A 72,089-nucleotide genomic window follows, 5' to 3' on the forward strand; every position below is an offset into this window, starting at 1 on the left:
TTGTTTCCCCTGTAGTGATGGTTAAAAAAAATATGGAAGCTGAATAATGTGCATGGGCTATAGGCAGTTGAACAAACTCACGATAAAGGATAAGTTTCCAATTCCAATGATAGAAGAGCTTCTCGATGAATTTGGATATGCTATCTATTTTTCCAAGTTGGACCTTCAATTTGGCTACCACCAAATCAGGATAAAAGAGGAGGATATTTCTCAAACTGCCTTTCGGATTCATGAGGGGCATTATGAGTTTTTAGTCATGCCATTTAGGCTGATTAATGCACCCCCCACATTTCAATCTTTGATGAACTTAGTTTTCAAGCATTTGTTGCAAAAATCTATTTTGGTCTTTTTTTATGGTATCCTTATGTATTAACAGAATTGGTCATCTCATTTGCAACATTTGCAGGAGGTTTTCCAATGGTTGAGATCCCACCAGCTATTTGCAAAGAGAAACAAGCGTACCTTTGCAGCCATAATAAAAGAGTACGTAGGCCATGTGATATCAAGTGGGACAATATCTATGGACCCTACTAAAGTACTGATGGGCATTGAAACCATAAAATAAAAATTTATACTACAAAATAACACTAAATAGTAGTACATAGTAGTAAGGTCGAATCCACAGGGATTGATTATCTAATTTCGCCTATTCTTGTGACCAAAATTATTGTCGCGATAAAAGTCATGCCCACGACTCGTGATGAACTTGTTGAAAAAAAATAAGGGGAGATGAAAATGTTTAGAAAGTAAATAAAATGAAATTGTAGTAATAAACAATTATATTAATCAAAAATAAAATAAATAAGAAAATGGAATTGAATTTAGTAAGTAGTAATATAAAGTCTTATCCTTAGACTCGGTAAATTCTGGATCTGAATCAATCCTTGAAAATGGGTTTTCTCTTCCAAACCATAAGCTGGTTATAGTGACCAATAATGTCCCAACCGATAATTCTTCCTCTCGTAGTTGATTCTAGTACGATCTACAAACCAACCCTTACCGGTTATCTAACCGCAATACATGCATTCATAATTCAAGACCCTAGCAGTCTTATGTTCTGAAGAACCCAACTCAGATCATCGGCCTCAACCACGTGGGTCATTTAAATTTGATCACTATCTCCCTTGACGAAAATTTCACTAGTATGACCCTAATAAGATATGCCATTTTTTTGCAAAAATCGAAATACAACACGGTCGACTCATCTTCCCAACTATACGCCAAAATGAATCCAACCCAACATGCACTTTGTGTTGAAATTCAATTAACCTTAAGGGACGAATTTGTACAATCCCGATGCAAATGTAAATTTAACAGATATAAGATACAAGCATACAGTCATACAATTTTAAATCATGCTCATGTAATGCTATCACACTTATCAGGTCTCATAACAACGCATATATATATATATATATCAAAATAACAGATTATTCAATAACAGACTGTCAAATTACAATTTCTATGTCTAGCTCAGATCATATGAACCATACGGTAGGCCTACGTTTGATTCGAATAACGATTACGGTCCTAGGGAAAAATCATAATTTTTGGCCTACGCACCTGTGTGGTCCACACGGCCTAGCACACGCTTGTGTGCCAATTTCAATGCCACACATAGCATGGCACATGATCGTATGGCTCAAAATATTGAGTTACATGGTCTAGCACACAGCCCAACAAATGCCCGTATGACTCCTGATCCATAATTTATCTTACATGGCCTAAGCACACGTCCGTGTCTCTAGTCCATGTGTCCCTAAATCCAAAACAGTGAGTTACACAATCATGTGGCATCAATAGCCATGTTATTCGGTCTTCGAAACTTGTAGAAAACCAGATTTTCGTTACGCACTTGATACAGTTTCGTTGTAGAAGCAACTGAGGTGAATCCAAAGCCTAAAAGCAACAATCCAAAGCCTAAAAGCAACAATCCAAAGGCCAATTACGCAATTAATCACAACAAAATGCCAGAATTAGTATAAAAGACCCAAGTTGCATCAAAAAATTTGAAAAACCCCAACCCAAAGATTCAACCCCTTACCTTCACACAATACCGCAATCCATAGAACTACAAAGTTTGGAAAACTTTGTTCGCACGATCTTCGCCTAAAAGAATATCAAACGAACACTTAAACAATGAATTCAAGTAATTAAGCAAAACCCACTTTGACAAAATGAACAAACAAATACTAACGAAAATTCATATCAAACTTACGCAATTATCCCAACAATCGAAGACATCAAAGTACAGAGTTTCTCGTCGTAACAACAGCAAAAATGACACAAATTTAAAAAGAAATAATGCAATAAAAGAATAACACGATGGGAAGGGAATGATGGAAAAGAAAAATAAGAGGAAGAAAAGAGGGAGGAAACGTAACAAGAAGAGGGAAAGTTTTAATTAGCTTGTTTTAAAAAAAAATCAACCACACATAACAGAGGAGTAAAAAATTATTTCCTTATCATATATGTTGAGACTCGACCACAAAATTAGAAGATCTACAAAAACTTAACCATCAAACTAGCAAGCTTATTCTTGACATAAATTGATGCAGAAATAAACTTAAGTCAAGTGTTCACTGATAAATGTTAAACTAAAATAAATAGCAAAAAATTAAGAAGGAAGACTCAAACCCCTGATCTTAAACACATAAATAGAGCACTTAACCACATATATAGAGACTTAATTATTAACAAGTTTTATCAAACAATTGCTCAAAATTTGGGGTGTTCCAAAAAAAAAGGCAAGGACTTAATTAGTTTTTTTCAAAAAGTTTAAGGGCCTTTATAAGGGTGAGCAAAATTCTATTCGACTTGGGATTTTTTTTTTTAAATTTTGAGATAATCAAATTGATTTAATCAATTTTTCGAATAAACTCGAATAAGTAATTTAATTTTCTAAGTTAAGTTGAGTTGAATTTTACAAATTGAATAATGTATTGGAGTAAGTACGCATTTGGTCTCTGCTAATTCCAAAAATAAGCAAAGTGATCCTTCTCAATAAAAAATAAAAAATTCAAAATAATTTTCAATTTTCAAAACATTTATAAAAAACCAAATTTTCATAAAATTTATTTAAAAATTAAAATTTTCAATTTTAAAAAATTTAAAATTCTAAAGAAGATATAAGAAGCATTAAATTTTTAATTTAAAATATCCAAATTTATAAATTTGAGAACATTAACAAGTAAATTAACAATTCAAATTTATCAAACTAAAGTATCTTTTCCTCTCTTATTCTTCGTTGAAAGAGTTTTTGAATATATATGGTTTTAGATTTATGTGCTCTTGTAATTACCCGAAAACCAATGGTGTCGGAAACGGTGGTTTCGAAACCCCATTCCCCGATGATCAATTCTGTAAATGTTATTAATTAATATTTATGGGTCAATTATAATATTATATTAAATTTTGGTTTGATAAATTTATTGAATGGATAGTTAGTTAAGGTACAAGTGTTTTGACCCTAAAGTCAGTGGTGTTGGAAAATGAGATATCGGGACCTCATTTCTATAAACCAAATCCATAAATATTTTTATTAAATATTTACGGAGTTTTTATAGAGGTGAATTGAATTTTGGATATGTAATTTCACCGAATTAGTAATTAATTGAGATATAAGGATTGAATTGTAAAAATGGTAAAATTTTGTTGTTAGAGATTTTTAAGTAACCGAGGGACCAATTGAGTAATTGACCCCTTTTAAATATGAAAGACGGTATTCACTGAAATGATTAAGTAATGTTAGTGCTAGTTAAATTGTAATTAATTAAGCTAAGTAGGATTAATTATTTATTTAATTAAAATGTATAAGTTAAACATTAAAAGTCATTGTCGAAACCCTATTTTTTTTAAAAATCAATTTTTTTTATAAAAAACAAAAATGGAGTCACCACCAATCACTTTCATGATGTGTGATCGGATCACCTCGTAATTTGATTGTTTTAATAAGATGTTTGATTTACTAAAAACATGTTTTTCGGTCTACAAAATCCAGAAAATAGGTTCGGGAGTCAGTTACGCACAAGGAAGGATTAGCACCCTCATTACACTCAAAATTGGTACCTAATTGATTACTTGATGTCTTAGTATCGAGATTTAAAAATCTGAAGAGAATTTAAAATACGATCCCTTTTTGTACTAAGATATTTTAATAGAAAAGGCTTTATTCTGAATTAATCGAGAAGAAGGATCATGCCCCATAAGTTAAGATACGACACCTTTAGTTTTCAAAAATCAGAATAATCGTCGTCTTAATCGTTACTTAAGTTTTTTTTTAAATAGGATATTCGATTATTTCAGTTCTAGGAAAATGCCATACTCTGTAAGTTAGAAGCACGACTTCTTTGAATCCCAAAAATAATGAACATTATCTCGATTTTGAATATTTTATACATTACATAAAATGAAGATGACCCCCTTTTTTAAAACGATACGTATATTTTTAACAAAAACGAATGAATATGTTGTGATATAATATATGAAATGATAATAGTAATGCATCTTCAATAATAATGAGAATACCAATTTTATAATAATAATATCAATTTTATAATAATATCGATAATGGTACTAATCATAGAGTAGTTATTATTTATTAATAATATAAGTAAATAAAATGAAAATAATAAGGATAAAATAGAATAACATGTATAAATAATATAGTAGTTTGGTAAAATAAAATAAAATGGCTACTTGGGTAGGATATTAGAATGATAAAATATAAATAAATTAAATAATTTAATCATAATAATAAAATAGATAAGATTATTTAAAATAAAAATAAACAGAAGATGCATGATTAAAGAGAAAAGGCATGAAAGTACTAAAAATAAAAGAAATAATAAAATGAAGCAATAATGACAATATGACAAAAATGAACAATACAAATTTAAAAAAAAACAAGGCAATAATAAATAAATAAATAAGTAAATAATAATAAACGAATTTAATGAAAAGTTGAAATTAAATAAATAAGGAATTAAATTGAAATTTAAATAAAAATCAAATTTTAAATAGCAAAATAATAAAGGAAAAGGGAAAATAAAGACTAAATTGAATCTCTATTGAAATCTAAGGTCTGAATTAAAAAAAAAAACATAAATGAGTAAATTAAAACGTGATGCAAAGTTTTAAGGGCTTCGAAGAAATTAACCCAAAAATACACGCGTCCTTCCCCCAAGGGTCAGCGGTCTGTGGACCAAATTGAAAGAAATTTAAAATTAAGTGGTGCAATCTTGAAAAAAAGAAAAAAATTAGGATCAAATTAAAAAAGGCCCAAAAGTAGAAGGACCAGGGTCTCAAATAGACCCTTGCTACGAAAACACGCGAATCTTGAGGCGAGTTGAGTCGGTTTTTGAGTCGTACCTCAAAACGACGCTGTTTCAGGCATCCATCACTTAAAATTGTCCAAGGACCAAAATGAAAATAAAATAGAATTAAATGGAAAAATGAAAAAAAATGAAATAGGACTAAATTAAAACAAGTCGCAAAAGCGGAAAGACCAAAGGCGCAAATAGACCATTTTTAAAAAACACGTGGATCCTATTAAAGGATCGGGTCAAATTTTGGGTTTGACCCCAAAACGACGCCATTTTTGGGGCTATTAAAGCCAGCCTTAAACAACATCGTTTAGCATCGTTTATATAAGCCAAATTTTAAAATAAAAAAAAAATTATTTTGCCCTAGTTTTAAAAAAAATTAAAAGCCCCTTCTTTTTTTCTCTCAATTGTTCCTCTGTCCGGCCATTGGGCTACAATCGATCCGCCATGGCCACCGTCCCCGATGGTTGGAGTTCACGAAAAAGGCCCATCTTGGCCATTTTATTTCCCTCAGCCCTGATCTGAGGCCAAAATATCTAAAAAATCCCACCAAAATTTGAAAAAATCAAAGGAACCTTTTGGTTCTCAGTCATCTTCCGTCGCGACCATTCGGCAAGTTCCTAAGGATCCGTCAGTCTTTCAAAACAAAGGGAGAAGACGTCAGCGACAATAAAGGTAAAAAAAGGTTTCATTTTTATTTTATTATATATATTTTCAAAAATAACAGATAAAACTATAAAAATATAAAAGAATCACCTTTTTTTTTTAGTTTATATCTGATTTCTATTTTTTTTTTGTATTCAATTTCTCTCCTTTTTTTGATAGATTTTTCGTGTCAAAAAATACATGATTATCTTGGCTTTTATAGCTGAATACAAAAAGATATTTTTACTGTTTGTCCACTGTTCTTGCGTGTTCTTTGCTGTTTTTTTGCAGGTGGTGGTTGAGGAACGGTTGATGGTGGTAGAGGCTAGGAGCGGCGACAGCGCTAGGCTAAGGTGTGGCGCAAAAGCGGCTAAGGTTTCTGTTGAAAAGTTTAGGGTATTATGCCTATCGAGCCATTAGGGTTTTTTTAGTTTGGGCTTTGTTCTCTATAACTGGATTATTGTATTTTGGACTTTGTAATTGGGTTTTTTTATTTATTTTTTGTTTGATTTATGTTTGGGTTGATTGGGCCTTTTATTTGTAATTCGGGCCCGACAAAATTAGCCTATTCATATCATCACCTTCGTTTTTCTTCTTCTCCACCATCCTAGCCAAAGAAAACTTAGAAGTCATTCTTTAAAAGCTTTAGGTTATTTTGTCCTTACGTAGGTAAGTTGTAACACCCCTTACCTGTGTCCGAAGCCGGGATAGGATGCGAGGTATTACCGGACTTAAACATACACATACATGTAAAACTGGGCTATAAAATTTTAACCAATTCAAAAACATTCAAACACATGCATATCGTCCCTTATACGGGACTACGAGGCCCAAAACAAACATCGGGGGTGGTTTGAGACGAAACCGAGAACTTCCGGAAACTTTACGAAACTTAGGGAATTTTCCATGTATAGAAAGTCACACGCCCGTGTGACTTGGGACATGCCCATGTCCTCAGCCCGCGTAACTCTCTGTTTATGATGTTAGCAACAAAATAGGGTCACATGGCCAACTCACACGCCCGTGTGCTAAGGCTGTGTCCCTCACACGGCTGAAACACACGGTCGTGTCTCTGCCCGTGTGGCCAACACTTAGGCTATTTTCCAAGCCTTGGTCAACCATAAACCCTCCCACATTTATACAACAACAAGGACATATAACATGACATCCATTTAATGATTAAACATATTTAATTTGGCCACAAACATAGCATTTGTATGTCATGATACATGTGTTTTACATACACATTTTGTACTAAGTTAAACACACCAATTCATAATGTAACACCCCATACCCATATCCTACGCCGGGACGGAGTACAAGGCATTACCTAACTTAAACTTGTGCTTACTACCAATTCCGAGTCTCCAAGACATGGACAAATTTAAAACTTTCTCAAGCTTATCAACACGTCCCTAATATGGGCCTACGATACCAAAAATACCCATCGAAAATCATTTGAAAACAACTCGGGTTCTTTAGTCAACTTTAGAAAAATGACACTTGACACAGGGGCACACGCCCATGTGGAAGGGGCAATACGCCCGTGTGATCAACTTGACATGGTCTTACGGTTGGCCCGTGTGGCTCATACAACCTTGGAAATATAGAGACAGGCCTGTGTTCGACACCCGTGTGGAATTAATTCCAAATGCACACCTATAGGGTTTTTTACACAGCTAGGCTCACGCCCGTATCCATGGCCCGTGTCCTTCACACGGCCATGACACGCCCGTGTCCTAGCCAGTGTGCAAAAACCTGGACATTCTGTTTTTGACGTCTGCATTTCTTAAGGGTCACACGGCCAAGGCACATGCTCATGTGCTAGGCCGTGCCCTTCACACGGCTGAGACACACAGCCGTGTCTCTGCTTGTGTGTTTACTATCATGCATACTAACTTGAAACTTTTACGTATAGGGCACACACGACCAAACCACATGCCTATAGGGCAGATTGTGTGTCACACACGGCCTAGACACATGCCCGTGTGTTTACTCGTGTGGACAGTATAAGGCTATTTACCAAGCGTCTTTGCCACCCTTATACACACAACCTACACACGAACAACCAGAACCAATACGAGGCTATCTCATGCATCCAAATCAATCACAATAAACAACATTCCATTAGTGCATTTTACACATCCATGAAAATAACATATTTGCCTATCAATCAAAATGAATAATAGCCATCATTCAAGGCTTAATACAAAATGAAGGGTTTCCAATCCAAACCAAATACATTTGACTAACTCTCAATAACACAAAACACAAGTCTAGTTCTCTATACATGCCATATTCAAAAATATAAATCAAACTATACCGAAAGCTTTGATTGATAGTGTGATCGATATCTCTGACTTTCGTTGGTCCTTGAGCTAGATAGGCGGCACTATAAGAAAATGGAAAAGAAGAGGGAGTAAGCATAAAGCTTAGTAAGTTGCACATAAATAAATATACCACATATCTTTATCATTCATCAACAAGTATCATAATACACAAGTGGCATAAGCATAACTTACTCATCAATATTCATTACACCTCATATAGCCTATATTGGGTTCACATTTCATGCATACCATATAGGTACCTGTACCACTCACAACACGATTATACTTTCTTAGTTAACTTGAAATCGTAACTTCCACCGTTGAACCATTTGGAGCACTATCAGGTATTCATTAAGCTTCAAACATAGGGTGAGATGCCGATGCCATGTCCCAGATATGGTCTTATACAGGCTCTAGCATATCTGTGCCGATGCCATGTCCCAGACATGGTCTTACACTGACACATCTCGTAACCGATGCATATCTCAGACATGTCTTACACTGACTTACGTCTCGAGGCTGATGCATGTCCCAGACATGTCTTACGCTAGCACTCGTCTCAATGTCGATGCCATGTCCCAGACATGGTCTTACACTGGCTCTCACAATGTGGCCGATGCATGTCCCAGACATGTCTTACACTAGCTCACAATAGCCAATATACTATGGCACGAATATTCGATTTATTTCCTAGGTTCAAACGGGAACTCTACTATCTCTATTTTCGTCTTGCTTTCTCAATTCCACAACCAAGCAATTCATGTTATATTAAGTTCAAGTATGATTCAACACATACATTAATATTGTAGTTGTACTATTTACATCAACTTACCTTGGACTTAAAAATGTGACGACTAGTCGAATTAGTCGGATTCGGTATTTCTTGATCTATAATAACAAAAATTCACAAATTTAATCACTTTATCGATCTAGGTATTCATTCACCTATATTTGGGCAAAATAACCATTTTGCCCCTAGACTTTTACAAAATGACCATTTTACCCCAAGGTTTGAAAATCGATTTTTATCGAATTTCTTTACATCTTAATCCTAGCCGAACCCTTTCTACTCTTATAGCAACTCCGAATTCCCACTATTTCACATACTTATCATCTATTTTACAACTTATGCAAAATAGTCTTTTTAGGTGTTTTCATGCTAACACCTTTCACAAAAGTTGGTTATAAGACACCCAAGACTCATTTTCTTCCATAAAAGCTCAGCAAGCATTACAAATCCTTTCATGGAAAAACCCTAAACTCTTAATCATTTTGCAAAATAGTACCCTCATTTGAAAGCTCATGCTTCAAGGGTCTCAAAAGTACAAAAATATTCAAGAAAAAACATAAAAATCACTTACTTGTGAAAGCTTAAAGTTGCTGAAATTTCAAACTCTTAAAACCCCATTCTTTGCTGAAAATTTCGGTTAAGAAGGAAGAATGAAAGAAAAAAAATGATAGCTAGGGTTAGGGCATTATTATATCATGCATTATGTCTTCAACTTACCTAATGTTGACTTTTCAACATTTTTACCTCCCATGGCTGGCCAAGCTATCACAATAGGGTCTAATTGCCCTTTAAAGACCTCTAATTTTTATTTTCTAACTATTTGACACTTTTAACTATCAAAATAGGACTTTTGAATTTTATGAGATTTAGTTCTTTCTCGCAATTGGGCTCATAAACGTCAAAATTACTTCACCAAATTTTTCATGTACTAATATAAACATGCAATGAATCCAAAATAATAATAAAATAATTTATTTGATTTCAGAATTGTGGTCTTGAGACCACTATTCTAACTAGGCCCTATATCGGGCTGTTCCATTTCTCCCCCTTAGGGATTTTTATCCCCGAATATTTTATCGGTGAATAAGTTCGGGTACTGATCTCTCATAGACTCATCGGGTTCCCATGTGGCTTCCTCAACTCTGTGTCTATGCCACAAAACTTTCACGAGGGCAATACTCTTATTTCTTAACTGTTTGACTTCCCGAGCCAATATCTTGACCGGTTATTCTCCATAAGTTATGTCCGGAAGAATCTCAACCTTTGTTGGCGTAATCATATGCGAAGGGTCTGATCTATACCGGCGTAGCATGGATACATGAAATACATTGTGAATCTTTTCCAACTCTGGTGGCAAATCCAATCGATAGAAAATCGGTCCTATTCTCTCGATAACCTCATAAGGTCCTATAAAACGAGGACTCAACTTACCTTTTCTACCAAATCTAAGGACTTTCCTCCATGGGGATACTTTCAAAAATACCTTATTGCCGACTTGAAATTCAATTTCCTTTTGCTTTAAATCTGAGTAGGATTTTTTTTCTATTAAGGCGGCCTTCAAGCAATCATGAATTACTTTAATTTTCTCTTCAATCTTTTTTATTAAATCAACCCCGTGAATCTGACTCTCTCTGAGCTCAGTCCAATATAAGGGCGTTCGACACCTTCGCCCATACAAAACCTCATAAGGCACCATCTTCAAACTTGACTGATAACTGTTGTTGTAGGTGAATTCAACCAATAGCAAGTACCTTTCCCAACTGCCTTGAAATTCAAGAACACAACACCGCAACATGTTTTCTAAAATCTGAATCACTCTCTCCGACTGACCGTCAGATGGAATGCTGTGCTAAAACTAAACTTTGTCCCTAATGCCTTTTGTAGCTTTTTCCAAAACCTCGAGGTAAATCTTGGGTCCCTATCTGAAACAATCAACAAGGGGACCCTGTGTAGTCTCACAATCTCGGAAATGTACAATTCAACCAATCTTTCAAGGGAGTAGTCGATACGCACTGGTATAAAATGTGCCAAATTTGTTAGCCTGTCCACAACAACCTAAACAACATCTTTCTTCTTCGGGGTTACCCAAAAACCCGTCACAAAATCGATAGTGATCCTATCCCACTTCCACTCGGGGACCATGATAGGCTGAAGTAGACCCGAAGGTACTTAATGTTCAGCCTTCATTTACTAACACACAAGACACTTGGAAACGAACTCTGAAATGTTTCTTTTTATCTCTTCATGTCGTTAAACATTTTCACACTACTTGGGTGGATGGACAAACACCCGCTATGTGCTTTACGTAGAATCTTCTATATAAGCTCATTGTCCTTGTGTATACAAACTCTATCTTTTAACATTATACATTCATCGATATCAATATGAAATTCAGATTCATTTTTCATCTCGCACTGTGCCATCTTAGCTTGCAACTCCTTATCACATTTCTAAGTTTCACGGATCTCTTGTAAGGATCTCGGCCTAGCTCTCATCTAAGTATTCATGGCCTTCACCGAACCATCGTTAGACACAGTCAACTAAGTATTCATGGTCTTCAAGGCAAACAATGACTTTCTACTCAAAGCGTCAGCGCGACTACATTCGCCTTTCTCGAGTGATAGTCAATTATCAGCTCATAGTCTTTTATCAACTCTAGTCATCTTCGTTGCCGTAGATTCAATTCCTTCTGAGTCATCAAATACTTAAGACTTTTGTGGTCAGTGAATACTCGGCATTTCTCTCTATACAAATGGTGCCTCCAAATCTTCAATGCGAACACGACGGCGACCAACTCTAAATCGTGCGTCGAGTAATTTTTCTCATGTGGCTTTAGTTGTCTTGAGCCATACGCTATAACCTTGCCTTCTTGCATAGGCACACACCCCAAACCATTCAAGGAGGCATCGTTAAAAATCACAAACTCCTTACCCAACTCGGTTGCACTAACACAGGGGTTTTGGTCAATAAAGCCTTTAATTGCTCAAAGCTCTGTTGACCCTTTTCTGTCAATTCAAACTTGACATCTTTTTATAGTAGTCTTGTCATCAGGGTAGCTATCATAGAGAATCTGTTTACAAACCGTCTATAGTATCCAGCCAAACCCAAAAAGCTTCGGACATTTGTCTCATTCTTTGGTGGTTTCCATTCAACAATAGTCGAGACTTTGCTTGGGTCAACTCTAATCCCGTCACCCAACACGATGTGTCTTAGAAATCCAACCTCCTTAAGCAAGAATTTGCTCTTATTAAACTTAACGTAAAATTGTTTTTCTCTCAGGGTCTTTAATACAGTTTTCAAATGCTTCGCATGCTCACTCTCATCACACGAATTAATCAATATGTCGTCGATAAAGACCACCACGAACTTATCCAAGTACTGCCGAAAAATGTGGTTCATCAAATCCATAAATACTGTCGGAGCATTAATCAAACCAAAACGCATGACAAGGAATACATAATATTGTATCTTGTCTAAAACGCAGTCTTCGGTACATCTTACTCTTTCACCCTTAGCTGGTAGTATCCTAACCTCAAGTCAATCTTGGAAATACAGTGGCTCCCTTTAACTGATCAAACAGGTCATCAATCATTGGCAAAGGATTCTTGTTCTTCACTGTTACCTTATTAAGCTATCTATAGTCGATGCATAACCTCATAGACCCATCTTTCTTTTTTACAAAGAGCACCAGAGCACCCTATAGGGAAAAGCTCAGTCTCGCAAAGCCCTTGTCAGTTAACTCTTATAGTTGAGCTTTCAACTCCTTTAACTCCATAAGAGCCATCCTACGGAGCAATCGAGATGGGTGTCGTACCGGCGACCAACTCGATTCCAAACTCAATTTCCCTCACTAGAGGTAATCCAGGTAATTCCTCCAGAAACACGTCTGTAAACTCACAAACCACTGGTACCAATTCTATCTTCAATTCAGACACTTCAGTATTAAGCACAAAAGCGAAATAAGCCTCATATCCTTTCCTCAAATATTTCTCAGCAGTCAAATACCGTATTATCAAGGGTAAATTATCCGACTCATCTGGTCCAACCTGAACAATATTCCTGTCTTCACATTTCAACTCAATAACTTTTCTCCCACAATCCACTACAACACTATGAGAAGTCAACCAATCCATCCCAAGGATTACATAAAATTCATTAAACGGCAATAACATCAAGGTAGCCGGAAAATAATGACCTCTAATTTTCAAAGGACAATTTCTACATACTTGGTCCACTAGCACATGTCTGCCTAAAAGGTCAGACACTTTTATTACAAACTCAGTGGACTCTACTATCATGCTCATATGAGATATCAACTCCATACAAATATAAGAGTGGGTAGACCCCGGGTCAATTAAAACAACAACAGATATTTCATGAATTGGAAAGGTACCCGTGATCACGTCAGGATACTTTGCCTCTTCACGGGCACGAATAGCATAAGTCCTTGCAGGCGCTCTATCCTTAGGCCTTACTGCAGCATCTTTTGGCGCACCTCTGCTAACGGCCCCACTTCCGAGGTTCTTTTGTAATCTACCCCTCAAAGGAATACTATTTGTTTTCGTTTCTTGCTTTTTCTCTCACTCTTCCATTTTAGGACAATCTCGGATGAAATGTTCTAATGATACACACTTAAAACAACCCCTTTCATTCCCCCAGAACTCGCTGAAGTGACGCCTACCACATTGTGAACATTCTAGCCTATTTGGCCGTACACTACCAATGCTCGCGACAGAAGTGGTCTAGGCTCTAGAAGTGGTGTTCTGCCGGTTCTTGTTTCTATTCGAAAACCCCACTAAGCATTCGATCGAGTAGTGAATTCCTTCGATCTCTTAGATGAGGACTGATGTGACTTCCCCATTTGTCTCTTCTTTGAATCTCGCAACTCAAAAGTCGCTTTCCTCCTCTCTTTTACCAGCTCCTCTACCTTGCATGCTCGCTCAACGAGTACTACAAATTCTCTTAGTTCTAGGATGCCAACAAATACTCGGATATCTTCATTAAGACCATCCTCGAACCTCTTACACATAGTGGCTTCTGAAGACACACATTCCTGCGCATACTTATTGAGCCTCACAAATTCACGTTCATATTCTGTCATCGACATTCGGCCTTGTTTTAGCTCTAGAAATTCCTTCCTCTTTTGATCTATGAACCTTTGGCTAATATACTTTTTCCGAAACTCTTCTTGGAAAAATTCCCAAGTTACTCTATCTCTCGGTACCACAGACACGAGCGTGTTCCACCACTAGTAAGCCGAATCTCTCAAAAGTGATACTGTACACCTCATGCCCTCCTCAGGCGTGCGTGTTAGTTTATCAAATACCCTGATGGTATTTTCCAGCCAAAACTCTACTTTCTCCAAGTCGTCATCTATGTTAGCCCAGAATTCTTCAGCCCTTTTCTTCCTAATCTTATCTACTAGAGGCTTCTCTCTTCTGATCAAGTCCGCGCCTTACGAAGCTATCGGGGCATACTGAGGAATCGAAGGAGGTGGGGGAGGTGGAGTGTTCAGATTCGCACGAACAAAACGTGTACCAAGTGTCCATCATTCGGAGATAGGCTTCTCTAGCCCCTCCATCTTGGCCCATAGTCACGGGCTCACTCTCAACTGGTACGGTCCCTACAGCGAGAGCCGACGCGTTACTTTTTACGTCACCCACCATGGCTCTATCAAGATCCATTTACTATATAGAAAATACAATTTATAATCATCAGAAGTCGTCACACTATCAATATATAGTTATGGCCTATATAGTTAGACCCGTACTCTCGATAGGTTTGTCCTAGAACCGACTAAACTATAGCTTTGATACCACTAAATGTAACACCCCATACCCGTATCCTATGCTGGGACGGAGTACAAGGCGTTACCTAACTTAAACTCGTGCTTACTACCAATTCCGAGTCTCTAAGACTTAGACAAATTTAAAAATTTCTCAAGTTTATCAACACGTCCTTAATATGGGCCTACGAGACCCAAAGTAGCCATCCAAAATCATTAGAAAACAACTCGGGTTCTTTAGTTAACTTTAGAAAAATGACACTTGGCACAAGGCCACATGCCCGTGTAGAAGGGGCAATACGCCCGTGTGATCAATTTGACATGGTCGTGTGGTTGGCCCGTGTGGCTCACACGGCCTAGGAAATACAGGGACACGTCCATGTCCGACACCCATGTGGAATTAATTCTAAATGCACACCTAAAGGGGTTTTCACACGGCTTGGCACACGTCCGTATCCATGGCCAGTGTCCTTCACACGGCCATGACACGCCCGTGTCCTAGCCCATGTGAAAAAACCTGGACATTCTGTTTCTGACATCACCAATTCTTAGGGGTCACACGGCCAAGGCACATGCCCATGTGCTAGGCCGTATCCTTCACATAGTTGAGATACACGGTCGTGTCTCGCACGTGTGTTTACTATCATGCATACTGACTTAAAATTTTTACATGTAGGGGACACATGGCCGAACCACATCCCAAAAGGCGTGTGTCTACCCGTGTGGACAATATAAGGCTATTTACCAAGCCTCTTTGTCACCCTTATACACACAACCTACACATGAACAACCAGAACCAATACGAGGCTATCTCATGCATCCAAATCAGTCACAATAAACAACATTCCATTAGTGCATTTTGCGCATCCATGAAAATAACATCTTTACCTATAAATCAAAATGAATAATAGCCATTATTCAAGGCTTAACACAAAATCAAAGGTTTGCAATCCAAGCCAAATACATTTGACCAACTCTCAATGACACAAAACACAAGTCTAGTTCCCTATACATGCCATACTCAAAAATATAAATCAAACTATACCGACAGCTTCGATTGATAGTGTGATTGATATCTCTGACTTCCGTTGGTCCTTGAGCTAGATAGGCGACACTATAAGAAAATAGAAAAGGAGAGGGAGTAAGCACAAAGCTTAGTAAGTTGCACATAAATAAATATACCACATATCTTTACCATTCATCAACAAGTATCATAATACACAAGTGGCATAAGCATAACTTACTCATCAATATTCATTACACCTCATATAGCTTATATTGGGTTCACATTTCATGCATACCATATAGGTACCTGTACCACTCACAACACGGTTATACTTTCATAGTTAACTTGAAATCGTAACTTCCATCGTTGAACCATTTGGAGCACTATCAGGTATTCATTAAGCCTCAAACATGGGGTGAGATGCCGATGCCATGTCCTAGACATGGTCTTACATAGGCTCTAGCATAATGCCGATGCCATGTCCCAGACATGGTCTTACACTGACACATCTCGTAGTCGATGCATGTCCCAGACATGTCTTACACTGACTTACGTCTCGAGGCCAATGCATGTTGCAGACATGTCTTACACTAGCACTCGTCTCAATGCTGATGCCATGTCCCAGACATGGTCTTACACTGGCTCTCACAATGTGGCCGATACATGCCCCAGACATGTCTTACACTAGCTCACAATAGCCAATATACTATGGCATGAATATTTGATTTATTTCCTAGGTTCAAACGGGAACTCTACTATCTCTATTTTCGTCTTGCTTTCTCAATTCCACAACCAAGCAATTCATGTTATATTCAGTTCAAGTATAATTCAACACATAGATTAATATTGTAGTTGTACTATTTACATACAACTTACCTTGGATTTCAAAATGTGGCGACTAGTCGATTTAGTTGATTTGCTTGGTTTTCCCCCGGTCTAGATTCGGATTCAGTATTTCTTGATCTATACTAAAAAAAATTCACAAATTTAATCACTTTATCGATCTAGGTATTCAATAACCTATATTTGGGCAAAATAACCTTTTGCCCTTAGACTTTTACAATATGACCATTTTACCCCTAGGTCCGAAAATTGATTTTTATCGAATTTCTTCACATTTTAAGCCTAGTCGAACCCTTTCTACTCTTATAGAAACTCCAAATTCCCACTATTTTACACACTTATCATCTATTTTACAACTTCTGCAAAATAGTCCTTTCAGATGTTTTCATGCTAACACCTTTCACAAAAGTTGGTTATAAGACAACCAAGACTCATTTTCTTCCATAAAAGCTCAGCAAATATTACAAATCCTTTCATTGCAAAACCCTAAATTCTTAATTATTTTGCAAAATAGTACCCTCATTTGAAAGCTCATGCTTCAAGGGTCTCAAATGTACAAAAATATTCGAGAAAAACCATAAAAATCATTTACTTGTGAAGGCTTAAAGTTGCTAAAATTTCAAGCTCTTAAAACATCATTTTTTGCTAAAAATTTTGGTTAAGAAGGAAGAATAAAAGAAAAAAAATGATAGTTAGGCTTAGGGCATTATAATATCATGCATTATGTCACCAACTTACCTAATGTTGACTTTTCAACATTTTTACCTCCCATGGCTAGCCAAACTATCACAATAGGGTCTAATTGCCCTTTAAAGACCTCCAATTTTTATTTTCTAGCTATTTGACATTTAACTATCAAAATAGGACTTTTGAATTTTATGCTATTTAGTCCTTTCTGGAAATTGTGCTCACAACCATCAAAATTACTTCACCAAATTTTTCATGTACTAATATAAACATGCAATGACTCTAAAATAATAACAAAATAATTTATTCGATTTTGGATTTATGGTCCCGAGACCACTATTCTGACTAGGCCCTATATCGAGCTGTTACACATACTCATTTGGCTTTGTCTATTATGATATCATTTATACTTTTATACCATGGTTACCATCATACCAAAAGATTTCAACTTAATCATCAAACATTCATATTCAAGGCTAACTCATAACTTTATAACATACCAACATATTTCACATGCGTAGAATAACATGCTTCTCTAAGACATTGCACACCATATCAAGTCACATACTCACGTCACATGAAACTTTTAAGCTTGTGCATGCACATATAATAGGGTACAACCCAACAATAATATAAGCCACATCTCATGGCTATATACAATTGAATTATTATAAGCCAATACATTTGGCCAAATCATGAAACACATATATCAAAAGACTAAGCCTTTATACATGCCATTCACTTGAAAACCCTTAAGGTTTATTAATACCCCAAATTGATAATTTGATAGTGTGATGCTACCTCCGACGATCTCCAACCCCAAGCTAACTTGGAAACACTAAAGAAATGGAAAGGAGGGAGTAAGCTTTATAGTTTAGTAGCCCATATGAAAATAATAAGCAATATGTCAACATGCTTCTCAAGGTAATCCAATCATAATTACACTTTTACTTATGTTCTGGTCAAGTTGTTTTCTCGAGTCATAGTTACTAAATTATTTATATCTTGAGCTATAGAACTCCAAATTAAGATCCGCTAATTTTCCCTAAAACACAGACTCATATATATTCTTACCATAAAATTTTTAGAATTTTTTGTCGAACCAATAAGTACATTTTATTCTTCAAAGTCTCCCCTATTTTTCTATCCGGCAGTTCCCACCCCTCTTCACTAAAACTTAATTAACTCCTCATACGGAATTCAGATGATGTTTCCGTTTGTTTCTTTTGAAAAATATACTTATTAAGGATTTTAATCATATAAATTATAACCCATAAGTATTTTTTTACAATTTTTAATGATTTTCCAAAATCAGAACAGGGGATTCTAAAATCATCCTGACTCTATCTCACAAAACTTCAAATATATCATAATATGAGATTCTTTTGCTTAAACTGTTTCCTTTATATGAAGATAGACTCAATAAGCTTTAATTTAATCTTTTATTCAACCTTAAACTCAATTTCCAAAATTTTTTATGGATTTTCAAATTCGGACTACTGCTACTGTCCAAAACTGTTTTAGTGCAATACAATGATAACTATCATAAAATCGTTTCCAACTAATCATGAACTCACCATTTCAGGGATCCCATACTCATTTACACAATAGAGCTCAATATAAAACTCGTTATTTCTCATGGGCATACTTAGCCATACATTCCATCGATTATTCATTGAATCACTAAATTCCCGATGGATATTTCATCATTTAGTACGCTCTAGATGTATAATTTACTGACCGTCAATTCATATTCAGTAGTACCCTTTCAGTACACTCTCGAGCCACATCTTTTACAGCAGAATTATCAGTCCAGGCTAAATTCTAGTTGTGCCATGTACTATAAGGGTTTTGTCGGATTACCAATCCAGGCTAAATCCTAATTGAAACATATGATCGATAGGCTCGTTTTACACTGAGATCAATGGATTACCCGTCTGGGCTAAATCCTTTCTGCAACACATGCAGGATCCCATTTCACGTGATAAATAACTTATCCATTGGAAGTCAGTATTCGAATGGATTATAACTCCTTTCACTCAATTTCGGGATTATGGACATTTTCATACACTTCAATGTGTACATTGCACATTCAATAAACACAACAATAAAATCAACACATTTTCATGTTTATTTAAGCATTAAACATATAATAAAAATAACATGTTGCATTATTTTCATACAAACTTACCTCGATACCAAAAATGGTGAAAAAGACCTAATCGTCAAATATTTGTTTTTTCCCCCGTTCTAGGCCCGAATCTTGTTTTTATTGATCTAAAATATCACATTTAGCTCACTTATTAGTCACATTATTCATTATGACCCAAAAATCATATTATGGCAAAATTATGTTTTTGCCTCTAAACTTTATCATATTTATACTTTTGCCCCTAGGCTAATAAAATGAAATTTATTCAATTTATTTGTACTTTAAGCCTAGCCGAATCATTTTCATAACTATATCAGCCTACAATTTCCACTAAATCATACTTTTATGACAAATTTTATAACTTTTACAAATTAGTCCTTTTTAGCATTTTCACCGAAAACTACTTAGTAAAAGTCGTTTAACACACAACAGATATTCATATTCCTCCCTTAAACATCAAAATGCAGACATGTAGCACATGGGTAAATTTTTAAACATCAACCCTAGCTCAAATAATTTGTAGAAATAGCTAGATCTTGTTACAAGGATTTCAAAAACGTAAAAATCATTAAAATTGGGCAACAACGGATTTACAATTGAGCTTGGAAGCTTGAAAAACCATAGCAATTGTTTCTCCATGCAATTTTCTGCCATAGCTTAAAGATGGACAAAAACTGGCTTTTAAATTTGTTTTTAATTCATTTTAATTACTAAATGACCAAAATACCCCTAACTTAAAAATATTCTATGTCACCTATTTCATATCCATTTTTGTCCATAAAATTAACCAATGGTCTAATTATCATATAAGGACCTTCAATATAAAATTTCATAGTAATTAGACACCTCTAGCTTCTAGAACTCAAGTTTTACACTTTTTACAATTTAGTCCTTTTGACCAAATTGAGTGCCCAAATGTCAAAAGTTTCGAAAGAAATTTTCACAAAATTATACTGTGAGATTTTAGACCATAAAAATATAATAAAAATAAATTTTATTATGTCAAATTTGTGGTTTCGAAATTACTGTTCTGACCAAACCCTAAATTAGGATGTTACATAAGTGGTTTTAAATACATTACTTGTAATTTTTATATTTTTGAGGTCTCGAGAAATTGATTTATTTAACCCGTGTTAATTTTCAAAACTATTAAAGTTGATAAATATTTTCATTTTTGAATCTTGAAGCTTTTGGTGTGGTTAGAATTAAAGCATAGATATGAAAATGGACTAGTTTGTAAATTTAAATTTTTAGTTTTTAACATACAGACTAAAATGTAAATATTTTGAAATTGGTATGAAATTTCTATAATTATGGATAGTAGTGGGCTATAGGAGGATGAACTTGAGATCGTTTTTGAAATCGAGGATCAAATTTGAAAGTTATAACTATTTTTATTTTAGGGACTAAATTGAATAAAATGTAAAACTTTAGGGACATCTAAATAATGAATGTCGAAACCATCTTTTTTTCAAAATTTTAAATGTAATAAAAAGGGGGAATCAACTTTTTGAAAATAAAACATGGAGTTGCCACCGATCTTTTGTTTTGGTGTGATCGGATCACCTAAGAATTTGGTTATTTTAATAAAACATTTTTGGTTTACTAAAACAACGATTTTGGTCTACGAATTTTTGAGAAAACGGGTTCGAGAGTCGGTTACGCATGAGGAAGGATTAGCACCCTCACTACACCCAAAATTGGTACCAAATCGAACCTTTTGTAAAATGTTATTGAAATGTGGTTCCTTTTCGATAACACTTGAATAACCCGAGTTGATTGCCAAAAATCTTCTCGTTTCGACGTCCAAAAGTTTATAATTCGAAAATCACAAAAGGATACTCAACTATTTGGTCCAACAAAAAATCGAAACCCAGCACAGTAGGGCACGATTCCTCGAATTTCCAAACATTGAACATTGTTTCGTCTTAGGAAATACGAGTGAAATTTCGAAGGAATCTTCGATTGTTTTGAACAACTGAAAAAGTGCAACCCAGCACGATAGGGCTCGATTCTCAAATCGCCAAACATCGAACATGGCCTTCGTTTTGAAAGGTTTTTAATAAACATGAATGAAAACCTAAAGGAATATTCGATTGTTTTGAACAAACGAGAAATCACAACCCAGCACGATAGGGCATGATTCCCGAATTATTAAACACCGAGTATTACCTTCGTTTTAAAGGATTTTTAGAAGACCTGAGTGAATTTTGAAGGGATATTTGATTATTTTAAGCAATCGAGAAATTGCAACCCAACACGTTAGGACACGATTCCACAAATTTCCAAATATCGCACATCACCTTCGTTTAAGGGATTTTAAAAGACATAAGTGAAATTTTGAAGTGATATTCGATTATTTTGAGCAAACGCGAAATTGCAACCCAAAGACGTTAGGGCACGATTCATGAATTGCCAAATATCAAATCTCGCCTTCGTTTTAAAGAATTTTTGAATGAATGATTATAAAACTAGCTTAAAACGTATTAATTTTATTTGAAATAAGACGAAATTAATCAGAAAATTTGGGTTTTAGAGAACCACCTTTCAAAAATCAAGTGAAAAACGATGATATGGGGCAATATGTGTATGAGATACAATCGATTAATGAACCTAAAAAGAAATTAAATATAACTAACCTAAGGAACATAATCCGATTACAATCGCGCATGGAGAATAATTGATGTGATAACATATAAAAATGAGCAAGCACGATGTAGCAAATATACAAGAAATATCGTGAAGATAATTAACACATGGGATACCAAACGGTAGAGGATCAACACGACACAAGAATAATGGACTAAAAATGATGGACTAACAATCAAATAATATATGCTAGAGTTTGAAATAATTTATAAAAGAAAAATTAAGAATATATATATACGTATGAGTGAATTTTGAAGCAATTATATACAAAAATAACATAGAATTAAAATATAAATTATATAAAAAGATTGATTTTATCATAAATTATATATATATGTATATAAATAAACTAGAAATAATAGCTTGCAAAAATACCATAGAAACGTACTCAAGATTGAATTATTTTTATTATAAATTATGATGGACTTAAAAGCATACTTATGTATAAAGAAGCCTATGTATATAAAATGTAGGTTCAATAATGTTGTAAATCAAAAACATGTACTAACGTAAATGAATATAAAATAACTTAAATTTTATGTAAAACATATATACAAAGCATATTTAAATAGCAAAAATATATTAAAATACATGGATTTAATAATATATAGATCAAAGGTAGGTATCGATAAATGTATATACGCTTGCATAACGATGATTTAAAAGATATATTATAAGAATTATGTAATATAATATAAGAATATGTTTAAAGGAAATTATATGTATATAAAATAATATAAAATTAATAATATGCATGAAATAAAAATAACTTTGTTATAAAATATATGGGTTTAGTAATGTATAGATTAAATGCGGGTGTCCACAAATGTATATACATATAATGATAATAGCTAAAAAATATTACATAGGGTTACATAATAAAATACAAGAATAAATTTAAAAGAAATTATGTGTATAAAATGAACTTGAACTTTATTATAAAGCATATATATATGTAATAATAATATATACAAGGATATTTACGAAGCATTATGCAAAATGTTGTAATAATATGGCATAAAAAGAGCAAACAATACAAAATAAAAGCATTAAAATAACCTAAAATATAAAATGTAAAACAAAGATAAAAATGTCGAATGTGCCTTTAAAACAAAAATGAATCATAAAATGAAAAATAAAAATAAAAGGGACTTAATTAAAATAGAATTAAAAAGAGGGACAAATTATAAAAGGAAATGAACTATTAAAATAAAAGGGATCTAATTAAAATACAATTAAAATGAATGAGCTAATTTATAAATAAAATAATCAAAAAGACGACTAAAGTGCTAAACGCACAAATGCGTAAGGGTTCAAACTGAAATAATCCAGTTCTAAAATCTGCGCTGGCTTGAGCTAAAATGTAACCACACACAAATTGCGGGATAATTTAAAAAAAGGAATACAAATATAGGCTGATTAAAATGCGGCACAAAAGGGGAAGGGTTTATCACGCAATTAACCCATTTGACGAGCAAAAGCACGAGTTCGGGTCTGGAAGCGGTTTGACACGCGGATCTCTTCCCCTGGAACGTCACCGTTTCATTAGCTAAACAAAAACCAACCTAAAATCCCTAAAAAAAAAAACCCTCAGCCACCTAAAAACAAATTAAAGAAAAACCTAATGCTCCTAAACCCCCCATCTCTTCCTTTTCTCTTCAGCCGAAAAGGCCATCATCTGCTCACTCAATCGCCACCGTGGCCAGTGGCCGGCGCTGCGGAGAACGAGCTTTTAAACTCCATCTTCAAAGACCCTCTCGAAGGCTAAACCTTCAGCAACCAAAGAGTGAGGAGAAAGGGAGTTCTCTGTCCCTTTGTCGAACCCGATTACAACGATGGAGAAATCACTCCGACGGCGAGATCGAAAGGGATTCAGGTGAGCAGTTTTTTCTTTCTTTTTAGTTAGTTTTTTGTTTAGACAGATTTACAAAGAGAAAGAAAAAAAAAGAAAATACAGTAAACAAAAAGAAAAAAATGGAAAGAACCAAGAACACCTTTTTTAATCTCTATTTTTTTTGCTTCGTATTTGTACTTCAACGTGCGTAGTATCGCGTACAAAATTACAATGAACCGATCCTTTGGCTTTATAGCCAGAGAAATAAAATGATAGAAAAAAATAAAAAATGCGATATCCTTTGTTTTTGTTTCTTTCTTGCTGTGTGTTCGTCCTTTCTTTTGCAGGTATGGGATGCGCTGGCGCTTAACGTAAGGTGTACGAAGGCGCGCATGGCTGTCGTATGGAGGCGCTGAGGCTGAACATGGGTGCGACGCAAGAGAAAAGGGGGTGACCTAGGGTTTCTGAAACTGTTGGGGAAATGGGCCTATTGGGCTTATAATTTGGGTTAATTTTCGATATTGGGCTGTTTGTATTGGGTCTGGGACTTGGGTCATGTACTTGGACATTGGACCGTTAATTATGTAGGTTTTTACTATTTATTTATTTTTTTATTTTTATTTATTTTGTACTTTCGCTCTTCTTTGGGGCCGGGCAAATTGGCCTGCTTACAGCTGCCCCTCTTTGCTCATTGTCGTGTAACGAGAATAGAGCAAAGACTTCAAAGAGGGCCAAATATGCCCGGTTTCACAGAATCATGACTTCTTTGGTGCTTCTTTTCTTCAGGTAGCTTCAGTATGCTCCACTGCAACTTCAGGGGAACATGGTTTGCGTGTTTTTATCTTTCCCTACTGCAATTTCATAGAGATAAGGATTGTGACTTCGATCTGCTCCACTGCAACTTCAGGGAGACGCGATCTTGCAATCTTCAACCTACTCCACTACAACTTTAGGGAGATAGAATGGTGGCTTAAATCTGCTTTATTGCAACTTCAGGAAAACAGGATCTAACTCTACAACTTTAGGGAGCTAGGTTGGTGGCTTAAATCTGCTTCACTGCAACTTCAGGAAGCCAAGATTCGCCGTCTTCGATCTGCTTCACTGCAACTTCAGGGAAACAGGATCTAAAATTTCAGCCTACTCCACTACAACTTTAGGGAGCTAGGTTGGTGGCTTAAATATGCTTCACTGCAACTTCAGGAAGCCAAGATTCGCCGTCTTCGATCTGCTTCACTGGAACTTCAGGGAAACAGGATCTGTAGGATTCGCCAATGTCACTACATGTCTTCTAAAGACATGATTTGTAAAATTGGTTTCATGTATCTGTGTATGTCAAATAATTAGGGTGCTATGATCGAGATGAACCGAATGTCCCTAACTAGACATGGTGTTTATGTCAAATAATTAGAATGCTATGATCGAAATGAGTCAGGTACTCCTAACTAAATGAATGATTATGAATGTAGAAATGCCATGAGAGTGGTTCCTTTTTAAACGCTTAAGGTATCGTTGCTCATTGTTCATCCGGGTTCTATCATTGATGCGCTATCACGCCCTCTTGCTTAGCTATTATCTTCGATAGAAATTTTGAAGAAATAGTCACAATTTGGACTACTCTTCTTTCAATGTTTTCCACTTTTAAGTCTGGTTAGTTCTGAATAGTGGCCCTGTTTCAGGTCCTTGTACTATTTAGAGACATTCCAGAGTAATATGCATAACTTCTTTTATGTGAATATTATAAGTCCAAAAATCATGATTTCAACAAAAATGCTCGAAAGAGATTATCATAATGGACAAATGGAATTTTATTAAGTAAAATTTGATGTGAATACATAGGATAACGAATCTTGATAAGGTGTAAAATAGAATGAGAAAAAGGTGCCCCCAGTTATCGCAGGACGAGCTTCACTATTCCAACTTCTCGAAGGCTCTTTCCAACGAAACGTGTCTTCAGGAGATCCCGCGTACTTTGTTGATGCTCCAAGATTTACTGTTATTCCCTCTTGCTAATTTTGGGAGGACAAGACTTCCATATGCCCCATGTTTCAAAATTTGAGCTGCTCGTTTTCGGGTTTTCAACTCAAAAGCTCATTTGGTCTCAAAGTACCCTTTGCGGATTTTCACCTTGGCCTCTCCATTTTTTTTTTCAGATTTCAGAGCGCCCTTTGCGGGTTTTCACTCTGGTCTCTCTTTCTCCAGGTAAAATATTTCTTGACCGAATCCGAGTTTACAGGATTGGGTAAGTTTCTACCGTCCATCTCGGCTAGAATCAATGCTCCTCCGAAGAAAGCTTTCTTCACCACGTAAGGCCCTTCCCAATTAGGCATCCATTTCCCTCGAAAATCCTTCTGTATGGGAAGGATCTTTTTCAAAACCAGCTCTCCCTCATGTAATTCTCTAGGGTGAACCTTTTTTTCATAAGCCCGCATCATTCGTTTTTGGTACATCTGACCATGACAAATAGCTTTTAGCATTTTTTTCCTCGATCAAGTTTAATTGGTCATATCGAGACTAGACCCACTCTGCTTCATCCAATTTTAGTTTTGAAAATACTCAGAGGGATCGGATCTCGACTTCAATGGGCAAAACTGCTTCCATTCCGTAGGCCAGCGAGAAAGGCGTTGCCCAAGTTGAGGTTCTGACTGATGTTCGATAGGAAAATAGGGCAAATGGTAATTTCTAATGCCAATCTTTGTAGGTCTCGGTCATCTTCCCCACGATCTTCTTAATATTTTTATTGGCTGCTTTCACTGCCCCATTCATCTTCGGGCGATATGGTGACGAGTTGTGGTGTCTAATCTTGAATTGACTGCAGACTTCTGCTATCGTACTATAGTTCAGGTTTAATGCATTGTCAGATATAATCTTCTCCGGCATTCCATATCGACATATGATCTCTTTTTTAGAAACCTGCTCACTGCTGACTTTGTAACACTAGCATACGAAACGGCTTCTACCCATTTGGTGAAGTAGTCGATAACCATAAAGATGAATCGATGCCCATTGGAAGCTTTCGGTGATATTGGTCCAATCACATCCATGCCCCACATAGAGAATGGCCATGGGGAAACCATGACATGTAGTGGTGAAGGAGGCACATGAATTTTGTCTCCGTAGATTTGGCACTTATGGCATCTCTTGGCGTAATTGATACAGTCTCCTTCCATAGTAAACCAATAGTACCCGAATCTCATAATTTTCCTGGCCATTGTAAAGCCATTAGTGTGTGTCCCACAGACGCCTTCATGGACTTCTTCTAAAATTTTCTTAGCCTCCACAGCGTCTACACATCTTAGTAGCACTTGATCCTTTCTTCTTTTGTATAGGATCTCCCCATCTAAGACATAGTCAATGGTCAATCTTCTCAGTGTCCTTTTATCATTCTCGCTTGCCTGGTCTGGTTATTCACGATTTTTCACGTATTGCAATATATCGTGATACCAAGGGTGATCATCTTTCTCTTCATCTTTTTCAACATTGTAACAGTGGGCCAGAATTTCAAAAATGCTCATCCGGATGGGTTTGACATCTTCTTGTTTATTTACCTTGATCATGGAAGCTAAGGTGGCTAAAGCATCGACCATTTGATTTTCGTCCCGTGGAAGGTAGCAGAAAGTAATGTCATCAACTCTTTAACCAATTCAAGGACCAGTTTTCGATAGTCAATCAACTTGGGGTCTCTGGTCTCCCATTCTCCCTTGAGTTGATAAATCACTAGCGCAGAATCCCCATACACCTTTAGCACTTTAATCTTGCGTTCTATGGCTGCACGGATACCCATGATGCACGCTTCGTATTCCGCCATGTCATTCGTACAATCAAAATCCAATTTACTAGTGAATGGATAATGATCTCTGTTTGGGGATACCAAGACGGCCCCGATTCCATTACCCACAGCATTTGATGCCCCATCGAAGTTCAGTTTCCAAGGAAGTTCTTCCAGAGCACCATCTTCAGTGGTAGCAACACACATCAGATCTTCGTTTAGAAAGTCGAAGTTCAAAGGCTCGTAGTCTTCCAAAGCTCTACTAGCCAGAAAATCTGCTATTGCGCTCCCTTTCACGGCTTTTTGGTTCATATAAACTATGTCGAATTTAAAGAGCAGAATCTGCCATCGGGCCATCCTTCCATTCAAAGCTGTTGACTCCATCATGTATTCTAAAGGGTCCAATTTTGAGATGAGCCAAGTGGTGTGATACAACATATACTGCCCCAGCCTTCGGGTTGTCCAAATTAGGGCACAACACAACTTCTCTATCGACGGGTACCTTGTTTCACATTCAGTGAATTTTTTACTGATATAGTAAATAGCTTTTTCCTTCCTTCCTGACTCATCATGCTGACCCAGTACGCATCCCATAGAATTCTCAAATACTACCAGGAACAGTATCAATAGCTTATCGGGGTTAGGTGGCATCAGCACCGGAGCATTGGACAAGTACTTTTTGACTTTGTCGAAAGCCCTTTGGCATTCTTCATCCCATACACCTGGGTTGTGTTTCTTGAGGAGGGGAAAATAGGATCACATTTCTCAGTTAGTTGTGAAATGAACCGAGCGATGTAATTTAATCTTCCTAGAAAGCCTCGAACATCTTTCTGAGTACACGGCGGAGATAGCTCTTGTATGGCTTTAACTTTGTCTGGATCGATCTCGATCCCTTTCTCACTAACCATGAATCCGAGCAACTTTCCAAACTTGGCTCCGAAGGTACATTTGACGGGGTTGAGTTTTAGCTGAAACTTCCTTAACCTCAAGAATAATTTTCTCAGGACTTGTATGTGCTCTTTCTATGTTCGAGACTTTGCGATCATATCATCAACATAAACCTTGATATCTTTATGCATCATGTCATGAAACAGGGTTACCATGGCTCTTTGATAAGTTGCCCCCGCATTCTTCAATCCAAACGGCATCACTTTGTAGCAGAACGTGCCCCACATGGTTACAAATGTAGTCTTCTCCATATCTTCAGAATGCATCTTGATTTGGTTATATCCGGAAAAATCGTCCATGAATGAAAATAGTGAGTGTCCTGTCGTGTTGTCCACTAGGGTGTCGATGTGAGGCAGTGGGAAATTGTCATTCGGGCTGGCTTTGTTCAAATCCCTGTAGTCCACACACATTCGCACTTTTCCATCTTTCTTAGAGACTAGAACGATATTGGCTACCCAATCTGAATATTTTACCACCTTCAGGAATCCAGCGTCAAATGCTTTCGAACTTCCTCTTTTATTTTTTAGCAAGACGTCAGGCCTCATTCTTCGGAGTTTTTGCTGAACTGGCTTACATTCTTCCTTTATGGGGAGTCGGTGCACCACAATGTCAGTGTCCAACCCGAGCATATCTTGGTATGACCATGCGAAGACATCTTTAAACTCTTGAAATAATTCAATCAGGTCTCGCTTTATCTCCATGGTGATACAAGTTCCGATCCTCACCTCTTGTGCTTCTCCTAAGCTCACAATTTCTACTGATTCCTTGTGAGGCAGAATTTGTTTCTCGTCTTGCTCCACCATTCTTAACAAATCAGAAGATAGGTTACAGCCTTGGTCATCTTCAAAATCCTGAGAATCCTCCATACACACATCTCGCTCAAAAGGAAATTCTGAGTCACTAGCAGTGTCACTTGTATCATTAATTCTGGGGACATGTTATGAGGATGAAGGCAGATACAAAGAATCAAAATAATTTGAAACATTTATTTACGTGGTATGATTATGAATGACGAATAAAAGAATGTTTCAAGAATAAAAGAATCCGAAAGTAATCATTTGTATGGTTATGAATGAAATTGAAAGGATAAGAGAATATTTGCTCAAAAATGATAATAACCGTGCATTTTATTGAAATAACATTTTTAAACATCAGCCTATTTCACAAAAGATTCTTATTACTCCTAGGCCTAGAGCAATAAGCGTGTTTTGGACATTACTCTGAATCTGTTCTAAAAACTATAGGAATCTCTTTCGCAGTCCAGTTGTCTAGAACACTTCCAGGTGTGTAGGGGCAAATGCCCGAAAAAGTTTCTCTTCTAGTCTCCTCTTCATACATGACGTTGATGTCCAAGCTTTTTAGCCTTTCTTCTATAGCTCCCGTCATTGGCGTGTCTCTCTCAGGATGAATGATTCCCCCGGACACAAATGTTTTCGATATATGGGGGAATATCATTGGTTCCCACTTGATTTCCTCCCCCGTTAACCCTACTTTCCTTCTCTCTTGCTTCTTTTCCAACTCTCTTCTCCTTTGTTTCACATCCGGCTTAAATCCTAAGCCGAAGCAGTCTCTCTTGTCCTTCAGCATTGGCGTTTCAATCCTTCCTTGTAGATGTCTCCCAAGTCCTTTTCCGGGTAGGGCCCCTTTTCCAATCGTCAACTGTAGGCTCATCCTCGTGGTTTTGGACAATTTTGGCACCAGAATCTTGCTTCCCTCGGCAATGAAGGTTGCATTAACAAATTCCAAAGATCGAAATGAACATTCGATTGCCTCGTCATCTGTCTCCAAATAGGGCGCATTATTGCTCACAGTTGCAATAATATCCTCTTCAGCCTTAATCGTTATCAACCTCCCCTCCGATACCAGCTTCAATTTTTGATGCAACGAGGAAGGCACTGCCCCAGCTGAATGTATCCAGGGCCTCCCTAATAAGAAATTATATGAGGACTTGATATCCATCACGAGGAAATCCACCTCATATGTGTTTGGCCCGATCTGAAGAGGTACTTCGATTCTGCCCATCACTTTCCTCTCTGTGCCATCGAATGCCTTCACGATGTTCTGGCACTTCTTCATGTGAAAGCTGTCTATAGGTAACCTGTTTAGAGTGGTCAATGGTAGGATGTTTAAAGCCGGTCCATTGTCAATCAGTACACTTGGCAGCGTATATCCTTTACAGCGCGTGGTGATATGCAAAGCTTTAGTCGACCCCATGCCCCCGGGTGGTATCTCATCGTCATTGAAGAAAATATAGTTGTCGGCATTGATGTTGCTAACCAAACGGTCCAACTTGTTAACAGAGATATCATTGGCAACATATGTTTCATTCAAGACCTTCATTAGCGCGCTGCGATGAACTTCCGAGCTTAGAAGTAGGGCCAGCACCGAGATACGAGCCGGTTGTTTACGTAGCTGTTCCACCATACTGTATTCGCTATGCCTTAGGAATTTTAAAAATTCCTTGGCCTCCTCTTCGTTAACTGGCTCGTTAACAGGTTTGGTTGTTTTTTCTTTTATCTTCTTGACCACTAGGGCTTTTCCTTTTACGGGTCGTACCTCTTCATTTGATATATCGTAACGTCTCCCGCTACGTGTATAGGAGCCCCTATCTTGACCCTCTTTTGAAGCGTTCACCCGGCTTTCCTTCCCCCGAATTGTCACGCTGCAATCATAATTCCATGGGACCTTTTTGCTGTCTTTGTAGGGGAAGACAGCAAGTCTTTGGATTATGACCTTTGGTGGCATTTGTATTCCAGCTTCACTATTTTTGGGTCTCGATATGATAATCACGGGGTAGTTAGCTGTTTGATTCTGCGCCTTTGATTCTCCCTCCGATGCGCATATATCTCCCTCTACGGGATTTTTAGCTTCTTCATAAAACTCGATTTCCTTATTGTTCATCATGTTCTGTACTAAGGCTTTGAACTCCACGCAATCTTGGATTTCATGCCCCACCTCGTCATAAAACTCGTAATAGTTTCTCCCTTCTTCAGATTCTTCCCTCGAATCCAATGCGATCAATCCTCTCTTGGCCATCTCCTTCCATACCCGCCTCAACGAGGTCCTGACTTCTGCCACCTCATACTTAACCTTCTTGTTCCTACCTTCACTTATCCCATTCACTCATTGGTCGGTATAATTAGGGAGTGGGTTTCCTGCTACATTGGGTGTGGCTGGGTCGTCAAATCTCACGATCCCTATCCTAATGAGTCTTTCGACTACTTTCTTGAATGCAGTGCAGTTTTCAATTAAGTGCCCGGTGATTCCCGCGTCGTATTCACATTGGGCGTTTGTGTTATACCATTTGGAATACGGGATCTGCAGTGGCTTCAGGTAGAAAGGGGACACTACATGAGCGTTGAACAGGTTCTGGTACAACTGCATATACGTCATGGGTATAGGGGTGAATTGTGGCCTTTCTGTGTTCTCCCTTGCATTGGATTCTTGTCTTTGCTGATTGGTGGTCACCATCTTGGGTTGATTTACGGTGAATGACTTGGCTTGACTCTTGTTGAATGTGCTCGTGTTGTTCACTTCATTGTCTCTTTTCCTCGGAGCCGACTTCTTGACACTCTCTCCCGATTCTATCTTGCCGCTCATTACATCATTTTCGATCATTTCCCCTATCATCACTATGTCGGAGAAGCTTTTTGTGGTGCTTCCCAACATATGAGTGATAAAAGGGGCTTTCAAGGTGTTGATAAAGAGCATTGTCGTCTCTTTATCTAGAAGCAGCGGCTAAACTTGTATGGCCACTTCTCTCCACCTTTGTGCATACTGACTGAAGCTTTCAATTGACTTTTTCTCCATATTCTGGAGAGTGATTCTGCCGGGGGTCATGTCCGTCACGTGATTGTATTGTTTCATAAAAGCTTGAGCCAGGTCCTTCCATGAGTTAATTTTAGAGCGGCTAAATTGGTTATACCACTTAGACGCCGCCCCGACCAGACTATCTTGAAGCAGTGGATTAATAGCTGGTCATTGTTAACATATCCCATCATTTTCCTGCAGAACATGGTGATATGGGCTTCAGGGCAACTTGTTCCATTGTATTTCTCGAATTCGGGCATTTTGAATTTAGGGGGAAAAACTAAATCTGGGACCAAACTCAGGTCCTTGGCATCAATCCCTTGATGATGATCCGCGCTTTCCATGGCTTTGAATTTCTCCTCGAGCTATCTACATCGTTCTTCCAAATGTTTTTGCGAATCTATCCTCACCTTTTCTTCATCAGCAACTTCATCAAAATCAGGAATGGACGGATAGTTCGGATTGTTGACAAAGTTAGAGCCTGAGCCAGTTTGGAAGTTCATCGGTATTGAAGCTCCAGCCTGAACCTGCTGGGGCATGATTGTGGCGGATGGTTTTGGTAGATTAATCTCGGGCTTTACTGGTACATGTGTCGGACTGAAGCCGGGGGGGTATTAGGGGTCTTCATTAGTTTCCTCAACTTTGTCCATGGGGCCCTTTCCCTTATCCATTCCTCCCAACAACAATTTGCATAACTGGGACATCATTTCTCTCTGGGACTTTATCATTTGTTCCTGTATCTCTCGCTGAATCTTAGCTAGCTGCTCTTGCATCTGAGACTGCATTTGTTCCTGCATGTCCTTTTGTATTTGCTCCAATTTCTTGAGTCTCTTATCCATTGATTTTTTTCTTGTACCGTAGGGGTGCGTGGTTGGTTGGTTTTCATTGGTTTCCAGATTACTGAAATAATTTTTAATTAATTAATTAGAAAACTCTTATGGCCTTTAATGTATAATGATATGATGTAATGCAAATGCATGAATGCAAAGGAGGCATCAATTTTGATTCAATTGCCTTTAGAAAATTTCACTTACAAATAAAATCTTTTACATAAAGTTGAGTTACAAATAAAATTTTGCTCTAACACTCAAAGTCCTAATTTTTCTAAGCAACGAGGCCAGCTCTTGTCAACGATCTGACTCCAACTCATACTTCACGCTCAGTGTGTCCGCCTGCACCGCTAAAGTTTGCAAGTAGTCAGCTACCTCCCGAATCTGGGTTATGGCTTCCCCCATAAGGTAGTCTTTGTTTCTGACTTGGTATTGCACATGGTGAAGCTGCTCTATCCAACGGTCCTCATTTGCCTCGAAAAACTGGATCCGCATCTCACAATTTTGCAGCGACGCCTCTAATTCTCCTCTTTTTCCTTTCATTTCTTCTATCTTGCTCAAACTAGCCCTCAATTCGATTGCGGTGTTACGGTTTTGATACTGATGCAGAGACTTCTCGAGTTCTGCCACTCTAGCCCTTAATTCACCTCGCTCATTTCTGCTTTCTGACAGACTCTTCTCTAAATCTTCATTTCATGCCTGAGCTTCTCGGAATTTCCTTTCCCACCGGTCGGTATTGGCTTTTTCTTCTCAAATTTCATGGCGCCATTATTCAGAAGTCTTACCTAACCCCGCAGTCCTCATAGATAGGCGCAGCTTCTTATAGTCAGTCTTCAAGCTGTCTAGATCTTCTTCGGCGTTAGTTTTCCCTTTTCTCCACTTTTCAGCCTCTGACCTCTGGACATCGGCGTCTAATCTTAGGTGCATCTTCTTTTAGTCCAATTGTTCGATCTTCTTCCCAAGCTCCGAACTCTTTTTCTCAAAATCTTGCCTTATAATCTCCAATTCTGATGGGGCGACTTGTAATTGCTCCCCGATAGGTCGAACATTCTCCAAGCTTGGCCTTGGAATATTATCATTAACCCTCTTCTTGAACCACTCGTTATACTCGGGCGTTACCATGGAACCGACGACCAATCTCTTTATCCAACAAGTTTGCTTCCAAGCATCCGATAGCTCCCAAACTTTCTTCTTATAGTGAGCACCTTTAAACGAGAATTCGCTCTAAGCAAGTCCATAGGTCATGGGTACAAACTGTCTCGACTTATATTGCCTCAACGCAAGTAATGGAGTATACCCGGTAGCTCCCCAAATTCCTAACAACGGCACCCAATCAAAGTTACCACATCGGTACATGATCTCATCAGGAACCATCCAATAAGCTCTCCACTCGATATCCCCCTCTTTGAGGTTTTGAAGAATTTCCATCCACTTCTCCTCCGAGATATCCTCTCTCATTTGTATAGCTGCCTCCTCTTTCAGCGAGGAGTAACCTTCAAAAAAGACCCGATAAGAAACCTTGTCTACCTTCCAAAAGTGCCCATGAAACCATACTATCAGTAATTGTGCACATCCAATAAACCGCCCCTCGCCTGTCTTCCGACCTGAGCTCAAAAATCTGAACGTTTTTGCCAATATCACAGGTACCGGTGTAATTCCCTTCTCAAGGCGTTCGAATAAGTCAACGACTGCCTCATCCACGTGCCTCAATGCCTTAGGGAAAATTACCAATCCGTAGATGCTTAAGGCAAAGATATCGACCCTCTTTCTTTCATCCAGATGTGTCAAAATCAAGTCTCGCAAATTCTCCCAAGGGATACATTTACTATCTCCTTTTTGCTGAATCCAAGCAGTGACCCAAGGCTCGCTCATCCCAGAAATGCTCATCAATTTCTTCACAAAAGTCTGGCTACTAAAAACCTGGGCATAAGTCTTCCGGACTTGAAATTTTGGACACCTAAGCAGAGTAGTGTATTCCTCTATGGTAGGTACTAAATCCACTTCTCCAAAAGTGGAACACTTGTAAGCTGAATTCTAAAACTGCACCATGACTCGGAATAGATGCTTTTCCACTCTAATGTCTAGTAAGTAGGATATATCACCATAGCTTTGATAAAACAACTGCTAGATCCCTTCATCCCAACTAGCCCAAATGTCTCTCAACTTTTGCAGCTCATTCTGTACTACTTTGACGTGAGTGAAATCCTGCAACTCGGATATATACCCTTCTGCCAAGCTATCCCCTCTCTCGGATTGTAGCCTCTCTGACCATGCACGAACGGCTGCATTATCCTCGACTTTACTAAGAAATTCATTCTCCATGTCAAACTTTCTAACTTAGTAATTGAATACGGATTAACACCTCCTTTAGTATGCAATGTCATGCAAAAAAAACAATCAAAACAAAACACAGGTTAGTACCACATAATAATGATAAAATGTAAGCACATAAACGATAATTACAACGCATATACGGGTAAGTACTAAGGCTCGACGCTGCTCCACCCAAGGATAGCTCCTAAGGTTCATTATATGTGGTTCGGTTCTAGAGATAAGGTACCCGAACCAGCAGATTCCTCAATCCTCACCCATTATAGACTCATATAGATCGACTTTGGTTCGAGGGGATACATTTCCCTATGACCATGTAGAGGTGAAAATCTCACGAAATCATAGGTACGGATGTACCCCGGAAGCAATCCACTAGCCCATGCGGAGGTGAAAACCTCACGAAAGCGTAGTTTCTTACTCCCACTTAGAAGGTGTGACCACAGCGGTCATGCAATGAAATGCAGTACTATTCTACGAGATTTGAACCATAATAATCATACAAACGAATGCAATTATGATTTTTAAAACAAGTTTTCGATTTTTGACAGAAAGACAGCAAATAAATCGATTTTATGGCTTGACTCTCTCATCCCCAGTGGAGTTGCCAAGCTGTCGAAACCATCTTTTTTTCAAAATTTTAAATGTAATAAAAAGGGGGAATAGACTTTTTGAAAATAAAACATGGAGTCGCCACTGATCTTTTGTTTTGGTGTGATCGGATCACCTAAGAATTTGGTTATTTTAATAAAACATTTTTGGTTTACTAAAACAACGATTTTGGTCTACGAATTGTGAGAAAACGGGTTCGAGAGTCGGTTACGCATGAAGAAGGATTAGCACCCTCACTACGCCCAAAATTGGTACCAAATCGAACCTTTTGTAAAACGTTTTTGAAATGTGGTTCCTTTTCGATAACACTTGAATAACCCGAGTTGATTGCCAAAAATCTTCTCGTTTCGATGTCCAAAAGTTTATAATTCAAAAATCACAAAAGGATACTCAACTATTTGGTCCAACAAAAAATCGAAACCCAGCACAGTAGGGCACGATTCCTCGAATTTCCAAACATTGAACATTGTCTCGTCTTAGGAAATACGAGTGAAATTCCGAAGGAATCTTCGATTGTTTTGAACAAATGAAAAAGCGCAACCCAGCAAGATAGGGCTCAATTCTCAAATCGCCAAACATCGAACATGGCCTTCGTTTTGAAAGGTTTTTAATAAACATGAATGAAAACCTAAAGGAATATTCGATTGTTTTGAACAAACGAGAAATCACAACCCAGCACGATAGGGCATGATTCCCGAATTATTAAACACCGAGTATTACCTTCGTTTTAAAGGATTTTTAGAAGACCTGAGTGAAATTTTGAAGGGATATTTGATTATTTTAAGCAATCGAGAAATTGCAACCCAACATGTTAGGGCACGATTCCATGAATTGCCAAATATCGCACATCACCTTCGTTTAAGGGATTTTAAAATACATAAGTGAAATTTTGAAGTGATATTCAATTATTTTGAGCAAACGCGAAATTGCAACCCAGCACGTTAGGGCACGATTCCGCGAATTGCCAAATATCAAATCTCGCCTTCGTTTTAAAGAATTTTTGAATGAATGATTATAAAACTAGCTTAAAACGTATTAATTTTATTTGAAATAAGACGAAATTAATCATAAAATTTGGGTTTTAGAGAACCACCTTTCAAAAATCAAGTGAAAAACGATGATATGGGGCAATATGTGTATGAGATACAATCGATTAATGAACCTAAAAAGAAATTAAATATAACTAACCTAAGGAACATAATCCGATTACAATCGCGCATGGAGAATAATTGATGTGATAACATATAAAAATGAGCAAGCACAATGTAGCAAATATACAAGAAATATCGTGAAGATAATTAACACATGGGATACCAAACGGTATAGGATCAACACGACACAAGAATAATGGACTAAAAATGATGGACTAACAATCAAATAATATATGCTAGAGTTTGAAATAATTTATAAAAGAAAAATTAAGAATATATATATACGTATGAGTGAATTTTGAAGCAATTATATACAAAAATAACATAGAATTAAAATATGAATTATATAAAAAGATTGATTTTATCATAAATTATATATATATGTATATAAATAAACTAGAAATAATTGCTTGTAAAAATACCATAGAAACGTACTCAAGATTGAATTATTTTATTATAAATTATGATGGACTTAAAAGCATACTTATGTATAAAAAAGCCTATGTATATAAAATGTAGGTTCAATAATGTTGTAAATCAAAAACATGTACTAACGTAAATGAATATAAAATAACTTAAATTTTATGTAAAACATATATACAAAGCAATTTAAATAGCAAAAATATATTAAAATACATGGATTTAATAATATATAGATCAAAGGTAGGTATCGATAAATGTATATACGCTTGCATAGCGATGATTTAAAAGATATATTATAAGAATTATGTAATATAATATAAGAATATGTTTAAAGGAAATTATATGTATATAAAATAATATAAAATTAATAATATGCATGAAATAAAAATAACTTTGTTATAAAATATATGGGTTTAGTAATGTATAGATTAAATGTGGGTGTCCACAAATGTATATACATATAATGATAATAGCTAAAAAATATTACATAGGGTTACATAATAAAATACAAGAATAAATTTAAAAGAAATTATGTGTATAAAATGAACTTGAACTTTATTATAAAGCATATATATATGTAATAATAATATATACAAGGATATTTACGAAGCATTATGCAAAATGTTGTAATAATATGGCATAAAAAGAGCAAACAATACAAAATAAAAGCATTAAAATAACCTAAAATATAAAATGTAAAACAAAGATAAAAATGTCGAATGTGCCTTTAAAACAAAAATGAATCATAAAATGAAAAATAAAAATAAAAGGGACTTAATTAAAATAGAATTAAAAAAGAGGGGACAAATTATAAAAGGAAATGAACTATTAAAATAAAAAGGGATCTAATTAAAATACAATTAAAATGAATGAGCTAATTTATAAATAAAATAATCAAAAAGACGACTAAAGTGCGAAACGCACAAATGCATAAGGGTTCAAACTGGAAATAATCCAGGCCCTAAAACGCTGTGCACAAGCGCAAGCTAAAATGTAACCACACACAAATTGCAGGGATAATTTAAAAAAAAAGGAATACAAATATAGGCTGATTAAAATGCGGCACAAAAGGGGAAGGGTTTATCACGCAATTAACCCATTTGACGAGCAAAAGCACGAGTTCGGGTCTGGAAGCGGTTTGACACACGGATCTCTTCCCCTGGAACGTCACCGTTTCATTAGCTGAACAAAAACCAACCTAAAATCCCTAAAAAAAAAAACCCTCAGCCACCTAAAAACAAATTAAAGAAAAACCTAATGCTCCTAAACCCCCCCATCTCTTCCGTTTCTCTTCAGCCGAAAAGGCCATCATCTGCTCACTCAATCGCCGCCGTGGCCAGTGGCCGGCGCTGCGGAGAACGAGCTTTTAAACTCCATCTTCAAAGACCCTCTCGAAGGCTAAACCTTCAACAACCAAAGAGTGAGGAGAAAGGGAGTTCTCTGTCCCTTTATCGAACCCGATTACAACGATGGAGAAATCACTCCGACGGCGAGATCGAAAGGGATTCAGGTGAGCGGTTTTTTCTTTGGATTCAGGTGAGCGGTTTTTTCTTTCTTTTTAGTTAGTTTTTTGTTTAGACAGATTTACAAAGAGAAAGAAAAAAAAAGAAAATACAGTAAACAAAAAGAAAAAAATGGAAAGAACCAAGAACACCTTTTTTAATCTCTATTTTTTTTGCTTCGTATTTGTATTTCAACGTGCGTAGTATCGCGTAAAAAATTACAATGAACCGATCCTTTGGCTTTATAGCCAGAGAAATAAAATGATAGAAAAAAAATGAAAAATGCGATATCCTTTGTTTTTGTTTCTTTCTTGCTGTGTGTTCGTCGTTTCTTTTGCAGGTACAGGATGCGCTGGTGCTTGGCGTGAGGCGTATGGAGGCGCGCGTGGCTGTCGTATGGAGGCGCTAAGGCTGAACATGGGTGCAGCGCAAGAGGAAAGGGGGGTGACCTAGGGTTTCTAAAACTGTTGGGGAAATGGGCCTATTGGGCTTATAATTTGGGTTGATTTTCAATATTGGGCTCTTTGTATTGGGTCTGGTACTTGGGTCATGTACTTGGACATTGGACCGTTAATTATGTGGGTTTTTACTATTTATTTGTTTTCTTATTTTTTATTTATTTTGTACTTTTGCTCTTCTTTAGGCTCGGGCAAATTGGCCTGCTTAGAATGAAATTTAGCTAATACATGTTTATGATGTGATGAAATAAGAGGGTTGAAATTGATAAATTGTATAAATTGATAATTGGACTCAATTGAAATTAATCAGGGAAAAAGGCAAATTTGTTAATTAGTCCTTAAAGAATTGATAGTTTTTTGTTTTGACCAGGTAAGTTCATATAGTATGTTTGTGTCAAATTGTTATACTTTTAAAATTATAATTGTAAATATTTTTAAATAAAATTTTGATTGTTTACGATTTGGTACAAAAAGGTGAGATATGGATTAAATCATAAACAAATGACAAATTCGCTAATAAATTGAATATAATGAATTGCAATCTGAGATTGATTAGTTGAATTGAATCAAATTGATATGATTATGTTTGATCTTCAAAATAAAGGAGTAAATTGAATAGATTTAGAAATATTGTTGTCGAAACTATTTTTTTGAGTTTGACTTTTTATTTTAAAAATGAAAAATGGGAGTCGCCACCAATCTTTTTTCATGGGGTGTGATCGGATCACCTCGTAAATTGATCGTTTTTAATAAATGGCTTGATTTACTAAAATGACGATTTTTTTTTCTACAAAATTCAGAAAATGAGTTCGGGAGTCGGTTACGCACGAGGAAAGATTAGCACCCTCGTAACGCCCAAAATTGGTACCTAATTGATTAATTAATGTCTTAGTGTCGAAAATTGAAAACTCGAAAAAGAATTTAAAATACAATCCCTCTTTATATTAATGTTATTCTTGCTTAAAAATCTTGAATAAATCAAAACGAATATTAAAGACACTCTCGTCTCGAGATAACAAAATGTCACATCCCGTAAGTTAGGACACCTTAAATCCTTGAGAATAAGCTTGCCTTTTATTTTTATTTAAATCTCATGTATTTTAATTTTAAGAGAATATTCAATCATTTAGGTTCAACAAAAAAAAATCGAAACCCCGTAAGTTAGGGTACGACTTCTCGAATCTCTAAATACGAAACATTGCCTTATTTTGAAATTTTTTGAATAATAATAAGCGTCATATTTAAACGATGTGTATTTCTCTTCTTCAGGGATAATACGAAAATAGGTAAATATGTTTAAACATGATTCGTGACGTGATTTTAGTAATACAAAATGGTAATGTAAAAAGCGATAATATGCGAATAAAATGTCGCACTAGTAAATAACAATAATATCAATATACTAATAAAACAATTCACGATGTATATAATGGTGGCGATAATCACATAATATATACTACTTTAATACTAATATGAACAATCAAAGGAAAATAAAATAGATAATAACAATGTTAATAATAATAATATCGGTGACAAAATATACACAAAAAAGAAGACAATACCAATTTAATATAATAAGGACAAGGAAATAAATAAATAAATAAATACGTAAATAAATATAGAGGAAAATAGTTTATAAAATATTGAAAATAAAGGATCAAATTAAAATATAAATGAAATTAAGGGTACAATTTGTAATAAAGTACATAAATAATAATAATAATAATAATAATAATAATATATAAAATAATATAATAATAGTGAGAAAAATGAAAAAAATGAAAATAAAAAAGAAGAAGAAAAACCAATAAATAAATAAATAAATACAAAGAAAAATAAAATATAAAAGATCGAAAGTAAGGGACTAAATCATAACCTAAACAAAATTTAAAGTAAAAATCATAATAAAATAAACAAATTAAACAATAAAATAAAAGTAAAGGATTAAAATCAAATGCGCAAAAACAAGTGGGGAATAAATAAGCAATTAACCCCATCCCCAGGACACGAAAATCAACGAACTGGGGATTAAATTAAAGCACACGAAAATCATGTGTTAATTTGTAAAAAAAAAAAGATTAAGACCCAATTGCAAACTACTTGAAAAGCGAAAAGACTGGGGTTGCAATTATACCCCAGTCCAAAAACACGCGAATCTTGAGGCTTTGGGTCGAGTCAAATGCGGGTTGGCTAAAACTGCGTTGTTTTGGCGTTTAGGCAATAAGCCCAAAACGGCGTCATTTTATTACGCTATATAAGTAAAAAATAAGGCTTAAAAATTTATTTTATCTGTTTCTAAAAAAAAAAAACTTAAACTCTTTATTTCTTTCTTTTTCTCAACCCTCAACATCCGACGAGCCCACACATGACGGCCACCGGTGGCTGGAAAACACCAAAAGACCCCGCTTTGAGCGTTTCGACTTCCAGAGTCCGAATTTGGGGTAATATTTCCCAAAAATCCTTTAAAAATTACAAAAAACCCAAAAATTTTAGATTTTTTTTAGGTTTCAAAAACCCTAAAAATCGCCAAATCTTCCACCCACGATGGCAAAGTACAAACGTTCAGTATGTTTTTGAAACCTTTCTCTCTTTTTTTTTTTGTATTTTTATGAAAAAAATAAAACGAGTAATAAAAAATCTTTTTGAAGTTTTTTTTTATTCTATTTTTCTATTGCTTTTTTTTTCTTTTGTTTTTTTCTTTGTAAAAAGATTACATTTTTCATCTAGTCTTTATAGCCCATGTTTATATATTATTTTATTATTTTTGCTACTGTTGCTTGCGTGTGGTCTCTGCTACTTCTGTGCTTTCTTTCTTTGCAAGTGGTGGTTGAGTCAACGGTTGCAGAGGGGTGTCAGACGACACGGGGGGCGCTATCGAGGAGGTTGCGGCATTGGAGGCTCACATGGGATTAAGGTTTCGGTTTTTATTGAAACTGAGTTTAGTTTTTGGGCCAACGGGCCACCTAGGGTTTTTTAGTTTTTGGGTTTGTAAATTGGGCATGTAACTTGTTGTAAATGGACTCTGAACTTTAATTATTTTGGTTTAAATTTTGTTTTATTTTTGTAATCTAGGCCCAGGCTAAATTGGCCTATTACAATTATATATTGTTGTAATTGCAAAATTGGCTTTATAATAAGATGGATTATAATGTTATGCATACAAATTGATAATTGGTTGATGAAATGACAACATCGAATTAAGAAATTGGCTTATAAATGAAATTGAAAAATCATTACCCTATTAACTATTCAGGTAGAGTCGGATATAGTTGGCATGCAATAGGATAGGAAGAGTTCAGGGTTACTTTGACTACATGCCGATAAGACACTGGGTGCAAGCTATTTACTTCGTCATTATCCGATGAGGCATAGGGTGCCAAACTGGTATGATTGGTTGGATCCGTGTATTCGTTAGAGTCCGAGTCAAATTAATAGAGGTATAAAATAAAATTTTGATAAATGATATTTGAATTGGGTTGATATTATGATTTGATGATTTGTATACATCTTGTGATTAATGAATATTAATGGCATGTGAAAAATTATCTGAGCGAGAAGGGCTAATATAGAATTATGATAAATCAATGAATTTGATTCGATATTTGTATAAGAAAATGAAATAGTAATTGAAATTGAATAGAAATTAGATGTATAATTGATAATTGAACTTATATTTTTGTCCAAACCTTTTTACATTTTATTTTAAGTGATTTCCTCGATAAAATTCTCACTTATTTACCTTTTCCCTTGTTTATTTGGGATCTTCTTTTATTATGTTGGATTCTATGTCCCCGTTCAAGAATGTCCATCTTGAGATATATATATCTTATGTGAAATTTATATAGACTCATTCGATTTGAAAGTTGAAATTCAAATTTTATTTGGTGAAAAAAATTAAAATTGTAGTGGACATGGTGGTCCAAAAGTATTTTACATATTAATCTTGGAAGCCATTTTTATAAATATAATAAGATACACTAATTTATGCCTAATACTAGTGGTTAACAAAATTATAAATCTTATTTTTTAGTGGCTTTTCATTGTTTCCTTAAATTTTAATGGAATGCATGGCAAAAGGTTGTGCAGGTTGACTAACATTTCTTATTACAACTACAAAAATACAACCTAAAAGAAATTTCTTTTTCCACTTTATATAGTATTTTTATTTAGATATTATAATTATTGTCCACCGTAGATTCCAAAATTGATATCGTTATTCACTTTTAGGTTTTTTTTTTTAAATTCATTTTACTTACGTAGATAATAGATTTAAATATTCCAATCATACTGACTTTGACTATCTAAATCGGAATTCATTATTTACTTATTTTGTAAATTAAACTAAAGTTCTTATTTTTAAACATTTAATATCTACAGGACTTAAATTTGAATTGTAAATTTAAATTTAGGTATAATGATTAATTTATTTCTTGATTTTTATATTTTTTGTCAATTTGGTCTTTATTTTTTTTAGTTAAATTTGGCACTCAACTTTTTAAAAAGAGTCGAATTTGACCATTAACCTTTAAAAAGAATAATTATTTTTAACAAAAATACTGATTAAAATGTTTAGTTTTGAAACATCAAAACTCTATGACAATCCCGTAAATTTCATGTTTTTTTGTATGAACTTTTATAATTTTTTTAAATTTTGATAATTTTTATAATTATTAAATTATTTATTGATATGACATATAAAATAAAATAATGCCATGGTAGAACAAAGTATACATAGGATTGCCGCAAAATTGCCAAGCCAACACCATAACAAAAATTAATGTTTTAGTCAACATTTCTATTAAAAAAATAATTTGAGTCTTTTTTAAAAAGTTAATGATAAATTTAACTTAAAGAAAAATTAATTTAAAAAGATGTAAATACTACTAACTAAATTTATTATTATACTTTAAATTTAATACATGATTAGGGCATTGCACAAGTTGAAAATTAAAAACACTATAAATATTGCCAAAATTTGTTTAAAGCAACGGTAGAATTATTATTTGGCATCTAAATGTCACGCTCTTTTTAAAATCTTTCTTTATTGTTTTAGAAATTTTGAGACTATTCTAATATTTTTTACTTTCAATTATTTCTTTTCGGTTTTAGTTCAAATAATTTTTATTGAGTAAACTGTATTAATAGTCACTTAATTAAATATAAATTTTGTTTTGCTCACTTAGCTTTGAAAAGTAATTATTTGATCACTAATCTTTTCGAAATTATTTTTTGTCACCCAACTCTTAGATGGTTAATTGTGGCAGTTTTGTAATTGGTGTACTAATAAATTTAGTCCTCAATTTTATAATTTCTATCAATTTAACCTTAAATCTATGTACAAATATTTTTAAAAAATTTAAAGATTCTAAAACTTATATAGAAAATTTAATATATATATATATAAATAATATATAAAAATAAAATATACATAAAATTGAATTTTTTATATAAAACTAAAAATAATAAAAATATGTTTTAAAAGAAAAAATTGTTTTTAATAAAAATAGAAAAATTAAAAATATATACATAAATATTTAAAAAAAAAAAGAACTTCTCTCCTCCCATTCACTCTTCTATTAATACCAAGAAAAAAAAAAGGAAAAAGAAGAAATCTTGTGTAGCTTCATTCCTTGATGAAGATCCTTACCGTTTATTTAATTATTTATTATAAATGAAATTAAAAGAAGTGCATGTATTAAGATTTAGGGTAGTAATTAATTCAAATTCTCTTCCCACTCCATAATAGTTGAAAGCAAAAGAAAATGAAATAATTGTGAAAAATCAAACTTATACTACCCAACCAGTCATGATGTTCTCATAAAATTCAAATCTTAAAAATTCAGTCCAGAAATTTCTAAACCTCATTAGCTTCCCCAACTTTGATGGAGCAATCTTGTGGTCGCCATTGGTGTTGAAGCGATAAAAAACCTTACTTGTTGATGAGAAAGGAAATGAAAAATGTTAAGACATAGGGAGAGAGTTAAAAGGATATAATTTTAGCATTTGTGGGATGGTTGGAAAAAGTAAGTTAAGAGAAAGTTTGAAGGCAAGCACAAATGAGGAAGAGGTTTTGGATCAAGATGATTTCCGTATTTTGTAATTAATTATTTAAAATAAATTTTCTATTTTTTAATTTGTCTACTCAATTATTTTCAAATCTGCTTAAATTGTTTGTTGGTGATAATCATAAACTTGATCACTGGATTCAACTTTTGATTTTGGAATTTGTTTCTGCCTTTTATCGTTAAATCATATATTGACTGGACTATCAGTGTTTGAATTTTGATTGATGAAAATTCATATATTTATTTAACCATAAATAGCATCATTAAAATACATGCCTTTGCCCTAACCAACGATACAGAAGAAAAATAAAAATGAAGGAAAGCTTTTTTTTTATCTTTGCTTCTCTCATATTTTATTTCAATATTCAACTAGTCATTAAATTGTGGGCAAATTGATATATTTTATCACTTAACTGAAAAAAATTACAATTTAATCACTGAATTATTCAAATGTTTTTCATTTTTTAATCTCCTAGCTATTAAAATCGATGCTATATGGCTTTTTCTATTCGCACTGCCTGCACCAATCGGAAAGATTTCTTTCTCATTCTCTTCTACACTTCATTTTTTTCATGAAACAACTTTGGACATCACGAAATTGCAAATAAAAAATCAAACAGTTTTTTTCTCTGATCTTCGACACTGGCCATCAAATTGACTTGGATCTAAAGTATGTTATTCTACTCGTTGAAGGGTACTAATCCAACGTACCAATTATCAACTTGTCGTTTGAAGCTTGCTCGCGGAACTTCTAAAAAAAACTTTACAGCCTAGTGACTTAAATAAAAATTTTTTGAATAGTTGAGTGACTTAAATGAAACCTTTTGAATAGTTCAATGACCAAATTGTTGTAACTTTATTTTAGTTAATTGACCAAAACGATAACTTACCCATAATTTAGTGACTAATGGTGTAGTTTACCCTATAAATAACTAGTTTTATTGGATTTTGAATTTCATTGAGCTCATTTAAGTTGGGAATTGAAAGAAAATTTGAAGACAAACAAAAAAGTAGATAAAGTACCTGGGTTATATATACTGGTTTGATCCCCCTGCATTTATAGAAGGGAACTTTCATAGACAGACATCGAATGAATATGCAGTGAACATAAATATTCAATATTGCCATTTCTTTTATATATAAAAGTTAGAGAAATTAATGTTACAACATTGGTTGGTGCAGGATGATCAATGAGGTATAGTATTCACCAAACAAACTAAGCTAAAGCAGAGAAGAGGAGGGGAAGGGGTATACCACAAAGGCAAACGTTCCAAGTTTAATGTAGCACTCATAAAAGCTTCTACTGCTTTCATGTTATAAGGTTTCTCTCACTTTGGGTGAAGCATTTATAATTACAAACCTGAAAACAATTCGTTGTCAATGTCATAATTAGCAAAGCTTGCCTTAGTAGTTTGTTTTAGAATTTTAATTAGTTACCAGCAATCACCTTGTAATAATTTATATAATCACATCCTAGTAGAATTGGTAATGGGCTGGGTAATTCGTCTAGGCCCAAAATTTCATTCAAAAATTGAAAGAGTTTGTGTAAAAGTATAAGTTCAAGAAATGGGCTTGAATAAAAAAAAAACGAGTCAGGCTTTGGATAGAATTGTTTCGGCTCAGACCCGACCCAAATTACTCTAAAAGTTTTTTTTTGTGTTGTTTTAATGTCATTTCACTATTACATTGCTACTATTTTCTTGTTATTATTTGGATATTGTATAACTCTTGTTTTGTTGTTAATTTAGCTACTATTCTAGAGGCATTTGCTTGCGAAGTTGTAACACTCTTAGTGTTATTTAAGTTTTAAGATTTTTTTAATGCATTTTCAATTTGTTGGGAAACATTTATTTTAATTTTTTTAATGTTTTTGATGTATTATATTTTTTAAAATTTATTTTTATATAAAAGATAATCTAAAAAATTTGACACGAGTGGGTTGGGTTGGGCACGAGTTTAGCATTTTTAACCTAGGTCAAGATTAGACAGAATTTTATACCCATTTTTTAAGTTGGATCAGAACCAAACCTAAAAAACAGACCTAAAATTTTGCATCAACCTAACCCATGATTAGTACTACATCCTAACTCTACAAACTAATTAAGAATATAGAGACATTAATTACTTGTAGTTCAAAGTTTTAACTTGTTTAGTTTGTTGTTAGATATTTGTTGTTTTGATATGTATGTCTTTTGTTTTCTTATTGTTTTATCATTTTCTAATAATTTTGTATATTTGAAATTAGTAAGGCGATAAAAGTATCATAAAATTTTTATATTAGGAATTAGATTATATTTACCTTTCTATTAAAAATTAGATAAATTAGTCCTTATATGTTAGATCAAAAAGTAAATTAGTCATTTCTATTCAAAAATTCATCCTTTTGCACTATTTAAAATTGGTGTAGTTGACAAAATAACCATACAGTGACATGTGACGTGCCACATATACTTCAAGCTGTTGTACTTGGACCAGTTTTTAACAGTAGAAAAGAATGACCTGTTTACTTTTTGATCTGATGTACAGAGACTAATTTGCTCATTTTTTAATAGAATAACTAAAATGCAATTTAATTATTAGTATAAGAACCTCCATGACACTTTTACTACCCTCACATAAAATTCTCAATTATATATAGAGAGAGAGATTAAAAGCAGCATTCGGTACCCCCAAGCCAAGCCAATTGAATCGTCTCAGCCTTTAGAAGTAACCTAAAAGCCAACGAGTGAGAAAGAAAGACTAAATTCTAAAGCTCATGCTTCGCCAATTCTTGGACATCTTTGAGAAATAAAATAAAATGTGCATAAAGAAGCATAATAGCCTTCTGGCAGGGGAAAAGAACATAAAAACCATAAAGTAATCTGGATGCGGTCCAAAAATTCAATGAGAGCTTGTCTCCTTGGGGATTTCAAAAGCTATCGCCTATCAACTGAAAAACTCAAGTTATTTGGGCCGATATTGTGATCCTTTACAACAACACAAGGTTACCATACGTGCGTTATATCTTCAATATACTGAATTTAGAGGTGTTGGGTTAAAATCTAATTAATTGATTAAATTGATTTAATTTGATTAATCAGTCGGGTTAATTGATTTAGTTCAATCGGAAATTGGTTAAAGGTTTTTAGAATTTCGATTAACGGTTAATTCAGTTTGAAATCGAGTAATTAACTAAATTAACCAAACTTAATAAATAATATTATATATTATATGTATTAGGCAATTACTAATTCAGTTAGTTTGGTCAAATGAACAGCATCAATTTATTTTTTAAAATATAATTTATACTCGTTTTAACAAAAAAAATATATATATAAATTTTGGTCAATTCGGTTAACCGACTGAATTAATTGAAATATTTCAGTTCGGTTAATTTTTTTTGAAAAAATTTTGATTCAGTTAACGGTTAAAGAATTAAAAAATTTGATTAATTTGGTTAATATTAATTCGGTTCGATTAATCAATCGACTAACCGTTTGAACACCTCTAACTGAAATAGTAATTCCATCCAATTTTTTACTACTTCATTTTAATACCAATGTATTTAATAAATTGTTTTTATATAATTACACTAACAATCAGAGAAAAGATAAAAGGATAAAAATTATTTAAAATTGCACATTTCTTTCATTAATAATTTACTTAAACTTAAAAATAATCTAAAATTAGAAGAAAAAAACCCAAATTAATTGTGCTATTAGGTGACAGTCAGTTGAGTTGAAAAATATAAAAATCAACTTAACTAACTTTATATTTTCTCAAACCGAAATTGAATCAATTTTGGAATAAAATCGACTACATCGAACCAATTTTTATTGGTAGATTTTATCCAAAAATAAATTTAACCAAAAATTTTAATTAAAAATATTTATTCTTAATAAATTACATAAAATCGAACCAAATTACAACTACTACTACTTTATCACAAAAACAAACTAAATTAGCTTTTTACACAAAAGGTAAGTTCAATACACTAAAACAAAGTTGCCATATATTCACGTACAACATTCGCTCTATAAGTATAAAAAACCATTGATGTAAGGCTCCAAGATTCATACAGGTGGTCAAATAGGATAACCCAACCAAATTTATACCGTTGTTATAGGGTGTGTCCATCTGGTATATGCCTGATTTGCTTTTGTTGGTTATCCCGCTAAGCCTTTACTGACGGACGTAACATATAGCGACAGACTTAGAAATGATTTCCGTTAGTAAAAATATTTTTGTTATTTCCATATTTTTATTGGTATTTAGGCATTAAATTAATTTTAAAACATTTTTATATTTAAATATAATTGATCATAATATAAATTATTTAAAAAATTTAAATAAAATTATAATTAACATTTTGACAATTAAATATACAATTTTGTATCTATTTTTCCATTTGGTCACTGGCAATTATATTTTTAAAATTGAAATATTAGAATTAAATATAATCTAAAAATTGATTAAAATATTAAAAAAATAAAAACACATTTTATGTCAAATAATATATACTCATGCATGGTTAAGCTAAACATCAAAACGTGATAAAAAGTTTACAGACTACAAAGTTAACATAATCCCAAGAACATAACAAAAATAGTTGGTCTCTTATCCTTCCGTTGATTATACATAGTTTGTAGCTTTCATACAATGGAATCAACGCGAGATGCAAATTCACACTTCAATCAATGTAAATTTCTATCAAGACTTTCTTCGGAAAACAACTCAAAGTTTAAATCTTTAAAAATTTTACGAGGATAAATCAAACATGTAACACTACACTGTCAACAATGAAAAAAATATTTCCAAGTGACTTTTAACATACCAGTTTTATATATGGCAGTGTAACAGAGACAAAGAACTCTTCCTTTCATGTGATGTGAAGTTCCATCATGAGAAATAAGAGAATGAATAATATTTATATATATTTTGTTTGTTTATATATAGAAATCAAGACTATCAAGTACTATAATTTCTTAAAAAAGAAAAAAGGAAAGCAACCTGCAAAGTGAAGGCTACAACAAGGATTGTAAAGGCATGACAAGTAGTTTCTCAATTTGGACTCTCATTATCCAGCCAACCACAACGCATAAGGGAACCTGAAATTTGTAGATAATTAATTAATCTCAATTCCATCTGAGACTAATTTTATAATCAAATTAAGTTGTTTTGGCTTTCTCGATTCGGTTGTTGTTTTAAACTCAAGATGTAAAGTTAATGTTGTCTTTTCGAATGTTTAAGTCTAAATCAAGTTTAGTTTAAAGTCAATTAAACTTTATAAATAGGATCTTTGACGAGAGACATATTTATCCCCGCTTTCAACTTTATTTGATTTTGTATTTTATTTTTTTTAGAGGTTGCTAAACTCTTTTTTTAGTTGAAGTAATATTTAAAGTTTGATTTTACACATTTGTGAGATCGATTTGTTCTTAATCTTTTTTTTTTTTCTCTTTAGCATTTACATGGCTTCTGATTTAATTACAACTATTCAAGTTCGTTAAATATTTTGCTGGTATTTGATAGCTTAAATAATTGCTTTGTCAATTAGATAATTAGTCGATCGATTGATTTCTAATATTTGTTACATCTTCATGATTATTTGTATTGTACGGGTATGAGATCTAACTTAAATAAACCCTGATTGTACGTTTGTCGATTAGAATTTGGTCTTTTTTGTTTTTAAGGATATTGATAAATTAAATTCCTAAGCGATCATGGGTTGTTTGTTAATAAAAAAAAGTAATTAATGACGATTGTCTTAATTATCAAGAAGGAAAGAAGTGATTAGGTTATTAGGCGATCGTCAACAACTATAACCAACTTATTAAACAAAATCAAAATTTATATTTACATTAATGATCAAACTTTTGAATCAAATAAAAGTTTACTTTGACAAGACTTTCATCTCATTGATTTTCCTTAATTTTAACTATTGTTTTCCTTATTTTTCTTCAAATCTTAGTTTTAATTTTTAACTTTTTTTTCTTTTAAAAAAATCTTTTTTATTTGTTTTAATTTAAAAATAGAATTAATATTGATGTATGTGGGTTCAATTTTGTTCATCATTAAAAATAAATTAATGTAAAAGTGATTGAGAAAAGGATATATAATAATTTAAATTTTACAAGATAAGATAAAATGATGACTGTATATGCCAAAATAAATAGCTATACCGATGAGATACATTCAAATGTTTCAAAATTAGTATTGAAGCCTTACAAAACAAAGCCTAATATGCCTAATAATAATGAGTTGTTTAAAAGTCATGTCAACCATTAATATTGAAGCCTTAAATTATTATGTATAATATTTTTTTTATAGTAGTTGATTATTATAAATTTAAATATTGGAGTAGGGTCCCAACTCCCAAGTCGCAATCCAAGTTTGGAAGAAAGAAATTTCTTATTAACAGTATACATAGCTACTACGTATATTTATAAGCAAAAGGAATGGCCCCCATTCCTTAATTTGCCACTTGTAAAGATGGAAGACGACAAGATTGACGACCCGATTTGGAACATTTTATCTACCATCAAGATTTTAATCCAAAATTTTATATAATGAAAAAAAAATATGGGCTGAAATACTAAGAAAATGAACAGCTTACAGTTTAAAAATAAAATAGACACCCCATCTTCACATTATTATATAACAATGCGGCAAAGAGAGGCGCCCCCGCCGCTTTAAATTGTTATTTTTTTCTTTTTTGCTTTTTAATTTCAGGTCTTTTTTTTTTTTTTATATAACACATATTTATGGTCTAACCAAAAGTGATGTCATATGGAGGGTTTAACTAATCATAAGATTTGGAAACGAAATTAAATTATTTGGATATGGTAATGCTTTTTCTTCATTGAATATTGCATGACCTTGATTCTCCGAGTTAAACAAATTCGATAATTTCTTATTTATAAACATTGTAATGAAAAGCTTAATAATATGTTTCTAGTTGAAGTAGTAATAAAGGGGGTATGGCCCTCTTCCTTGTCCGGGCATTTCAACTGCTTTGTCCAATCATGGATCAATCGTCCCATAATTTGTCCTCCTATCCTATGTATGTCGGCAAACAGTGTTTAACACTTGAGATCACATTTCACAAAAACATCAACCTTATGCGGGTCTCATCACTATCTTTACTTTACTAGTACAACAAGGTTAATCTTCCCTTTTTAAAAAAAAAAATTCAAATAAATGAACACAAGGCAATAATTTTATCTATTTAGGATTCAGAAATAAAAAAAAGGGTTCAATTCAACCATCAATGAAAAAGGATGGAAAAAGACATATTTCAAAAAAGGTTTACAGAATGAAGCAGATAAAATGAACTGCAACTCTGTCATGCCAAGGCACCAATTGAAATAGATAGTGTTACAATGATATCTATCTTATGTTACCTTTTTGTTGGCCCCAGATGGTGGGACTGCGAAAACCCCAGAAACTAAAAGATAAAATAAAATCTGCAAATTATAGCTTCAGAAACATATATATATATATATATATATATATATTAAGATGGAAAATAATGGGGATGAAGAACGTAGGTAGGTAGCTAGCACAAGTGAAACTCAAGCAAAAGAAACAAATAATCCAGCCAATGTAGTGGTCAAACTTTACTGTTAAATTAGCTTTAAAGGATGCTGTTGGCACTCACCATCTAATAAATCCATCTTGTAAAACAACAAGAAGAAAAAATGAAAAAGTTACAAGACATTTATATGCCCCCCTCCAAAGCCCACTTTGTTTAGTGCAACTGCAATTATAATTATTCTATAGTGGAAAAAAGGGTTTTATACGTGGGGACTATTATTCCTTACACTCTCAAAAGTCACTTTGATTTAATTAATTTCTTTTTCTTTTTATTTGTTTATTTATTTCTCTAGTTGATGGGGATATTTCATTGTGGTTCCAAGCTCCCTAGATGTTTATGGATTCTAGCATATCATACTAAAGATCATCATGTGAACTCTTCTCCTTTCGGTTTTGATTGTGGAACATGGCATATATAGCTTTGATCATGTGCTTTCATCACAATGAATTGTCACTTTTCATCAATATAGGCTCTTTGATTTTTCATTCTTTTATAGAAACTAATGATTGAGTTGGCTTTTATTTCTTTCATACATATTACAAAATTGACTGAAAGTTTTTCCCATTTTAATTCCATCTTGAATATCGTTTTATGTTGATTTACACAAAAGATTTGTATCACCCCACCACAAGAAAATTATGCAACTATCTTCAAATTTTTTATTAAAGAGATCCTCTTCCTTTTTCTTGCTTTCAAATATGATATGATTAACTAATAATTTAAAGTCTATTGTAAATCATTAAATGTTATATCCGAATTGCAAGTTTTATTTAAAATTATTAGTGAATTTTTAGTAAAAAAGAAATTAATTGATGAAATTTTCCAAGTTATCCATGGTTGAAAGTGACGGTCCTCACATCATCATCATAACGATGAGAAATCACCTTTGCATTTACCCCTTTTAAAGATTCTAATAATCTTAAATGCCTTGAATTGGAGTCCATACCAAATTTATGCTTACTGTTTATCGTACCCTTTCATTCCCCCGGCTAATAATTACTTCCCCCACACAATAAAAATAAATACCACAAATAATCCTTCTCTCAGCATTTACAAAAAAAAAAAAAAAACTTACAACTTCCAAGAGATTTGGCACTTAAAAACCCGGCAACTGTGGCAAATCATCCGGACCCAAGATCCCACAATAACTGCATGTGTTGTATGATTTATCATCACCACAGTTCCCAGATTTCAGCTTCATTTCTTTTTTTCTCTTGCATTGCATTCTTATTTTTTATTCTATGCCTATATATACAAAACTCAAAATAAAAACTAATAAAAGGGCAGAAAAGAAATGTAGAAAAGGAAGTGGGAAACTTATAAAAAAGAAAAAAGCAAATAAGCAGCTTGTTGCTTCAACCCTAATGGATGATAGGGCGGATTTTTTTTCCTAAAAATGAATCAGATAGAAATCTGAAGAAAATTGTAAACCCCATAGGCATACTTCTAATAGAAAATAGTAGTAGTAGTAATATAACAGAGTGACGTGGATGATGATCATCCATCGTTTGGAGATTCGGAGATGCTCTCTAAGTGTGGTCTCCACACCCCAACTCGGCCTCTTCTTCGATCCCTTTGCGTTGATAGTTTCTCTGAAAGTATCTCACTTAAATACTGATCCGATATCAAAAGATTCGACATTGAAATTGTGTTGTTGTTCTTGTTGGCGTTGCTCATGCTTCGGCTGTGATTATGCTGGCGGTTGCGGCCGTTGCTACTGGCGCCGCCGCCGTTGTTGTTGGTGGTGGTGTCAAGCCTGTCTCTTTTTTTCTTCTTGGTTGTTGAGGAAGTTTTGGAACGGGTTTTATCGGGTGTTGAAGGGAGTGGTATTAGGAAATAAATCTTGCCACGTTGAAGTTCGGCGTCGGGTGGGACGATGACGATTTTTGGGACCATCCCATCATCGGAAGAAGAAGAGGAAGGCTTCTTTAGAACGTGTTTAGGGTAAGCCTTCATGATGTCGCTGGCTTTGATGGAGCCACTGATTTCTTCAACGCGGCCATTGGAGTGTACTATTCGAATCACATCGAGTGCTCCACAGGGCAGAATGCAAGAGATGCAGCACCGGATTGTGTTCTTCATGCCTCTTCTTTCTCTCTATATTGGCCTCTCATAGAGAAAAAAAGAAGAACAAGGAGGGAGCAAATGAAGTAATGAAAGAGAGAATATAAGAAGAGAAAAAAAAAAGAAAGAAAGAGAAATCTCTTTTTTCTTTAGCCTTGGCTAACACAAAGAGAGTTGGGAATCAGTCACCCAAAAGAAAGAAAGGAAAGAAAATTAATGATGTTTTTTTATTATATACACAATTAGCTATTCCAACCCCCTCTCCCCTGGCCCTTTTTCTCTGCTTTTTTGAGGGAATTTTTTTCCTTTCACTTGCTTAGGATGAAATCTATGGCATGAATAATTGCACCTTACTCTGTACTTTGCCTTTTGGATCCATCATTTAGGGCCCCCATCTCCCTTCCCTTCACTAAGATCAATAATTTTGGGGGGGTTAGTATTGCTAGGTTGGAGAGCTTATGGGTGACACATGTTAGTGCATGATTGGAACTGCCAAGTAAGCCAGAACAAGACCCTCCTGCCAGGGGATGACCAATGACACATGATTCAATCACCTTATGACAAGTGTCATTTTCAAGACCCAAAATGCCACTATTATTAGATGGGGCCTCTAGGATAAAGAGAGAGAGAGAGAGAAGCCTTGTTTAGAGTTCAAAAAAATTGGGCATTGTGAGAAGGGAGGGAGATTGGGGAGTTGGGGTTTAGGGAAATCTTCTTTTAAGAGGGATTATGAATTGTGATCTTCCAATATTCCCAAGCAAGATCATGTGGGCTGTGGTTTTCATTGGAAAGCGAGGTTTTAGATGGTAGAGTTTAAGAATTCTTCTATTTTATCATTTCCAGCCCTTTTTTGTGGTTTCAGATTTATTTCTTCCTTTCCTCAAGTGATTAATTTGCGACATATAGCTTCATTCCCAGTTCCTAAATTCTCTAGACCTCACTTGAGAGTGATTGTTTTAGTTCCCACTTTTCACATATACACTTAGTTCAAGCATTCTTTTGTAAGTAAGCATGAAGGTTCAAAAAAACTAAGATCACGACACCAACAAGAAGCAAAAAAGATTCAAGTTAATCCCTTAAAAAAGGGTATTAAATGGCTGGATTTGATGTTTTACAATTTCGTTTTCACTTGGGGGACCAAAACAAAATTAGTATGACCACATTGAGAATTAAACAAAGGTTAACAGTTAATAAAACACTGTTTAATGTTAGTCATGTCCCATCCAAGCATGGCCCTACCAATTAAATGGTTCAGATGTAGATGTTAGTGCGTAACATGTGAAAGTATGGAGAAAGGAGGGTCCATTGAATTGTGAAGGGTTTTTCAAATTTTCTTTCAAATAATAACCCTTCTTGATTGCTAAATTAGCTCACCAAATCCATTCACCCTTTTTTTTTTTTTTTGAGAACTTATTTGACTGTCTTACATATACTTTTAGAGCCCTTTTAATCAGCTTAATTATGATTAAACAAATTACTAAGTATATAATAAAAGAAAATATATGGGCCCCTTAACCACACATCAATCACATTGGCAAAAAGGATGTACTTTTTAAGATGTGCTGTTATGGACCAAATCCCCTTTTATCTCCACATTAAACAAATCAAATCTTATTTGAAGATTGATTTAGTCACAATCTTCTTTGTCTTTTTTTTTTTCTTTTCTTTAATGTCTTATAATTATTCTTTTCATTCTTTAAGACTATATAATTTCAACTAACCACTAAAAGAACAAATTTTAATCCACTTGTTTTAAAAGAGATGGTGATAATAAAGTTTAGCAAGTTTGTACTCTATATATTTATATATAAGTAATTATCTCATGACCTTTTTTCATCCTACATTTCTCTTACATATATATCTAGGACAATTAAAAATTGTGATATATGGGATATTGTAGAATTTAAAATTTCATGATAAATGTGTAAAAATACAAGTCATATATATATACTAAAATTCATATGAGAAAATAATATTTTCAAAATAAATAGTATTTATTAAAGTAATTATATTTTGAAATAAAAATCAATTAAAATTTTATAAATTATTTGTAAGTGAATGTGTATTTTTAATGGTAGTCATTTATTATTAGAGATAAAATAAAAAATATTTTGGTGGGCAACTTTTAAGAGTAAATGACATTCCTATGAAAATGTGTTATAATTAAATTTTGATTTGTTTTGGTAATTTCATTATTGAGTTGGTGTCATTGAATTAAGTGACACTAAATCAAGCAGTCATTTTATAATATTATCAGAATTTATCAAGTCTACAATGTAGGTAAAAATATAGTATATATAAATTTTATAATTTATTTTTCAATATTTTATTGTTACTATATATGGATGTCATGTAACGTTTTTTATTGGATTGAAACGTGACGTGACATATTTCAATTGGGTTACATTTCAATCAATTTTTAACAATAATAAATTTTTAAATTGTGATGGACTGTAGTAATTAAGTATAATTTGAAAAAATTTATCAAAATGAAAAAATAAGAAGAAGAAGTTACATAAAAGATAAGTGATAGTTCCTTTTCCTGGTGAATGAGGGTTTTAATTTTGGAAAATATGAATGTGGTAATTTAAGAATGAAATTATGATGAGTGAATAATTTTAAAAGTAATATTTTCCAATAATTTTATTTGTTTTTCATTTTAATTAGTTAGTGGTGTTTTGGTAATTTTATACTGATGAATTTAAGATATAGATTTTATTATTAGTTTAGGCAATATCTTTTTTATTTTTAGCTAAATATGTTTTCAATTAATTTAAGAAATTTTTTTATATTCAATCACTTAATTTATCAAATCATTTGGTAAAGAGAAACTAGGGATGAAATCACTGTACTCTATGTATTCATCCTTTTTATCTCTCTTCAGCTACTTCCCAATTCCACACTCTTGTGCTTCTGCTTGTTTATTTTCGAAAATTTTCATTCCATAAAGTATAAAAATGGAGCTATTTTTTATTATGTAAACAAGATTACCTACAAAACTCAAAATTGAAGTCAAACTAGTGAGCTTAACTCACCTAAGTGTTTAGGTGAGCAACTCACTAATTTAGTAACATTGTTATAAAATAGAGCATTATTAGTTTCAACTGTATTGAATAGAAAAGGAAATGTAATTGCATACTTGTTGTTTATTCTTTTGGAGAAATGGCATAAATAATGGGGTCAAATGTAAACCAAACTTTATCGATGAGGTTGTTTAGCAAAGCTCCAATTATGGCCGACTTCACTTCAACACCATTTCCAGACTTCCGGGTCTTTGTTTTTTAATTTCACTCCATGTCCTTTAAGATAACTATACCAAAACCTCTTGAATTTTTGTAAACAAAATAAAGGAGTTGGATTTCCTCTATATTAACTCTTAATTATTTTATGATTAAAAACATTCCCAAACCTCTATCTCTTTTTTTCAAGGTTACAAATTTACTATTATGAAAGACTTTGAAAGCAACCAACTTTAAACGAAAACAAGCGTGTTTTGAGAGTTTGAGTGATTTACCACTCCTTCCTATATGCACTTACATAATTATATATTTATTAATAAATATTGAATAGAAATTTATGGCTAAACAAACTTCTATCTCAAAAATTTTGTATTCAACTCGTCCATAAAATTCTCCTTGCACAATCTTTGTAACACCCCAAAATTTATATTTTTATTTTTGTGATTATTAACACAAGTGTGTATCTGCTTCAGTGGTTATATGTTTTGGGTGTGTGTGTGAGGTCCCAAGTTCAAGCCTTTCATTGGGTAAATTTTGGTATTTTCTGAATAAAACCTTCACCTTGTTCAATAGGCTTATATTTAAGTATTTGTAAAATTATATCAAAATGGGCCTGCTGGTTTGGAGGTTAGGTGGAGTGTAGGTTTGTTGAAGGTCTTGTGTTTGAATCCTTGCGTGAGCGTAAGAGGTCTATTTTTGCTTGTTTGGCTGTGAGAGTTTCGGTCAAACAGAAATTCTGAGTAATGGGTAGTTGCTGGAGAAAAATAAGGGGAGTTGAGATATTGGAATTATCGATTATTCCTTTATTTTTTCAAAATTTCGTTTTTCTCTCACCCTCTCAAAGTTTTCCCTTCATTTGTTTTTCCCTTCCATTCTCCCTGCCGAAATCCTCCTCTCTACTTCACTATCATTACCGTTTCTTCTATTTTTATTTTTTTCGTTCTTTCTGCAAACAAGTGACTGAAGATAATAGTTTTCGCCCTTTTGAGCCTTATTGGTAAGTTGATTAAATGTGTTTCGTATTTGTAACAAATATTTTGTTAATAGGGGGCTGATTTTGGTATTTAGGTGGAAGATAAGAGGCGGTGGACAGCCAGTCAGGGCTTGAGTGTTGCGAGATTACTATTACTTGCTCGAGGTAAGGACGTTGTTAGATTAAACGGAATGTTCCTTTTGATGGTACTTTGGTCGAATATAGGTTATGAAGTGTTCGGGGTTCATTTCAGCATCAAACCATAACAGGTGTATACTCGAAACACAGGAAACAGGGTTCGGCATAAAGCCAAAAAACCATTCTGTCGACGCCACACGGGTGTGTGGTCACCCGTGTGGTAAGCCGTGTGTGACAACACGGCCGTGTGATTGACGAGGCCAGGTCGTGCATGCTAGACACGACCGTGTGAGGGCTAGGTAGGCAGTGTGCGACACACAGGATAGACGAAACTGGGCCGTGTGGGCCCACATGGACGTGTAAAATTCTGGGCCAGGCTGTATGATCCACACGGCCAAGGCCAATTTGGGTCGCGTGGGTCGCACGGGCGTGGGGCCCACACGAGCAGGCCACATGAGCGTGTGAGCCTATTTTTCTAGAAAGATCCATAAGGTTGTATGGGTCGCCCAAGCCGACTGTGGACCTATTGTAGGGTCGGTAAGCATTACTTAGATCCTTATTTATGTGATCTGATTATATGTTGTCTGATCTCTATACTGAGCATGAATTCTGAAATAGGAATGTATGAACTGTAATTGCATAATAGCATGACATTTTATGTATGTTGTATTACATTGGGATCAGTTGATGATTTAGTGGAGGAAGTGTCTAAAAGGCTCTTAAGCTTGTTATCTGGCAGTTGTGCTGCGATATTCTGACTTTGTGCCATATTTCAATGCAAATATCTACTTATGTGCCGCATTTCAGTACAACATGGTGTGTAGGGATGGGTGGGTCGATTTAATCCCTACATGGTATGTAAGGTTGGACGGAGATGGTGTGTAGAGGTTGGTGGGTAGGATTCTGATATTCTGTTCTGATCTGCATATCATATCTGTGATGGGCTAAGGCCCTAATTTATATTTGATTCTATATCTGAGTGGGCTAAGGCCTACACTGATTCTGTAATGGGTTTAGGCCCAAACTTTATATACATGATTGATTTCTGATATTATGTTGTGTGCATGTATTCTGTGGGGATACACACTGAGTTGCGAAAACTCACCCTTTTCTATTTGACCTGTTCAGGTAATCTCCAGTATTAGATGGATCAGAGCAGCAAAAAACTCGGTAGTGACCACCACTATTTCGTACTGTTTTAATTCGATTTTTTTATTTAATTAATTTCTCGTTAATAATTTGGATATATATTTTTGTAATTGGGACTTCTGGGACTGACTGTTTAAATTTAGGATTATACTTTACTTTCCAGTTTTAACACTACAAAAACACGACGTTTTCTTGAGATTAAAGTTTTCCTAAAAATGAACTGTTTTTTAAAATAAAAAGTTCACAAGCTTCCGCTAAAAAGTCTCATTTTGAACTATAACAACGAACACGCATTTTTCTGAGTTAATTAAAGATAATAAATTGGAAGGGTTTTCACTCGATGAATTAGACGACAAATTTCATTCCATGTGACATCGCCAGATTCGACCATAACGTCTAGGCTGAGTTTGGACTGTTACATTCAGTGGTATTAGTGCCAGGTTTCAAAACTCGGCTGTGAAATTTAGGTTATAAAATTGGTTTTTAAAGAAATTATTTCCAAATGTTTTCAAATATTCTGGTTAAGTGTGCTTTACAGAGTCTCCGGCACCGATCTTATAAGTTTTCTGAAATTTGTACTGTTTATTTCGTAATACTATACATAGTATACTCTGAAACTACTATAGGTAGTAAACCATATTGAAACTGTAATGAGACTGCGACTAACGGAAACAAACTCTGAACTTCTGATACTGTTTTACATAAATCATCTGTTAATAAATACTGAAACTATAACTGATCCATAAAATTTGTAATACAGTTAAATTCGATTAGACAATTAGCGCACGAGGTCTCTACGAAGTAGCATTAGAGGCCGAGGTAGAGGCCGTTGAGGGGCTCGACCTGAGTTCTCCTCCATGGATAATATATCAGATTTGGACACGAGTGAAACACCAGTGTCGCCTGCTATTGAAACTGGGTCTCGTGATCACATGGCTTCGGACGATGCATTGTCCTAGTCTATGCTCAGGATTTTGGAGAAGGTCACTAGGCCCAATGCTAGATCTGGGGGCAGAGGGTCGGTTACAGAATGACTCTGGTTCAATAGGGCTGAGTTATTTAAGGGTGTCATTGGAGTCACCCCTAACATGGCCGAGTACTGGATGGAGGCCACTAAAAGAACCATGGATGATTTGGATTTTAACCCCGAGTAGAAATTGAAGGGTGTTGTTTCCTTACTTCGCAATGAAGCATACCAATGGTGGCTGACAGTTAAGGAAGGCACTCAGCCCGAGCATATATCATGGGATTTCTATAAGGCAACATTTCAGAGTAAGTATGTGGGGACAAGCTACATCGACGCTAGAAGACGTGAGTTCTCAAATCTCACACATGGTGACCGATCAGTGGCTAAGTATGAGGTCGAATTTCTGAGACTAAACCGTTATACGCGAGGCATGGTGGCGTCTGAATATGAGAGGTGTCTCTGTTTTGAAGATGGCCTTAGGGATAACCTGAGGGTGCTGATAGCTCCGTAGAGGGAGCGTAATTTTACTGTTCTAGTTGAAAAGGCTAAGATTGCTGAGGATGTTAAGCGCGTGGAGGGCCAGAACAGGGATCGCGAGAGGGGTAAGAACAAGAGGGATTCAAAGCCCTCAAGTTCGGTGTTGAGGCTTAAGAAAAAGGCCAGACCTGATGGGCCAGTTAGAGTTGGGACCTCTGTTGCACCTACTGGGATCTCACCTTGTGGGCATTGTGGTAGACGCCATCTGGGCGAGTGTTGGAGGATTACTAGGGCATGTTTGAGATGTGGGTCTACTGAGTATCGTGTTAGGAAGTGTCTACTGAGGACTAATCAGATGCAAGCTACAGGTTCAGGCAATGCACAGCCACTGAGGGTAGTTCAGCAGCTACCTAGGGGCTGTGGTCAGGCCAGAGGTGGTAACGGCATGAGCCGTGGACAGAGAGCACCTGGCAGAGGTGTTGGACATACTGAGGCGAGGCAGCCTGCTCTTGTTTATGCTACTTGTCGTCGAGAGGACCGAGAAGTTCCAGACATTATTACGAGTACGTTTTTATAATGTACCTTATCTTGCATTGATAGACATAGGTTCTACACACTCTTTCATTGCTAGCACTGTGTCAGAAACTTTGGGGATATCGATTGAGAATACTCCTAGTGAGGTGACTGTATTGAGTCTATTAGGATAATCTATCTGGGTTAGTAGGCTATATAGATGTTCCGTTGGAGATTCAAGGGACATTATTTCTAGTTGATTTGATAGAGTTTTCGTTTAGGGAGTTTGACTTGATTCTGGGGATGCATTGGTTGGTTAAGCACTGAGTGAGTCTAGACTGTGCGTCTAAGAGGGTTGTTTTGAGAAACCGAGGGGGATGATGAGGTAGTAGTAATTAGAGAGCATCGAAACTATTTATCGAATGTGATTTCTGCTTTGAAGGCGAAAAAGTTGGTACATAAGGGATGTGAGGCGTATCTGGCCTACATTAGTGTTTTTGATTCGGGGAATTTTTTGGTTAAGGATATCAGGACGGTTAAGGAATTTTCGGATTCCTGATGAACTACTGGGTTTACCTCTGAATTAAGATGTGGAATTTGGGATTGAACTTATTCCAGGTACAGCTCCGGTGTCTATCGCCCCCTACCGAATGGCACCAAAGAAGCTTACCGAGCTTAAGACTCAGATTCAGGAATTACTGAATCATGGGTTCATCCGCCCTAGTGTGTCTCTGTGAGGAGCACTAGTGCTATTTGTAAAAAAGAAAGATGGATCCATGCGTACGTGTATCGACTACCAGCAACTGAATAAACTGGCCATCAAGAATAAGTACCCTTTTCTGAGGATAGATGATCTATTCGACCACCTTTCGAGGAGCTTCGGTTTTCTCTAAGATTGATCTCCAATTAGGGTATCATCAGTTGAGGGTTAAAGAGGCTGATGTGTCTAAGATGGCATTTAGGACTCGTTATGGACATTACAAATTCCTAGTGATGCCCTTTGGATTGACTAATGCACTAGCGGCATTTATGGACTTGATGAACCAAGTGTTCTAGCCCTATCTGGACCAGTTCGTGATGGTATTTATTGACGATATACTGGTGTATTCGAAGAAAAAGGATGAGCACGATGAACGTATCAGGGTGGTTCTACAGTGTAACACCCTTAACCCACATTCGTCACCAGAACGAGGTTACAGGATGTTACCGGAGCTTACAGAATAATTACATATAATTCCTCTATTTGCTCATATTTCAGTCAAGCTGTCTTTTCGAGTTAAAGTTACTAAATTATTTATATCTAGAGCTACAAAACTCCAAATTAAGATCTGATAATTTTTCCTAAAACTAGACTCACATATATTTTTACCATAAATTTTCATAATTTTTGGATTAGTCGATAAGTACAGTTTATTCTTCAAAGTTACCCCTATTCTGCTGTTTGATAGCTTCAACCTTTCTTTATTAAAAATTAATTATCTCCTCATACAGAATTCAGATGATGTTCTTGTTTGTTTCTTTTGAAAATAGACTCATTAAGGATTTTAAGCATATAAATTATAACCTATAATTATTTTTTTACAATTTTTAATTATTTTCCTAAATCCAAAATAGGGGATTCCAAAATCATTCTAACTCTATCTCACAAAAGTTCAAATCTATGTAAAACTAGACTCAATAGGCTTTAATTTAATATTTTATTAAACCTCTAAGTCAATTTCCAAAATTTTTGGTGATTTTTCAAAGTTGGACTACTACTGTTGTCCAAAACTACTTTAGTGAAAAATATTGATAACTAAGTTTATAACATCTTCACTTCCTTTCAATTAAACTCTATACATGCCATATAAACCGTAAAATGCACAATAAAGTTTACCGAAGTAATCTGGATAGTGTGCCCTGATGTGTTGATCCGATCCACCAATTTCACGTCAATCTACAAAGAATATTTAACATACAGGGGTAAGCTTATGAAAGCTTAGTAAATTCATGGGCATAGAAAATAATTCTTATCGAAAATCTTATAACAATTATACAATATATAAATTCACTAACTCCTCCTGTCAATCACAAAATTAGTGATAAGTTCACTTGCCTGAATTCAATATCACTTATTAACCAACTTTTAATCTCTTGGGCCTCTTTATGATTTACCTTTCTTAATCAAACTAGGGAACGATTACAGAATTGAGTACTTCGTTATCACAATGCCATAGTAAAACCATGGTCTTGCACATACTCACATATCACACACCGAAGCCACAGCCCAACCATGGTCTTACACGGATCACATATCACACTGATGCCATATCCCAGATATGGTCTTACATAGAAGCACATATCACACCGACGCCATATCCCAGATATGGTCTTATACAGAAGCTCATATCACACCGATGCCATAACCCAGCTATGGTCTTATACGAAAATCACATATCACATGTTGCCATGGTCCAACCATGGTCTTTTCCGTCAATTCATCTTAGCCACTGAACGAAAGTACTCAAATTCATCGTTCTAACTAATTTGTATTTTTACTTAATCATTATTTTACAATTATCAAAATTTTATAACGTTTATATACAATAATATACCATAATATTCATAAATTTTTCATAACAAAACATTGAATTTAACCATATGAACTTATCTAGGCAAATTAGCAAAAGTCATACAAGTTCAGGGAATAATCGGCTATTTTTTCTTATACACGATTCACTTCGGGTTCTTGATCTATAATTTTAAAATCATTAATTTATTAGCATTCATTTCAAATTTACTCTACTCTACAGTTTATACCCTTTAATCCCTAAAATTACACTTTTACCCCAAATTTTATAGTTATTACAATTTAGTCCCTGCTTAATAAACCCATCAATTGAGCTAATTTTTCTCAATTAACACTTTATTTATTCATTCTAAGCTACTACACAACCTTTGAAAATCAGAATTTAAGTACCAAACCTTAATTCACAATTTTTTCACAATTAGGTCATAAAATCAATTTCTATTAAAATTACTTAATAAAATCATCATATAATAAAATAAGAACTTAAATTCCATAATAATTCACCATAATCATACAGCACTTACTCATGGTAACTTTTAAAGTCACCCATAAAATCAAAAACTAATAAATTAGGTAGTTGGACCTAATTGTAAAAGTCACAAATATATAAAAATTACTAAGAAAAAGTAAAAATTGAACTCACATATGTCAAAACATGAAAAACCAGCAACTTCCAGACCTCCCATGACGTTTTTGCTGAAGAAAAATGATGATATCTATAGATTTTTCAATTTTGTCTTTATTTTATATGTTTAATTTGCAAAATTTACAATTTTGCCTTTGTTTCTCCCTGTCTTTTTGCTGATTTTCTTACCCAAACCGTCCAGCCCATATAATTTGGGTCTAATTTCCTTTTAAATCCCTCCTTATTAGTCACTTAAGCTATTTAATCACTTTACCAAATTTTGCACTATTTTCAATTTTATCCTTTTTAATTAATTGACTAACCAAACGTTAAAATTTTCTAACGAAACTTTAATACTAACTTAATAACACTCCATAAATATTTATAAAAATATTTATGGCTTGGTTTATGAATCCGAAGTCTCGATACCTTGTTTTCAACCCGATTTTACCTAATTAATTCTTTTAAATCACAAAATTCATTAATTAAAAAAAATACTTCTATAATCACACTTGACTCATAGGTATAATTTATTAAATTTTCAACTCACTTGTTAGATTTAGTGATCTCCAATCATTGTTTTCGACACCATTAAAAATTAGACTGTTACAACTCTCCCCCTTTTTAAGGATTTTCGTCCCCGAAAATCTTACCAGAAGAAGTTGTTTTCAACACTCATGAAATACTTTTACTAACTTCTCAGAATCACAATTCGTTTTAACCTCGAATATCTTTTTCCAGTCACCTTTAAACTTTAGAATTACCCTCTCAGGAACATATATACTCAGTTGATCTGTCAAATAAAAACTCTGTTCCTATTGAAATGATCATACAGATATTTCTTTGTCAAATGATCAACCATAAACTAAATAACATTTTCCTTTCTGATGTTAATGACAATCCTAATTCGAAATCTATAGCCATTCTATCTTATAACACACTAGTATTATCATTTACTGCAATAATCCTGAATGCTTTTGATGTTCGGCTTACTTGCTAACAATAGACAACTGAACATGAACTCAAAAATATTATGTAACGCTCGTGCAATCACTAGCACATCTAACTCACAAGAAGATAATAAAGATCTTGATAATTCCTCAAAGAAAGCCAGAAGAAAAACACTGCTTACCGACTTTGGACTTTCATCATAACAGAGATAATATATTTCTCGCATGTATAAAACAAAATCATAATTAGTAGAAACATAAGAACAGTCTCATATAAATTTTTACCATCGACTTCATTCCAACATATTAGAATAGAATTCCAAAGAGATGAAGAATTACCGATCATAAACCGACCAGACCAATAGGGCTTTCGTCTAACATCATAGTTAGTTAGCATTCTCACAACATAATAACTCAATCAAAAACTGAACAACCACACACATATATCTGAGGATAAATCATCATATTCATTTCAACTATAACTGTCACACACAGACATCTTTACTACTCAATTATCATTTCTCTAACTAATTCTATCATCATGAACCCTGCATCATTCCATTCACTAACAAAAACCAATTCTAGAAAAACTTCAGCAAACACATACTTTAGACATCATATTTGAATAAGTCGATTAGCCTAGGTTAACTTTTTCTTTAACCGTGACATTACGTAATCTGAATGATCTTTAGAATAATCTGATATCTTTTTCAAAACTGTATTCACTTGTCAAACTATTTTCAACTCCGTCTGCATTATTAATTATTCCACTACTGTACTCTTTAGTTTCACACTTGTGAACTTATTCAACATAATTCTCGTGAATTTTCGTTATAAAATACCACATTGGTAAGGGGGTGAGGTCGTAAAGCCTCTAACTGGACTCTCATAAATACACACATATGACTTAGCATTCATCATCAACATCATATCATCGAAATTATATAATTCACTTTAAGCAAATTGATATACATAATTATGTTACACGAACTTTTCAATTATCCCTTTCAAACAAGTGTACTTAAACATACATTCCATGAATTTTGAGTAAATTTACTCATAGCATTTACTTAACCAAACAAGTTAGGCACATAACATCATATGAATGCCACACAAACATAGATAAGCTTATCACAATATAAACTTTCATTTCATTCACGTTTCCACATTTCTCAACTTTTGGTTATCTTATTTCATACATTATCACATTTATATCATGAACTTCTATTCATACCTTTCTAAGTTCTGTTTCATCATAAACACATTTCAAATATCTCAATATCACTTTTAGTACTATCAAAAATAGCTTGGTTGGAAAGCATCTTTGTCTATAAGTAAAACAAAGATTAGATCGGATCATACACATCACACTATCACAGATTTATATGGCATGTATTTCTATACACTTTACACATCTCAATTGTTCCAAGAACCGGCTAAATCGAAGCTCTATACCACTAAATGTAACCTCGTTCTAGTGACGAATGTGGGTTAGAGGTGTTAGATTTAGATTCTGCGAGAGAAACAACTGTACGCTAAGTTCAGTAAATGTGAGTTCTGGTTATGTGAAGTAATGTTTTTGGGTCATGTGGTCTCTGCGGAAGGGATTAGAGTCGATTCTCGAAAGATTGAGGCTGTCTTGGATTGGAAGCAACCTAAGACTGTATCTGAGATCCACAGTTTTCTAGGATTGGCAGGGTATTATCGACGGTTTGTAGAGGGGTTTTCACTGATTGCCGCACCCTTGACTAAGCTGCTATGTAAGGGTGTGCCATTTAACTAGGCTGATTTGCAGCAAGAGAGCTTTAAAAAGCTCAAGATTATTCTGACTCAGGCTCATGTTCTGCTACAGCCTGAGCCCGGTAAGGACTTCGTGATTTACAATGATGTTTCACACGTTGGTTTAGGGTGTGTATTGATGCAGAATGGTAAGGTGGTAGCGTATGCATCTCGTCAGCTCAAAACTTACGAAGCGAACTATCCTACGCATGATTTGGAATTGGCTGTGGTAATCTTTGCTTTGATAATTTGGAGGCACTACCTGTACGGTGAGAAGTGTACATCTACACTGATTATAAGAGCCTCAAGTATCTCCTCACTCAGAAGGAGTTAAATTTTAGGTAGCGTAAGTGGGTGAAGTTACTTAAAGATTATGATTGTACCATTGAGTATCATCCAAGCAAGGCCAATGTGGTGGCCGACGCGTTGAGCCATAGGGCTACGATCTGAGAACAATGTTCGCTTGACTCAACCTTTTCGACGATGGGAGTCTGTTGGTAGAACTTCAAGTTAAACCAACATGGACTGAACAGATACAAGGTAAATAGTTGGGGGATAAGTCTCTTAGGTTGCGGTTTCGTCAGGTTAAAAATACTGGCACTACTGATTTTCGGGTAAGCAGTGATGGAGTACTTTGTTTCCGCAATCAGATTTGTGTACCGAATGATGAGGATTTAAGATAGTCGATTCTGAAGGAGGCGTATAATAGCCCCTATGTTATGCATCCCAGTGGGAACAAGATGTATCGAGATCTCCGTGAGTTGTACTGGTGGCCAGGGTTGAAACAGGAAGTTACTAATTTTGTGGCTAGATGCTTGACATGCTAGCAGGTTAAAGCTGAGCACCAGTCGCCTTTGGGTTTGCTTCAACCGATTAAGATTCCCCTTTGGAAGTGAGAGCGAGTGACTATGGATTTTGTTAGTGGGTTACCCCTCACACCCACTAAGAAAGATTCAGTATGGGTCATTGTAGATCGATTGACCAAGTCTGCTTATTTCATACAAGTTTGTACTAACTACTCACTGCAGAAGCTGGCTGAATTGTACGTGTCCGAGATAGTGAGACTGCATGGGGTACCGATTTCGGTCATATCTGATAGGGATCTTCACTTCACGTCTCGATTTTGGAAAAAGCTACATGAGACTCTGGGTTCAAGGTTGGATTTCAGTACTGCTTTCCATCCTCAAACAAATGGTCAATCTGATAGAGTGATTCAGATATTGGAGGATATGTTGAAGAGCTGTGTGATTGACTTCCGAGACAGTTGAGAGGAGTATCTGCCGTTGGCAGAGTTCGCTTACAATAATAGTTATCAGTCTAGTATACAGATGGCATCTTACGAGGCACTTTATGGTCATAAGTGTCGCACTTCTTTATGCTGGTCTGAGTTGGGTGAGGGACGTGTTCTGGGTCCTAAGTTTTTATTTGATAAATTTTGCTAATTGGACTGTTAATTAAAGTACAAGTGATTTGACCCTAAAGTCAACGATTTTGAAAAATGAGGTATTGGGACCTCATTTTCATAAATCGAGTCCATAAATATTTAGCTTTTTCATAGGTATATTTAATTTTGGTTCAAAAATTTTAGTGATTGGATGACTAATTAAGATACAATGACTAAATCGTAAAAATTGTAAAAGTTAATCACTATTAATTTATATGGGCTAAATGAGCCTAAAAGCATAATTGAATGGTTTTAAATGGTAAATGTACCATAGTTTTTTGTAGTGTACGGTTAATTGCTTTTGTTTTAATAAAATTTTGTTAAAAATGTAATAAAAATAATAAGTTAAAGGTTAATGAAATATAAAGAAAAGTTGGCATCTTTGCCATTTCTCTTCTCCACCGTTTCTTCAACAAGCCATTGTTATTTTCAAGCTTAAGGTTAGACCCATGCATGTAAGTTAATTCGAGATTTATTTTTCATAAATTTTATATTTTTGAGATCATTGTAGTTTAATCTAGCTAGATTGGGTACTAAATCATAAATATGTCAAGGTTTTAAAAAGTTAACATTGTTGAATTTTGAGGTTTTTGATGTTATATGGTTGAGTTTGAAGCTTTGATGGAAAATATGACTATTTTATAAAGTGATTTTTGTTAGTTTTGAGTTTAGGGACTAAAGTGAGAATATATTGAAATTGACATGAAATGTTTGTAAGGATGTGTTTGAAGTTAGATTTAAAGTTTGGGGCTTAAAAATGAATTATAAGCTTATTTCAGTTTTAGGGACTAAATTGAATAAAAAGTAAAACTTTAGGAAAATTGTGAAAAATGAATAAAAGATGCCTTAGAGGCTACTTCGCCCTGATCAGTATAATTGGAAATGGACATTGCCCCCTAAGGTTAGCACATTGCCTTCCAAATTCATACACTCAAATGAGTAAGATGGAACTCAATTGGTATTACTCCTGTTTAAATTTACAGGAAATAAGATTAACATAAGTTTAAAGGTGGTCAAAAATTTGGCTGAAAAAACCACACTAGGATGAATTTCTTGGAAAGTTTGGAGGGGTTATAGATAGTCTAGCTTAAAACCCAAACTCTTAAACAAAACTTCCTCTAATGTAATTTTTACTAAAATAATAAAACTTTTAGAGAAAGAAGAATAAGGGAGGTGAGAAGCTATTTATTTATTTATTTATTGTTGTTGTTGTGTGAAACAAGAGGAAGATAGTCTCCTATTTATACTATTAGATAAGGGACAAAATAGTAAAAAGTAGGGGCAAAAAGGTAAAATTGACAGATATAGTTTTCTAAAAAATAGTTCAAAAAAGATATATTTTGTATTTTCTGAAAAATAATACAGAAGTTTTATCCAAAAATAAACATGCACGGTATGTGTCGTAGACACATATTAACACGAACACAAATCAGATGTTGGTAGTGGCGTACATGTGTTAAGCCTTTAGTCCAATTATTCAATAAGGATAAAGAGTAAGACTATATTTAAACCCTTTCATTAGTCTATACACAATCAATGTAAAATTTCTTTGCATTACCCACAAAAAAAATTAGACCCTGTGTAACACCCCTCACCCGTATCCAACGTCGGGACAGGGTTTGAGGCGTTAACGGACTTAAACATTCACAACAACACATAACATATTACCAACCATGCATGGCAAACAA

The 72,089-nt window shown here is 34.5% G+C and overlaps 2 protein-coding genes across 2 annotated transcripts; both read right to left on the reverse strand.

Annotated features, from left to right (window-relative positions):
* Positions 1-29,974: 29,974 nt before the first annotated feature.
* Positions 29,975-31,795, reverse strand: LOC108485176 (uncharacterized). Its single transcript, XM_017789020.1, has one exon. The coding sequence runs from the start codon at positions 31,793-31,795 to the stop codon at positions 29,975-29,977; it is 1,821 nt and encodes a 606-aa protein (XP_017644509.1).
* Positions 31,796-54,537: 22,742 nt separating this feature from the next.
* LOC108485676 (uncharacterized) lies at positions 54,538-56,002 on the reverse strand. The gene has a single exon (XM_017789531.2). The coding sequence runs from the start codon at positions 55,594-55,596 to the stop codon at positions 55,012-55,014; it is 585 nt and encodes a 194-aa protein (XP_017645020.1). The 5' UTR covers positions 55,597-56,002; the 3' UTR covers positions 54,538-55,011.
* Between the last annotated feature and the right edge of the window lie 16,087 nt (positions 56,003-72,089).

The sequence above is a fragment of the Gossypium arboreum genome, chromosome 6, assembly GCF_025698485.1.
Source record: "Gossypium arboreum isolate Shixiya-1 chromosome 6, ASM2569848v2, whole genome shotgun sequence".
Classification (NCBI taxonomy): domain Eukaryota; kingdom Viridiplantae; phylum Streptophyta; class Magnoliopsida; order Malvales; family Malvaceae; genus Gossypium; species Gossypium arboreum.

Excerpts from the sequence above, each read along its gene's own strand:
- LOC108485176 (XM_017789020.1), bottom strand. The coding sequence starts at position 31,795 with ATGGCCAAGAGAGGATTGATCGCATTGGATTCGAGGGAAGAATCTGAA.
- LOC108485676 (XM_017789531.2), bottom strand. The coding sequence starts at position 55,596 with ATGAAGAACACAATCCGGTGCTGCATCTCTTGCATTCTGCCCTGTGGA.